Source organism: Humulus lupulus, chromosome 4 (genome assembly GCF_963169125.1).
Source record: "Humulus lupulus chromosome 4, drHumLupu1.1, whole genome shotgun sequence".
NCBI lineage: Eukaryota > Viridiplantae > Streptophyta > Magnoliopsida > Rosales > Cannabaceae > Humulus > Humulus lupulus.
The window spans coordinates 143,355,567-143,427,655 of NC_084796.1; the positions used below are offsets into that span (position 1 = coordinate 143,355,567).

A 72,089-nucleotide genomic window follows, 5' to 3' on the forward strand; every position below is an offset into this window, starting at 1 on the left:
TTTGAATTAATTTATTTTTGGGATTTTTGGTATTTAAATAATAATAAAAATTGGGAAAAATCACATGCCATCACAGGCATGTGGTACACGTGTGGCACAGTGCATAGGCACTGTGCTACACTCATAAGAGATGTACTCAGTCTCTTGATTCCACAATTTTAGTTATTTAAATATTAAATAAATAATGAGATATTTTAATATGATTAAAATATTATTATTTAAACAAAAATCTGATAACTGATAATTTATTTTGAATTTGTTTAAAATAACAAATATTTTAATATGTTGGATATTATTAAATATTGGATATCAGTTTTTCACAGAACGTAACTTTTCAGGGATAGAAAAATATCTAGGAATCTCTCTCAGAGAAAGAGAATAGTGACAAAAACTAAAGTCATTGTTCTTCACAAAACCTAGGTCCAAACTTTATCAGATCTCATCTGTTTAGAACATCTGATAAATAGTTTATTGCCTATTATTTGTATAGCGAGCCCACACTCGTTCTTTGTGTGCCTGAGAACATTTTGGAAGATCTTGGTGTGAGATCTCAAGGAATTTAGCCATACGAAAAGATAGCAGCAAGGAAGGACCTGAGATAATTTTTCTGTTCATGTCCTTGATTCAATATATATATATGCATGTGAAGAAGTAGATCTAGAAATCTTATGGGATTAATCTAACAATTTGATTGTTGTTCTGTTGTGCATAATCTCTGATTTGATCAATAAAAACCAACAGTTATGATCTAGGTGACTTCTAGCTCTTCAAATCTTTGCTTAGCCTTTCTCTACATTTATATACTCCCCACAATACCACAAATCAGTTTACACCAACATGAAAACTTAACTTCAAACCCCACCCAAGTGACCTAAAGTTATGTGTATAGAAGAAAGAGATGAGATATGAGTGTTTATGTGGGAATTTTTTTGAAAGAAAATCAGAGAGAGCATGTGAGGTACTCGGCCAATGCTAGAGAGAAGAGAGAGGATTTGAGAGAAATGAAACATTTGAGGGAGAAACTATGTGAGAAAATGATGACTTTGTTGACTTTTTACAATTTATACCAACTCTAAAAATATGTAAAATGACCATAAAGCCCTCCCCTAGCTGCGTCCCTTTTAACCCCAATTACCTTTTGATTAATTCCCTAAATAATCCAACTTAAGGTAATTAATCTTAGTCTAATGATAATTTTCTCAAAAAGTTACTATTGCGGTAATTTTTTTCTTACATTTTCTAATTGAAATTTTAACCTAGGGTAATTAAAGTAAATAGACATTTCTATTTAATTTAATTGGTCATGCGCCAATATTTGTAATTCAAAATAATTTAATTAACAAAAATCCCATTTTTGGCGAAAATGTGCATTTCTCACAAAAATGCATTTCTAGAGATTTTTTTTATTAAAAAAGTCAAACTTTTGACATTAATATCAATTTTTAATACATTTTATGCCCATATTATTTTTTCCGCAATTATTCAACATAATTGTAACCGAGATTTTACCCTGTTGGGGTTTTCGTGTCGGTTTGAGACCGAAATTTTTTATTTGGCTACAATCGCACATCATACTTAATGGCTATTATAAACAATATAATTTTGGATTCTCAAGCATATATTATTAATCATTGTCACACTCCTTTTAACCCCATTTACCCTTTGATTAATTCCCTAAATAATATAACTTAACCTTATTAATCATAGTCTAATGGTAATTTTCCCAAAAAGTTATTGTTGTGGTAATTTTTTTCTTACATTTCGTAATCAAAATTTGATCCTAGGGTAATTATATAAAATAGACCTTTATATTTAATATAAGTAGTCACACTCCAATATTTGTAATTCAAAATTATTTAATCAACCAATATCCTACTTTTGGCTAAAATGTGCATTTTTCACCAAAGTGCATTTCTAGCAATTTTTTTCTCTCACAAAAGTCAAACTTTTGATTTTAATATAAATTTCAAATAAAATATTTTCCCATATTATTTTTTCCATAATTATTCAACATTATTTTATCTGAGATTTTACCAAGTTGGGGTTTTCGTGTTGGTCCGAGACCGAAATTTCTGATTTTGGCTACAATCGTACATCACACTTAATGGCTATCATAAACAACATGATTTTGGCTTCTCAAGCCTATATTATTAATCAAAATAATATTCATATAAGTTTTCACCAGTTCGAACTGGTTACTAGTATGTGGCCGAAACGCTGGTCGTTACATGCTTCCCCCCATATTAGTAAGGAGGAGGCCGCTAAGTGTGCCCACTTTTGGAAGTGGACTAATGATCCAATCGAGCCAAACATTTATTTGGATGAGAGTATGAACTGCAAGTAGTTTGCGATGACGATTGACCTGATGTTGGTGGAGTGTCGCATAGGTCTTCCAATTGATTTTGAAGATTGTTATGAAAAAGGTTCACGTTATGATACCGAGAGGAAGAATGGGTAATATAGAATGGTTTCAATGATTTTGGACCAACTGTTTCACCATTGGACACCTACAATGATGACATGAGACCTTACAATGATTTCCAACACTCTGAGGGTATACTATCGTCTTCAGGGAAGGAGAAGATAGATGTTGAGATGGAGAATGCTTTGGAAGATGATCCTTCTAAAATGTGTTATCTTAAGAGTGACAAGAAAGAGGTGGAAATGACGAATGGTGAGGTTGTGACGGAAGATGTCATTGGTTTTGAAGGTAGTGTATATGGTAGCATGGACACTCATGTTATTCGTGAAATAGAGGACAATGACAACGTGAAGATCGATCCTGCTATTCTAAGGAGAGACAAAGAGCTATGAAAAATGGACAAATAATTTTAGGATTTGATTCCTAAGAACAACAAAAGCAAAGGCCGCGATGTTGTCGCATTCAAATTGAAAGCAGCCCTAGCTCAATCCAAGTTAAAACTTAGACTTTTCCTTTTCTTACTTTAGTTTGTCCTTGCAGTAGGTGATAAATTTTCTTCTTAATAATTTTTTTTGTCTTTTTTGCAACATTATTTGTTTTTCATTTTATCAATGATGTTAGGACACTTTGGTTCATTAACGAAGTCTTTCCTTTTTAGAGAGGTGTTGATAGATAATGGAATGGGACAGTTGGAGCGGTGGTACTTTAAAAGCCCTAGACCTGAAGCTGAGGTGGACATGAAGGTAAATGCTATTCAATTTAAAGTTCAGTATTGTTCAAATAATGATCATGTACAACAAAGAAGTGTTTTTTCCTAAATATGAAGAAGTTGGAAAAGATATTTCACACTTCATTCTGCTTTTCAGATTATTTATGCTTTTGGGTGTGTATTAAGATATAGAGACACACATATGATGGTGTCATAGCTGATGATGCTCAAACTTTGATTTTTCAATCTATTGGCCCTGTAACGCCCTAGTAATCTAGGGTTGTTACACTTTTGATTTAAAATAATGCTTAACTCACTAAGCGAGTCATTTGGACTCAAAATTTAAATAAAGGTTGAGGTGATAAAATTTTGGCCGAAAGATATATACTTTTCCGTTTAAACTTTAAACATTTATAGGGGATCCTAGAAAGTGTTTTAAACAAAGCACAATTACAACTTAAGTTACAAATCAGTCAACCTAAGCGACAAAATAAGACTTAAACCCTAAGTCCCTCGAAAGTAACTCGACCATGGTGGCCAAGCAGGCCGAAAATGTATGCTCCGCTCCAAAGCCCTCCAACTCATGGCTAGTCTACTTCTCGCTTACCCTTACCTACACCATAGAGCACTCGTGATCCAAGGCCCAACAAGAAAACACCACAGGGCACAATAATAATCGCATTAAATATAAACAACAATTAGCATGCTTCGCATTTTATAAACATATTTATTCCAAACTATAAACCATTAATACATTTCAAAGCTTATAAACATGTTCAATTCAAACCCGTAAATCAATTACACAACCTTGCTGAGAGAGGCGCATCTCCAGGCACCAAGCTTACAGCCTATGTTGGGCGAGTGTGTGCAACACTCCCATGGTGGCCCAACCATCATGAGCTACATTCCACATGATTATAAACGAATACGGCCCATGCCAAGTAACCACGAAAAATATATAATGCAAACAGATGCAACCAACATAGATATCAACGTAACCAGGTCGATACCCTACTCTATGTGCATACTCCATTTTTTGTTCCTAAGATTTAATGCGAGAATCAAGATGACCCCGAGTGCGATCCTCTCATGAGCCTCTTGGAATGCCTAGACACAATAATAAAGTGTAGGTTTAGTTTCCCTTGAACTATAACCCATGAAAACATCTATATAAAATATACTAGGCTCCAAATACACTCTAAACATACTCAAAATTGTCGTATGATCCTTAGCTTTTGATCCCCTAAGGTTATCCCTCAAAAACCACTGGAAAAAACCCTGAAACATGGCTATTAGCATGGGTCGATCTACCGTGTAACGTCCCAAAAATGCTAATAGGGTTTAGTGCCTTGATTAGCATGCTGGGAGGGCATAACTAGATATATGTATGACTAACTGATTAATTTATGACTATGTGGCATGCATGATATATATGATGATGTGAGTATGATTATATGCATGTTTATTAGTATTAAATATGCGTGTGGGCCCATTCTTGATAGCTGGGGCATATTTGTAATATTGGCCCATTGCGGGCATAAATGTTATTATATGTGATTAAATGATTGAGACCACATTATTATGTGGATATATTTGCAGTATATGGCTCGAGGCGATCCTAGTAAGCGGATTGGCAGAATAGTCACAACGGGGATTAATACCCGGCTTGGGGCGAGCCTAGGGGTATTTTGCAAAGTTAATGTACATTTGAGGTTTATTGAGTAACGAGTAGGTATTTGGTAATTATTTGAACATGTTGGGGGTTAAATGGGAATTGGTAGGATAACTTGAGGAATTAGCAGGAATCAAGAAAATAACCATTATACCCCTTAGAAGTAATTAGAGGGCTGGGTAAGTTCAAGGGGCAATTTAGTCATTTTGGAGTTAAGGGATAAACTTAGTGGAAATTCTTAGGCAAACTCAGAACCCTATTAAACACTCAGAACCCTCTCTCTCTCTCTCTCTCTCTCTCTCTCTCTCTCTCTCTCTCCCTCTCTCTTATCATACACATTCTCTCTATAACCTAAGGGAAAACTCTGAACTTTGAAAGGGGAACTTAAGAAAACAAGTTGGGATTTAAGCTGAAGGGAACTAGGGAATTAAAGCTAGGGCAATCAAGAATTTGCTGAAGATTGAGGCTTTCAAAATTGAGGTAATGATTCTATTCTGTTATGCTGGAATTTAGACTTCTTAGGCTTAATCTATTTAAGTTTCTAGTAAAGAATTATTGTTGATTAAGATGATAGGATCAGTAGAATTTTTGGGTACTTAATGCTTAAAATGTGTGATTAAGGATCCTAGACTCATATCTAAACTTGGTTTTGGTTAGGGTGCATGTTAAGGTTGGATTTTTGGGGCTGAAAGTTAAGGAAAAACGCTGGAAAACCCGAGGAATTCTGGGTTCACAGCGTGCCCCAGATGGCCCTAGGAGAGCTGATTATTGTAGGGTGCACTGGGAACCTAAGGAGCAAGTCGCAGCCGACCTCTAACTTGAGGCGTGCCGCAACCCTTAGAGCCAGGTCACGGCCGACCTAGGCAGTTTTGGTCTAAGGTTGTCTTTAAGCTTGGGGAGGCTTGGGGAGTCAAACTTAAGCACTCGGGACAATTTCTACTACCCAGTTTAGTAGAAATCGAGGTCTCGGAGGGTAGTATTTGAATCCAAAGTTTTTAAATGGTTTAGAATCTTATTGTTATCCATTATCGCACTACATGAAAAAATGCTTTTAATAACACCGAAAATGTGTTATCCAAACATACCATAACACTTTTTGATGTGTTAAGACCGACTATGTTATCGTAGGTCAGGGTACTTTACATAACACTTTATCATTGTTATACAGATGTGTTATTGTACTTTCAACGATAACACACTTTCTGTGTTATTTTAATATATAGATAAGTGTTTAATTATGTTATTTATAGTCGATTATATAACACATTTCAATACTTATAAATTTGTGTTATACTACACTTTAGTATAACACTTTTTTTTGTGTTATACTACACTTTAGTATAACACATTTTTTGTGTTATATAATGAAGTTTGCATAACACAATTCTTTGCATAAAAAGTGTTATGGTAATAGATATTATAACACAATTTTCGTATTATTTTAATATTTAGAAAAGTTTAAATTCTCATTATATATTTTATTTATATAACACTAATTTATTCTATTATATTTTAATTTTTTTTATATAATTAAAATTAGCTTTCTAATATATACTAGCATCATCAAATGAACTTGATTTTCAAATAACAAAAAGTAAAAACATTCAACATTATATTAACAATCCACAAATTAGTTTAAAACATTCAACACTGTCATCAACAACAAAATGTTCTTTAAGTATTCAAGGAGTCTTAAATATTCAACATATTGAAAAGTTACTACTTTCAGCACAAAATATTCTACAGCTGCCCAACACAAAGCCTTCAAAATTGAGTTACAAAAGCATTTAGAATGATACTATTATTTCTAGGGTAGATCCATCGAATCTCATATCTCATAAGAGGCGAATAAGTTCCACATTCCTCAAGGGAATTCACCTTCTAGGCTACAAAGAAGACACCGAATAGGACCATCAACAAAACTTTCTCTGTCCCAAAATTGACTGCAAAGTGATTCCTGAAAAATTTAAAACAATAAATCCAATAAAAAAACTACGAAGAAAAAGAAAAATGTCAACTTTAATAGAACCACCAATGAAAAATCAACAATCAATAAATGACACTGAAAGACAATCATTATGCAGCCAATACATCCTATGCTCCAAATATCTATTGCAGGAGTGCAGTGAAGACAAAAAGTAGAGGTCTTAGACTCTTAGTATTAGAAAAAAGTACTAAGCAACCATATACTTGATATTTTTTTTTTAAATCTGAACACTGAAAAATGATCTTCATTATGAACAATCATTATTCAAGACAATAATCATAAAACAAACCAGCAAAATAAAAAAATAGCAAGCAAACAAATTCTGTAGTCTGAGAGCATAACATTAACTAAAATAACTGTACAACCTGAAAACCAAACATGTACTAGATCAGAAAACAGGACAACCCTCCATAACAACCTGGAAATGTTGAAGGGATGGCCAGTTGAGTCAAAAGTATGGGAAAAAATGATTGGGAACTTCTTGGCTTCATACCAATTAGACCAATAAGCAATGGGATTAACTTTGCCAAAACGAAACAAAAACAGATGCAGTGTCATCTGTTCTTGGCTGCTTTAACAAAATACTTAATGGTATGACATGCAATTCAAGAAACAGAACCATCATTTTTTTAGACACAAATTCATTATTTGTCACCTAAAAAAAGGCACCAATCCAACAAGGGTTTTAAAAGAAAACAGGAGCAAAATATTTTCAATGAGTAGTAACAACCTGTGATGCTAAACAGAATTTCCTGGTATGTTGTGCGAACAATACGTATAGAGTCTATAGACCTTGTTCATACTACTTACACTTTTTCATAAACATTTTTTGGTGGTGATATGGTTCTCTCTCTATTAACATCTTATAAAATACATTGAGGCAAAGTCACAAGTGATATTTATTTTTGGTTTTAGGAGCCATAAATGTGCATTGGCTAGTAATGATTAGAATCAATATCAACAAGTTCCCGAATAATAAAGCCACTACTTAAATTGCTTTCTCTGAAATAAGATAGAGGTCGTGAACAATTATAACTGCAAATCTAAGTAAATCATGCCTAACAAATGAACAAACTCATGAACGCTTGTACATGCCTATATGATTTGAATGATCAATGTATGAATAATCAATACAATTTAAACAAGAAAATACAAACAACAATAACTACCAGATAATCACTAGTGTTTTTATTAATTATACCATGAGTTTGATTAAGACTATTCAAGTGTGGATTTCTTCTAAGAACTTGCTTGTTATTATAATGATTAACCATTATGTGAAAAAAGATAGATATTACATGGGCATTGATAATGATAATTCATAGTCATACATTATTGAGTCCTTGATATGTGCCTCTACATTAATTTAACCTCATTTTGTAACTTTATCCACATACCCTTTTCATATAAAGCTAAATTATAAATCAAACTAGCTTTTTTTTTTATCAATAGCTTCATATATATGCTTTATCAAAGAAAGAAAGTTTTTTTTATGATAATTATGAGAAGTCCTTGTCTTATAATTGACCTTTAGGATATGAAGAGGATAAGTCAATTTCCAGTAAAGTTTTAATAATAGTATGTACAGTATCTATCTATGTCAATAAATCTTGATTCAGTCTAGGAAGCAAACACTTGAAAAAGGGATTACTTTGAGCCAAGATTAGTAGAGGTACAGTACTAATTTTACCACATTTCTGGAATCTATACTATGCTAGGGAAAATCTATCTATACTATCACTAAATTACATTTAGAACATAAACACAAAATTTTGTTTATTCTCTTAGCCAACTATTGGTGTTTTCCATCTAAAGTGAAAAGCTAATTGATATCAACAGAGGAATATGAAATAAAAACATGAAGAGAAATAAATAATAAAATCTACACATATTAGATCCTTCAAATATTGTATAATATTTTTTCAAAAAAAATGCTAGAAGTGTCAAACAAGGTTGATGAATGGCAGAGATGAGTCAAATAAGGTGAGATTTACAATAGAGCCTTTGAATACAATCATAGCCAGCTAAAAAAGGTTCGCATCAGAAAGCACAGAGAGTTTTACCTCCATTGCGACACCTCTCTTGGTAGGTAGCATCTGTGTAACACGGCTTCAGTTTTCCTTTTGTCTGAAAATGACATAACTCATCAGTTAAGATCACAATTGGAAGAAAGGCATTCATGAAAGAACATTGCATTCTCACCTTCTGCTGTCAAAGGAAGAAAACATTTGCCAATCATTGGAACACTAGGCCAAAATCAAACAACACATGCTTAGTTGATAGAAATGCATCTAGTAATCCAAGCAACATGAATGGCCAAAGGTACCTGATTCTTTCTCCACAACAAGAATGTATTGGGAAACACTAACTACATCTACAAGATAGAGTAAAGGAAAATTCTATCTATTTGAGTAAATTTATCATAAGATACATCCAAGAATTAAGAGTTTACACTGGCAAAGAAAACATTGTCAAATAGAGCTTCTAAGCATTAAGCTAAGTTATTATATAAATTATGTTTCTCAAGGGTCTGGATACCTTTAACTTCTTCAACATGAACAGGAATTGGGTGAGCCTATAAGTAAACCAAAGGCAGAGATAGAACTCAAATACAGAGGAAGGAAGAAGATACATTCCAGAGCAAACATATATATGTATATATTATAAATAAAATATATTTTTATCCTCCATTCTTACAGTGCTTGGCCTATTTATGCAATCAAGTATCTTTTGAGATTCTGAGAATCTAAGCCATCCCATCACCAACCTATAACAAGAATGAGAGCTAGTTAAAGATTGATGGGTAAGTACACCTAATGGATGCCTATAGTGATAACAAATTAACTGTGGAAAACATTAGATATATGGTAACAATCCGGGGGTGGGGTGGGGGTTAATGTAATGAGTAAAATTATTATTCATGCGATCTTGAGTTTGACAATTATATTCTATCACTGATGAGACATGACTTTTTCAACTTGATCTTATTTCACTGAGCAGGTAAATAAGTTTGACAATTATATTCACCCACAGGTTAACAATTATATTAGTTGTGGCAACCATGAGCAATTTTTGGAGTTGATATAACATATATTTTCAAAGCTATTTTTGAAAGAAATGTGAATCTGGGTCACTAATGCAAAACAATAATACAACTAACAACCAAATAAAATGAACAAGAAAGAAACATGACTCAATTCAAACAAACCATGATATCATATATGGCATGGGGAAGAATATACATAACCCTATAAAAGACACTACAACCAATTCAACAAACCCAAATTTGAGACTAAGTGGCATGGCAAAGAAGATGCAGAAAGGTCATGTAAAATCCTGCTATAGAACCAGTGAAGTTCTCTTATTTTCTGAAATTAGAGCTCAATATAAGGCAAGCATCTATAATCAAATATTAAAACTAAACCCAATAAATGAGGAAAAATATGGTCTAATATATGACAAGCACTTTCAACTTGCAAGCATCTTAAATCTAGTTAAAGAAAAGTAAAAAATTAATTGTCCTTAAAGAAAACTATGGCCTACAATACTCACTGTTCTACCAAGAATAAATGCAGTTGTAGCACCAATTGTTGCACCAATAGAATCAGCAACGAACCCCAAAGGCAACCCAAATAGATAACCTCCACCAAGATGTAAGAGAAAATAAATCATTGATAAAAAAAAATAATAATAATACTAACAGATACACTTTCGCACTTAAACCAAATAAGTTGACTAGACAGACTTTATTCATTCAGAGTTCTATTTTTTTTGGAGGGGGGAGGATCACTGAACAGACAATTACATACTTTATTAAACAGACTATAAAGGTCCAAAATAATGTCATTGTTTTAGCTCTGCAATAAGAATTAGTGACTTTAACTTACTGTAAATATTGACTTGTTCTACTTCACAATACCAAAATCCATGGAGTCACATCACTAATACCACTTCTCCCAGTTAACTAGAATGAACTATAGAGATATTAAAACTGAGCACAAGTCTATATTATTAAACCACAAGTAAAGAACAAACAAATAAATAAAAAAGGCAAAAAAAATTATAATAATAAGTAAAAGAAACATACATGATTCTAGCACATTTTACTTGTAAACATTCAAAAAGAAGAAGACATTGTCAGGAAAATATCATAATTCAATAAAATGGCATGAAACCACCATTGCGATAGAAATAATGGCCACCCAAAGAACAGTCATGAAACAAACATAAAACACATTGATTGGAAATTCCAAATCAATCATAAGTCAGCAAGAAATCTTACAAAACCAATGAAGAAACTATGAAACAGTCATTAATCAACAAAACTAGAAAAAAAAAATAGTTGTAATAAATGACAAATCACCAAGCTCTGCAACAAGAATTAGTGACTTTAACTTACTGTAAAGTGGCCAAAATGCATAATGTGTACCAGTAGGCTTGCAAGTTTTGAAAGTGTGTATGCATATGTATAGATAATTTTTATAAGATATGAAAGTTCCTGAAGTAAATTGACAGGGAAATTTACACATAATCACACCAAGCCAACACACTTTTATCTTAACTATTTTAACGAACTTCAAATGTAACATTAAAAAAAAACAGCAAGTGCATCAAATGAGGTCTGGACTTAATAGAGCAGCAATGTGTACTACTAGGAAGGATGAAGCAATGTGTTAAAGAAAATACAAGTTGTTGACCCACGATTTACCAACTGACACGGAGTCACAATATGAATGATATAGATGAATATGTATAGATAATAACGTAATGACAAAAGTAAAGAAAACACAGTAATTTATAGTGGTTCGGCCCCAGGATCTGGTAATGACCTACGTCCACTTAGAATGATATTGATATGGGACCAAAAGTGTGATCAAAGAACTTGGGTTCAATGAGTTTCAACACTCCTCATCAACAATACAAGTTTTACTCAGATAATTTCTATAATCTCTATGATTTCTGGGCTCAAAAGTCTCTCTTCCCATGAGCCATCTCTTGCTTTTTATAGGCTCATGGAGGGTTGCCCAATACTGTTACAGATATTATCCCCTGAATCATGGGATATTCAGAAGATTGCATGAAATAAATTCGGGATACATAAGATCTTTCCATAAATGTTGATTGCCAGCGGAACCACCGACCAGTTTGGTCGTGGTAAAAATAGGTCTGTCCTGCTTCTGGTGTGTCTCCTGGTCGATACTCTAGCAGACGCTCCAGGTGTCAGCCACGTGTCAAGAGATTATTCGCCACGTCACAAATGCTAATTCATTGGATAACATTTGCCCCCCAAAGTTTATTTACCACGAACAGTAAATAAACTTTGAACGAACGACCCTTCGGTAACCCCTCCTGACGTGTCAGAGCCCTTCGTGCGTTCTTGAAAAAAGCAAACCACTCCTGTCTAATCAAGGCTTTTCAGTTTCCCAGAAACAATTATGACGGCCATTACGCTTCCCCATTCTTTGAAAATGGAAAACTAATGATCACGCCTTTTGAACACCCAAGACAAACTTATATAAGGTTACTTGAGGCACTTCTTTCTTTTTTACACACGTCATCTCTTTGTCGAAAAACCCTAAAAACCAGAGCTTTACTCTCTCCGGCGAACCTTCCTTTGCGCTGTAGGATCAGACGGTGGGCTCATTGACTCCCGAAACTCTCACTTCCATCTTCACGACCACTTTCCTTGGTAAGTTACTCTGAAACTCCATGCTTCTAACCTTTCGTGGTGCATGCTTTTAAACGGTGTACTGTTTGAATCTCTTGGTTTCTGATTTTTTTGAACGCCTGTATATAAGATGTTTTTTGTAGGCAAAGTAGGCTTTTGAGTAGGTTTAAAACCCAGGATTAGTGCTTTTTAGGACGTAGGATCGAAGTAGCATTTCGATTTTTTAAACCAGTTGGAAATAATTTCTTCCCGTTGTGAGGGGAGTCGAAAAAGCTTTTCAGAAAAACTTTTCACTTTCACCCTTTTGGTCCGTTTTTTAAACTGTTTGCGCAGAGAGACTTAGTTAGAATGCTGTTATATAAAGGCTTAGCTTTTATACTCGACCAGCGTTACTTTAAGAATCTCCTAGATTCCTCTGACCTCGCCTCCCCATTCTTCTGTTTGCAGATTTTGATGCCAGATTTGTGGGGAGGTGAGAGACCCATTGACGACGATCTCCTCGCCCAACTGCTCGAAGGAGAAGAACAACCAGCCGATCGCATCGATCAGATACCTTTCTCACGAGCCTCTTCTAGACCGCACCCTTCTCCTTCAATGGCCCGTTCAAAATCCTCTGGCAAGAAAAGGCCCGAATCTGAAAGTAACCCTTCTTCTGCCCAGCCTGATTCGCAGGCGGGGGCTCCCTCGACCAGTGGTTGAGAGAATCTTGTACCTGACCCCAATATCCAAACTAGGGCTCGTCCTCGTCATCGCAATACGCCTGATGTCGAGTGGTACACTCCTCCAGCCAGTTCGATGACCCTTCGGATGGTCGCGAACTGCTTCAGAAAATACCCCCTAACGGGGGTAACCATTACACGTCCTACTGCGGAGCAGAGGGCTAACCGTCCAGGAGGAGCAAACAGCGCCTGGTCTCGGTATCACATTGAAGCGGGGGCTTATCTCCCTCTTCATCCTTTCTTTGTGGGGGTGGCCAATTATTTCGGCGTCGCTCCCTTTCAAATAACCCCTAACGGATATAGGATGTTGGCTGCACTCTACGTCCTGGACAAACTTAACAAATGGCAAGAACCTTCACCTCATGAGGTTAACTACCTTTTTGACCTCAAGTCCAATCCCCAACACAACGGGACGGGCTTTTTTCACTTCTGCCATCAGGAAACTGGCCGGACGTTTTTGAGTGGCACCACCCACATATTAAACAAATAATCATGAAAATAAAACATGTGAGCAAAGCGATTGATGAAGTCCAAATTGATTTCTATTCTTTTATTGATAATAAAATGAGATTACAAAGAAATTCAGTTTAATTAGGGCATAAAACCCTAACAATCTAAACCACGTAAGGCCCTTAAATTCCAAAAATTCAATAAAAATCCCCACTCCTCAAGAACATACAAAGAAAACCAAAGAAGAACGACAAGAGCTTACCCCGGAATTGAAATTCAAATTCCCTAGATTGAGGATGACCCCTTTGCAGCTGCCAATCTCTCTTCTAGAATCCTCAATCCAAGCGTACACTTAATTTTTAAAAGAAATTTGTGTTTAGATAACTGTGAAGAAAAAACTAGAAGAGTTTTTTTTTTTTAGAAGCTTACAATTTTTATCTAATTATTGGTCAAATGACCAATATACCCCTCCCTATTAACTCCTTTCTTAACACACCTCAAGGGAAAAATGATCATTTGCCTATAATTCCCACTAAAGCTCAAATTATACCACTAATCTCCAAATTAATTAACTAACCCATCAAACATAGTTATACCACCAATTTATTTCATCACTAACAAATCTCAAGATATTAAAATTTCCAAAATACCCCCTTGCTCGACTCGAGCCAAGAATTTATCCCCGTTGGGTCTTTTCTGCTAAAACTGCTTGAAAGGATCCACTCATATCGAATACCATAAATATTCATATAATAATGTGGTCACAAGCACATAACACATAGTAATTAAAAATATACCCTCAACAGGTCAAAATTACAAAACTACATATTTTTAACAAAAACAAGTCTTTAAACACATGTAATACATACATTAATGCATAAATAGTCATATAATAATATAACTCATATAATTACCCCACATGTATTCCCGACACACTAATTAAAGTACTAAACCTCATTAGGAGTTTTGGGGCGCAACAGACCCGATCTGGTAAGTTCTAATACAATATATAGTTTCCTGGGTTCAATATTCCATTTTTTGTTTTGATTTTAAAATTTTCTATTAATATGATAACTTGAAACAGTGTTGTCATAATGGTGCACATTTTTGGGAGACCGGCAATACTGGGCATCTTGCTGACCATGTAAATCTAGATATGTTGCTAAGGAAAGTGAAGAAGGTATATTTACCATATTTATTTTGACATTTACTGCCTTGTCAAAGTGAGTTAGCCAACTAAGTGTTCTTGTCTTTGTGTTAGATCTTAGTGCGAATGAAGGATGTTGATAACAATCATTGGATACTAGATGTTTTATATTGCCTGAGATGTTGTGCAAGCGTGTGGAACTTAGTGTCTGGTCGATATAGGACACGGGCTAGGACAAATTTACTAAGCGAACTAGTACGTGTCTTATGAATATACTAATGTTGTTGTGACATGTTGTTTTACATTATTTAATATATACTTCTTTGATATAGTTAAAGAAGCGTAACATGTTGCTTCATAAGACCATGGATAACGCCCATGATGGTTGACTCATTTTTCCATTTTTAGTGTAGTGCCCCCTAGTCAAGTACCTCATCAAGAGAATGGTCATGAATGTGGTGTTTTTGTCATGAAGTTTACGGAGTGGATTGTAGACGGAGAATTACCCCCGAAATCCTATGTAAGTTTATTCCCACTTAATTAATATTAAATAAGCACCCTGTGAATTAAGATTGAAATAACATCTTCACCTTTTAGTTTTTCAACACCTTGGTTCGATTTTGCAGAGAGTGAAGGATACTGATAACTCGACATTACAATTAATATCTTGACGTGCGATTCCAATAGCCTTTGAGTGGGAGTGAAAGGTAATGCAACCACTTATTTTAAAGCTTGTTTAAGCAACGTTGAACAATCCATAAACTTAAAAGAACCGTCTTGTTATCCTCCAAAACCTTCACCGATAATTCCCATACTGTCAACCAAAAAGGCTAGAGACAAACACTGGTCCAAGCTTGGTAAGAGAAAAAGGAAGAACTGATTCAACTTAACCACAATCGGGTTGCCTTTAGCGATAGGGCTACTACTTTCATTTACCAATAGTCGAGGACATCATTTTGTTACTTTTTTCTGTGTAAGTTTACCAACACATATTGGCGTTAATCTTTTATTATATATATATGTAATACTAAGTAGGTTATAATTATTACTAGTATTATTATCAAGTCTTTTGAACTATGCAATTTTGTCTTTGGATAGTACGGTTTAATATGTATAGTTTGATGCCTAATCATCTCTCTTTGTATATATTTTTTTTCTGTATTGTTTACAAATTAATTTTGTATAGTAATAGTGTTGCATTTTGTGGGACTTTTTTAAAACCAACTTTGGTTCATTAAAAAAGGGAGAAACTTTTCTTTATAGAAGCTTAAATGAGAGTTGTTTAAGAACTTGATGAATTGAAAGAAAAATAAATTTAGTTCACATATAAGATCATCTCTAATCTTACCTAAAAAATTAGTGTAGATAACTAAAAATTCTCACACTAATTTATTAAGAACATATGCATATAAAAATAGACAACATGAAACTAAAATTCTTACCAAATCTGCTAAGGAAAATTACAGTCCAAATTTTGAACAAGAGTTCTCTTTATATATTGCTTTGGGGACACATGTGTAACATAAAATAGTAATGAAAAATATAGCGGTGAAACCGTTTAAGAGTAAATGAGAAAAACATTATTTTTAATGCTAAAAATAGAAATGGAATTGCAGTGTAGCTACAGTTAAACAGTTTCATTTCGACAACAATTATTTGGTCAATTCACCACATCTCACCTACGACTAGAGAGGAAGTTCCCATGCTACTAATGTGTCGCAGTCACAATGAACACAAGCTGGCAGGGGGTCCCAAGCCAAAGACCTGCTGATATCAGCTCCTACTGTATCACGCCACTTGCTCTTCGAGTGGAAAGGACAAATAATTGGGACCCACACTCTTTGTTAATTCATGTACAATGGATGATTAATTTCACTTGGAGAGAAAAAGGTAGTGGCCGTGACTCTACTCAGTGGGCTTGGATTGGGCCTTCAACTGGGCTAACTTCTTCTCGACTTTGGGTCCTCTGTTCTTTAGACAATTCTTTATTTTCTTTGCAAAATTGCCACATTTGTCGACCATTTGAAAAAAAAAGTAAAACTTAAAATTTTCACATTAAATTAAATTTATTAATTTTGTGAATATATCAAATTAACACTTAATAACGTTACCATTTCCTTACAGAAAATGTACATTTTCATGCACATGTGAGGTTCACAAGTCCAGAGAGCATTATGAAGGATGTCACAATTAAACACCCAGCCCATCGAAAGCCTATTAGGAAAAGAGAAGATTACATAAATATGGGAAAAATAGATGAGTTTCTATATTTATGTGAAAAGAAGAAATGCTACAAACTATGGTGAATTTTTCAAATAAAAAAAAGTTTAAAATATGGGAATCCCATAAAATATAAAAAATAAATTACCATATTTTTATACAAAACTCTCTCACACTTTCTCATCCTCTCATTTCTCTCTCACGTTTATCTTTCTTCCTTTTCTCCTTTCTCAATCTCTCCTTCCCTACTCGGTTCTTTCTTCTCAACCCTCTGCCATAGACACCACCTCCGCCCTTCATCAGAGACACAACCCCTACCCCCCGGCGATGATGCAGCTCCACCGCCATTTGGTTCTTCTTCTTCTTCTTCTTCTTCCTCTTCTTCTTCTTCTTCTTCTTTTGTTGCTGTTGTTGGTTTTAATGTTATTCTTTTAGTTATTCTTGTTGCTCTTCTTCCTTTTCACATTTTATTTTGTATTTTAAATATGATTTTGCACTTTAGATATGATTTTTTTTCTTCTAGACCTAACTGTAAATGGATACCATCATGAGTAGTTTAGGTTTTTTTTGTTCAAATCTGTTTTTTTTTCAGACCTTTATAAGTAACCAAGTACTATGACGACTAATTCTTTTTATTCATATTTGATTTTTTTTCTCGACTTATCTGTAACTAGTTACAATAATGATCAATTTATATTTTTTTTTGTTTAGATCTGATTTTCTTTACAAGTCTAGATAAGTAACCAGTTACGTTGGTTACCATAGAAACTATTTTTTTTCTTCCAGATCTTTTTTTTTTTTCAAACTTAGCTGTAACCAGCACGATTATGATCATTTTAGATTTTTTGTTTTGATCCTATTTGTTTTCAGGTCTGGCTAGGTAATTGGTTACCATCGCAACTAGTTTTTCTTCATATATATATTTTTTTCAAACCTAATTGTAATCAGTTACCTTCACGATCAATTTAGTTTATTTTTTTCATATCAGTTCTTTTTCTACAAATCTCACTAAGTAACCAGTTATAATTCAACTGATATTTTTATAATAGTACATTACTAAAAAATCAAAATTATTTTTATAGTTGTAACCAGTTACTATAACACCATATAAAATATAAAATTGATTTTTATAGATATAACCAGTTACCACACAACACTAAAAAAAATTGACAGTGGCAAATGATCACTACCACAAAAAAAAAATCAAAATTGTTCTGATAGTGGTAACCAATTACAGATGAGAAAATTTTGATTGAAGAAGATAAAAAATAAAAAATAAAAAAAGAAAAGAAAACGCTTTCAATGTCTGAACAAAAAATAAATTAAAAATAATACCTAGAATTACTAAAATACCCTCAAAAAAATTCAAAATTAGCTAAAATAATCTTATATAATTAAATATAGTAAAACTAATAAATTATTACACAAATATGGGAAAACAAATCCTATAAAAAAGTAAGAAAACATAAAATAAAATATAAAATGCACACAAAAAATGCTATATTTATCAAAGTTTAGAAAATTTTCTTATATAAATTCCTCTTAGGAAAAAGTAACAAACTTGACCCCAAGGTTGGACTTCTACAATGCATTTACTCAACTTAGGGGCCTAGTTTTGGCTTTCAATCTAGGTAAAATACAACTTTAGGGAAATTCTAATGGCAAGGCATACATCTCTTGACAAGAAATAATGGTAACCTTTGCTTTTTTTTTTAATACATTTAATTTTTGGGGCCTTAATTTTTATATTTACTTTGACTTATACGAAGAATAATAAAATTGAATGAAAAATATTTTTTATTGGTATACTCCATGATGTTTGTAGTGGGTGGGGTTTTTTTTACCATTTAGTATAAGCTCTTAATGTAATAAAATTCAGGCGTATCGATTTAATTTAAAAGTTGCGAGTTATTTCAATTTTCTGATTTTTTTACATGGAAAACATGTATTAGGAAGGATGTCTCCTTCAATTATGCTTCACTTTGGTTGGGCCCAGAGAAGAAAGTACAAATCTAACATATGCATTAAAATTCATTGCTTTGGCAATGTATCCCACGAAATGAGTTACACCATGATGACTAAATATATTATTATGAATATATTCCTCACATTGAGTAAAACCCCTTGGAATATTGTATTAGGTTCACCCAACATTATAGTAGCTTCCTAATCTATTCTTATATGGTACGAATTGGAACAGTGCAGAGTAACGCCTCACTATAATTCAACTACTCTAATTTTAATAATAATAAAATAAAAATGTCCCATCATTATAATTAAGTAAAAGTCTAATTTACCTTCTTAATTAAAAATATAGGTCTCACTTGACTCCTACCACATAAAGACCTCCGACGAGTAGTCTTAACACACCAAGTTATAGACTAATTTATAATTTAGAGACCACATCTAGTGTAAAACAAGGATTCGACAAACAAAAATATGATTACCAAGTATTTCTAATTAAATCAATATGAAATTAACAACCTATTTTCAGATGATGAGTACAAGTGCTTATCCCCATCCACTATCCATGGACACCTCATGGCTAACAATGTTATTTACTCTTGGTCTAGGTATTCCTTATTAATAGCCTCCTTGAGGTGGTCAACCATTTCGGAAAGGCGTTCATAATCTGTCTTCCACTCCTTGTATAAGTACGAAGCATCATGAATCAATTTTTCTAACTTAATCATCTTCTAACCAAGCTTTGCCTCCAATTATAATATCTTATCTTTCATTGACTTGTTTTGTTCCTCCAATATGTGCTTGTCCTAATTAATAGAGAAATTCTTGTACTCCTCGTGTAATGTCACATTTAGGTTATTAATGTATTTGATAGGTTCGGAGGGTTGTGATTCTATACTGAGTGAACTGTTCCAAGTTCGGGGGACCTGCTTCTCATCGTAGTAAGTCGGCAAAAACCTTCACATTGTACGAATTGAGAGAAGAGTAAGAATCCATAACCAAATCCTACAACAACAACAAAAATCAATACATTGATATTTGGTTCACAAATTAAATTCTTTTATCAAGTGAGAAAGGGTCAACATGGTATCTATTCTAACTACCTCCTTTATATCTTCCAATAATGAACTTGTTTATCAAAGAAGTTCTTTCAATAATATCCAGGGACCATTACGTGGGCCCATGTGTAGTACTAAAGGAGTCAAATGAGCCACTCAACCCCAACCCCCATCAACTCATCATCATCACACCACCTTGCCGCTCTCTCTCTCTCTCTCTCTCTCTCAATTCTTTCAATCAAGCTCTGAAAAATTCAGAGTACTCTCCCCTTTCTCCCTCTCAAATTATCCCTTTCTCTCTCTCTCTCTCTCTCTCTCTTGTTTCCTCAAGGAAACCTCCATGGGAGCTTGAATCAAAGCTTTGAAAAGACACTATTAAAGGTGAGTTTTTTGCACTTCCTCTTGTTTTTCTCCTTGATGAGGGATCTCTTCTATCCCTTGTTATATCTGGGTTCTTACCATTTCCATCCTTGGTTTAAGGTTTCAAAAGCTCAAGGCAGCCACAAGACGCACAACCTCATTGAGGATCTTGTATGTTACTTTGATCATCAAGGAGGTAACCTCTAGTCTTTTTTATATGTCATTTTCTCCCTTGTTTCATTAATTCATTTGGATCATTATCTGAATTGGTGATGTTTTCGGAGAGGTTTGAAGATATTGGAGAATAGTGGAGAGGCCTGAAACCTAGGTAGGACAGACACAACCAAAACCTAGAGCAACTAAGGTAAAACTCTAGTGAACTTTGGTTTATATTTTGTACAAGCTTAGGAAATATGTGTTGTATGAGTGAGTCTTGTGTTATATTCTTCATTTGGTCTGTAATATTGTGTTTATGATGTTTGGGTTATGCATGCATGGTGGTAGGGTTTTTTGTTAGCTTGGAATCCAAAGTTCCATTAAGTTGTATAACCTTATACTTGCTGCCAAAGTTTTTGACTTGACTTCCAAAGGGTTAAGCACTGCCTAAACAACTTGGTTCATAAAAATAAACTCCATAAATCAATTTTATATGAATAGTACTTGAATTTAGGCTTTAGAAACGCTCAAAAATATGTATGCTAGGAGTTATGCATGTTTTGTGAAACTTATACGAATCTGGAAAAATGTTGGCATATTAGAATCACGAAATTTGGGCAATGTGTTGAGTACGTAAATCAAAGTATTTTAGAATGAAATTTTGTAGAAAATATTTATGATATATTAAAGTTTATGTCTGGAAAGTTTAATAGAAATGTGATTTATATATTGGGAGTTATAAAATGCTAAAGTTGACAAGAAATCTGGAAAAAAAAAATCATTTTTGGTCAGTTTGGCCCTTGCACTTTGAAAAAATGTTTGAGTAGGAAAAATTAAATATTTTGGGCAGATTTTTAAACTAAAATCTCTTTGTACATTGGTAATTAAACTGGAAAATTTTCATAGAAAGATAATAAAAAGGCTAGGAATTATATCTTTCTAAAGTTAGAAGAAAATATAAGATTTTGAAATAAAATGTTTTGTGCAGCTAACTTGGTGAACATTTTTTACCGAGCAAAAATTATATTTTTGGCATAAATTTTCTCAAGGATATTGTTAACATAACCTAATTTTGGACCTAAAAATATCATATCAAAATACCAAGACGATTGGAATTTTTATCTCTCCTAATTTTAAGAAAATCCGCATTAAAAAAAATAGTTTCAAACCACACTTTTTAGTGATATCTTTCACCTAGTTAAAAGGTGTTTTTTCCCTAAAAATTTGTATTGAATTTCTTGGAATATCCAAGAATGGCTTTGTAAAAATTGGAAATATTTGGGTCTAAGGATTTCAAAAGGCAGCCCTCCAAAGTTTGGAAATTTCCACAAATGAAACAATTTTCAACACTTCGAATTTTTTTAAAACTTTTTACCAAAAAATGAGTTCGAAGGATATTCAAAAGTAGACTTAGATTTTCACCTTAACTAAGTAATAGGATTATTTTATGTACCAATAAATGGAATTAAACTTATAATCTTAAGAGTTCACTTTAAAATATATAATAATAAATAAAAGGGGGTCCAAAGCCTATTTTTCCAAAATAATTAAGGGAAAAACAATTATTTTCTAAATAAATCTTAATGAATTTTACGAATAAATTAATTCTTCTAGGACCTAATTAAATTCAAATAGTTAACTTATTGTTCCCTATTATCGAGGACTAAGTAAGAAATTCTTGCATCACCAATAGTTGTTAGGGGATTAGGCTTAGTACATTATTAGTAATTAGGACCGAGCCTATATAGTGAAGTAGGGCTGAGAATAGAACAAACCTCGGGAAGTAATTAGGACCGAGCCTATATAGTGAGACCTACAGTTAGGTTTCCTTGGGGATTAGGGAAAAATATTTGGAAACCCTATAAGGAATTGTATATCTTCTTTAAGTATGCTATATTGATCTTGATTGTAACTCCCTGGATAACCAAGACCGTTACACTGTGTGTTTATAAATGTGCAAGACTTGCTAATCAAGTCATTTAGTTGAAAATGTGACGCTAAACCATTATTGAACTAGGGTTAAAAGATTTTGGTCATAAAAGATAAATTTCCATTCTAAATAAGTGTTTGATACACGGGATCCCAAAAACAGGGTTAAATAACAGTTTACAAAATTTTCAGAGGTTATAAACAACCACAAGCCACTCTAATGGAAAAATAGGCATTTTAGGGTCTCCTGTCCCTGTATCATCCCTCGGCCGTGGCGGCCGAGCAGCCTGCTATATACATTCCTCCCCCAGATCTCACCAATTCAAGGTTGGTCATGCTTACCCCTGCCTTTACCTGCACCATGTAGCACCCATGAGCCAAGGCCCAGCAAGAAAACCATATCACAGAGCATAATCAATAATTAGTAATCAAATAATTCAAAAATCATCATTCAGATACTTAGCAGACCACATGTTCACATAATCAGTGATATTAATCATCAAACCAACGATCTATCATCCAGGTAATTATCATGCCATAATCAATAGATTAACAACAGTAAACATATTATACAATATCCAGGGTCGAGGCCCTTAGGCTGCACCCTCTGTTTGTCCCATTGACTCTGGTTCGCTTAGGCCGAGCTCAGTGATTATATAATTAACCTCAGCAACCAGTGGCCGAGCCATGTTGTGTGCGCCAATATTAATTGAGGCACAAATAAAATACCTAGGGAACAAAACTAGCCTCCGAGACCTCAATTTCTACTAAACAGGGTAGTAGAAATTGTCCTGAGCCCCTAGGTTCGAACCCCCGAGCCCTAACAATACCTAGAACACCTCTAAGCTCAAATCTCCCAGGCGAGTCGCGACTTGACTAAACAAGTCGCGACTTGCCCCAAGTTAGAGAGCAAACTCTCATGCCAAGAAGGGAGGCAGGTCGAGACTTGGCCAAGCAAGTCGCGGCGCACCCCAAGTCAGAGAGCTCCCATGGCCAGGAGAGCCACACGCGTCGCGACGCCCCAGGCTGGGTCACGGTACACCCTGCGAACCCAGAGGAAACCTAGTTTTCTCCTCCTTCTCCCAGCCAAGAATACCTAAGTTTTACCCATAATTTTTCCCTCAATTCATCACCAAACCAATTACGAATTTAGACCCATAATCACATATTTTTATCCTATAATTCCCAGCAATATGAACATAAACCAACACCTCAATTCGGCCACAAAAATCCTAGTAATAACCATTGAAATTTCCTACCCAAACCATCAGCCAAATTCATCATTCAATCTATACTTAAAAACTCAAAATAAATCTAACCTTCTTAGCAACAAAACATAAAAATTAATTCCTTCCAGTCCCAGCTGAATTTCCTTCAATTTCTTCAAAGATCACAGCCCCCAAAACTTAGCCTAAGCTTCTCTTGAGTCCTTAACTTCAAGCCCAAATGGAAGTAAGAGAGAGAGAGAGAGAGAGAGAGAGAGAGAGAAATCGTTAAAGGAGAGTGAGAGATAAACCTTCTGTTCTTACTTCAATATTTCCACTGCCTTCTAAAATATTCTAACTAAAAATCTGATTATATGCTTTACTAACAAAATGACCAACTTACCCCTCCAAACACTACTAACTTTTAACATAAACTCATTTGTTCCAAATTCCCAGTAATTCCTCAAGTGTTCCTAATATTTACCACTCAAATCCCATCATCCAATTAATCACCCATTATTTTCCCAAAGTCTAATAATCTCCAATATATCTCCTAAATTACCGAAAATACCCCCAAGCCGAGTATAAATCCTCGGCGTGACTATTTCGCCAAACCGCTCACTAGGACCGCCTCGAGCCATATGCTGCAAATATGTCCACATGATAATGTGGTCTCAACAATTTATCGCAAATAATCACATTTATGCCCTCAATGGGCCAAAATTACAAATATGCCCCTATAAGCTAAACAGGGCCTACATGCATACTAGTACTCATAATCATGCATTTCACATATCCAAGCATGCTTATCACATAATCATGCATTAAATAATTTAAATCACAGATAAACCAATTATGCCTTCCCAGCACACTAATCCAGGCCCTTAAGCCTTATTAGTAATTTTGGGTCGTTATAGCTATCCCCTCCTACTGAGAATTTCGTCCTCGAAATTTACCTGAATAACTCAAGATATTGATCCCACATCACTGACTCAAGCTCCCAGGTCACCTCCTCAACCCTACTATTCCTTCATAACACTTTAACCAGAGGAGTTGTCTTGTTCCGTAGAACTTTAACTTTTCAATCCAAGATCTGAACTGGTCGCTCCTTATAGGACAAATCTATCTGTAATTCCAAGTCTTCATACTTCAACACATGTGTCGTATCTGAGACATACTTCCAAAGCATAGAATACGTCATGAACTCTCGACAACGACGGTGGCAAAGCTAACCTAAACGCCACCTGTCCGATCCTCTCCAGGATCACCAAAGGTCCAATGAATCTAGGGTTCAGCTTGTCCTTCTTCCCAAACCTCCTCACCCCTCGTAGTGGTGAAACTTGCAGAAACACGTGGTCCCCAACCTGGAACTCCACGTCCCTACGCTTAGGATTAGCGTAGATTTTCTGTCTACTCTATGAATCAAGCATTCTAGCTCGGATCTTCTCAATAGCTTCATTCGTCTTCTGAACCATGTCCAGCTCTAAATACTTCATCTCACCCATCTCATCCCAATGAATGGGCGATCTACACTTCCTCCCATATAACATCTCATATGGAGCCACTCCAATCGTTGATTGATAACTGTTGTTGTATGAGAACTCAATCAATGGGAGATACTTACTCCAAGATCCTTCAAAGTCGATCACGCATGCCCTAAGCATATCTTCCAACATCAGAATCGTCCTCTCAAACTGTCGATCAGTCTAAGGATGAAAGGTTGTGCTGAACTTCAACTCAGTCCCCATAGCCTTCTGCAAACTACCCCAAAACTTGGAAGTAAAGATAGGATCCCGGTCTGACACTATATATTTGGAACCCCATGAAGACGTACGATCTCGCTCACATACAACTCTGCATACTGATCCACCGTATATGTCATCTTCACTGGAAGGAAATGAGTTGACTTGGTGTATATGTCCACTATCACACACACCAAGTCATGAAGCCCCACTGTCCTGGGTTAAGCTCCCACAAAGTCCATCGTAATATCCTCCTAATTCCACTCAGGAATATCCAAAGGCTGAAGCAACCCCACTGGTCGCTCATGCTCAGCTTTCAGTTATTGACAGGTTAAACACCTGGCCACATACTCCACCACATCCTTCTCCATCCTGGGCCACCAATACAACATCCGTAGATCCTGATACATCTTCGTGGTACCCAGATGAAGTGAGTACAACATAGTATGTGATCCAGTGTCTCTCATCTAATCCCCACCTCAGTGGGAACACAAATCCGACCTTGATACCATAGCAGATCAACCTCGGAAATAGAATAATCCTTAGCTACTCCCACTAAGACTATCTCCCTAACCTCTTGTAACTGATCATCTGCCAACTGACCCTCCTTAATCCGCTCTAGTAGTGTCGACTGCAAAGTAATGTTGGCCAGCCGGCCCACCACCAACTCTATCCTCGCTCTAGACATCTCATCAGTCAACTCTCTCGATATCTGAGTGGAACTAAATAACTGACCCGGGCTTCTCCGGCTCAATGCATCCGCCACTACATTGGCTTTCCCTGGGTGGTAGAGAATGTCACAATCACAGTCCTTTACCAACTCCAACCAATGCCTTTGCCTTATGTTCAGATCCTTCTGCATGAAGAAGTACTTCAAACTCTTGTGATCGATGTATATCTCGCACTTCTCCCCATACAGGTAATGGCTCCAAACCTTCAATGCGAATACCACCGCTGCTAACTCCAAATCATGGGTAGGATACCGCTGCTCATACTCCTTCAGCTGCTGATATCGCCCAATAAACTCCTAAGCGATCGCAGTAGTAATCGGGCTATGTCGTATCCACAGAGAGGTAAAATACAAGTAAAAAGAAAGATTAGTAAATTAGAAATAATAAACTTTGACATAATGTAACTTTGAAAAATAATATATATTTTTTTAACACTAAATAAACAAAATTGAGGAATTAGAATCAGAGAGAAAATATGGAAGGCATAAGTTTCATTCATGCAAACATATATATATTTTAATAAAATTTATTCATTATACTCAACTATAATTCTACACCATTAATTATAGATGGAAAATATATATAATAAAGCTCACCTTAAAATATGTTCTTAATTAAATTATACTAACTTCTAATTTTAAAAACCTATCATATTATATACCTTAGAGCGACAAAATACCAATGGCAGAATGTAGTAAAAAGGATATAATATAACAAATATCCTAAATTAAATCAAGAGCCTAATTTACATAAGAAAAGCATGACTAGATTTATGTAAAAGAATAAATTTAGAATAAAAAATAGAAGAAAATAAATTTAATAGTAACAAAGATATAGAAATGAAGAACAAAATAAAGAATCAATATATTAAAATATAATGTGAAACATGAACGCCACTCTAGCCTTTCGACAAGAGAATTCAGCCTAAAATAGGCATTGTTTTTACTCAAAAAAATGAAAGGAAAATAGGAAAAAGAATGTTTTTCTCTCTAATTATACTCTCCACCTTAATTCCACAATCTCATGATTTTTGTCTACATTTGGCTCTCTATTTATAGTAGAAATATGACCCAAAATGTGTTAAAATAGTGTACTAAAGAGTGGGAAAAATGGCTGCAAAATTGGTGCAATGTGGGACAAGTGGGAGAGAAGTGCAACAATAACGGAGACACGCTGGCCACGTGTTATGCACCGATTGGCTTGGCAGTGGAGTGTGTCAAGCGCGTGGGAGACAACAGTCAGGCAAGTGGGACAGGTGGCGTCTCCTGGTTGGCTCGGCAGGCGGCGTGGCAAGCATGGTAGGTGCATGTCAGGCGGCTCCAACTCGGCTGGGTTGCTGGTTGCTGAAGACTTTGGGCCTGGGCCGTTTTGGGCCTAATTTTGTCAAGCATGCCATTTTCTTCATGATTTCTTCAATTTTAATTCTTTATTTCTTTCTTTCTTTTTCTTTGTGTCAAAATACGTTTTATTTCCTGAAAATTAACCACAAATTAAATTAAAATTAATATTTTCAAATATAAAATATATGATAATAAATCCATGAAAATATTAACTAAAACTTAATTAATTTTAAACTTTAAGACTAATAAAATGATACTTTTGAACACTAATCAGCTGCCGTGATACATAAGCTACAACTTTCCCATTCTGCATCAACACACAGCCCAAGCCCAAACTCGATGCATCACAATATACCACAAACTTTCCTCCCTCCGAAGTGAGACTCAACACAGGTGCAGTAATAAGACGTCGCTTCAATTCTTGAAAACTGTTCTCACACTTCTCTGACCAGACAAACTTCAAATTCTTCGATGTCAATTCTATCATCGGTGCAGCAATCTTCGAGAACCCTTCCACAAACCGTCTGTAGTAACCCGCTAACCCGAGGAAACTCTGAACCTCCGAGGCGTTTCCTAGCCTCAGCCAATCTCTCGCTGCCTCCACCTTAGATGGATCCACCTTAATCCCATCTTCGCCAACTATGTGTCCAAGGAATGTCACTTCTGGTAACCAAAACTCACACTTCTTAAACTTAGCATACAACCGTTGTTCTCTTAATCTCTGCAAGACCTGTCGAAGATGTTGCTCGTGCACTGCCTCTGAACTGGAGTATACTAAGATGTCATCGATGAAGACAATCATGAACTAATCCAAGAAGTCCTTGAATACACTGTTCATTAATTCCATGAAGGCTGCTGGGGCATTGGTCAAACCAAACGACATGACCAAAAACTCATAGTACCCATACCTCGTTCGGAAGGCCGTCTTTGGTATATCCTCATCCTTGATCCTCAACTGGTGATAACCAGATTGAAGATCAATCTTTGAGAATACCATCTTTCCCTACAGCTGATCGAACAAGTCGTCAATCCTTGGTAGAGGATACTTATTCTTAATGGTCAACTTGTTCAATTCTTTGTAGTCTATACACATCCTCAGAGTCCCGTCCTTCTTCTTCACAAATAAAACCGGAGCACCCCATGGCGAGTAGCTAGGTCAGATAAACCCTAAATCTAGAAGTTCTTGTAGTTGTATCTTCAATTCTTTTAGTTCTGCTGGTGCCATTCTATATGGTTCCCTCGACACTGGCTCTGTCCCCGGTGCCAACTCAATGACGAACTGAATCTCCTTGTGCGGTGGCAACCCTAGTAAATCCTCAGGGAATACATCAAGAATTCACAAACCAATCTAGTCTCTCCCGGCCCTATTGGAAAAACTCTAGTAGTATCCATCACACTAGCCAGAAAACCTATACATCCTCCCTGTAATAGGTCTCTGGCTCTCAGCGCTAATATTATGGGTATGCGGGGTCCATATACTGTACCCAAAAAAACAAAGGGATCCTTTCCCTCCGGCTCAAAGGTCACCATCTTCTTCCAACAATCAATAGTAGCTCCGTATCTAACCAGCCAATCCTTCCCCAAAATCATGTTGAAATCCTCCATACCTAGCTCAATCAAATCTACTGACAGCTCCCTACCATCAACCACCACTGGTAGTCTCTAATCCACCTCCTAGAAACTACCAGTTCCCCTGTAGGCAATATAGTCCAAAACCCCGTAGTACAGTACTCACAGGTCTACATAATCTATCAATTACCTTACTAGAAACAAATGAATGTGTAGCACCATAGTCAATCAATACAGAGAGAGCCAACGCTAGAAAGCTGGCATGTCACCATCGAGGGACTAGCCTCGGCCTCTGCCTACGTCAAGGTGAACACTCGAGCTGGAGTCAAGCTGTCCACCTTCCCTACGTCCCTTTTCTTCACCGTTGGGCAATCCTTCTTGAGGTGTCCCACCACCCCACACACATAACAGGCCTTGGCCTGACATTCGCCCGGATGACGTCTTCTGCACCTCGTGCACACTGGGTAACTCCTCCATGTGTCAGTGCCTCCCTGATGGCCACTCTGAACACCCCGACCCCTCCTATCAGGACCAGCATTGGTCGAGGTATTATGGGTCTTCCTCTTCAGATCACCGGTGCCTTCGCCCCTACTGAAACCAGAATATGGAGGCACCGCCCTGTGGACCTCCCGCCCGCAGCATTCTCCCTCCAGATCTTGTTCTTCGCTTCCTTAATAGTAAGAGCCTTCTCAACAGCCTGGGCATAAGTCGTCCCCCAGTTACTGTTGTAATTCACACATCTCGAGCTATCATAACATTAAGCCCTCTAATAAATCTGTCCTACCTAGCTGTGTCAGTAGGCACAAGATCTGGTGTGAACTTCGCAAGTCTATCAAACTTCAGGGCATATTCTGTAACTATCATATTGCCCTATATCAATCCCACAAATTCATTCACCTTTGTTGCCCTGACGGCAACATTGTAATACTTCTGACTGAACAAATCCTTGAATCCATCCCAACCCAAAGTAGTAACATCTCTGGTCTGTGATGCCACTTCCCACCAAATGCGGGCATCCTCTCTCAGCATATATGTGGCATAGGCCACCCTGTCATGACCCTCCACCCTCATGAAGTCCAGGATAACGATAATCATACTCATCTACTGTTCGGCCTTTAGTGGATCTGGTCCCCCATCAAAAGTTGGAGGATGTTGTCTCTTGAACCACTGATACAAAGGCTCCCACCTATTCCCAACCTCCAATGGCTATACAACTGGCGCTACTACAGGTGGCACAATGGATGCAGCACTCCCTGACGGAGCCTGCTGCCTCAGAAGTCATATATGCTAATCTTAGCTCTAAAGCCGGGCTTGCATATCTCCTATAATCTGCTGTCAGTTCTCAGGGACTGGCGGCGGGTTCTGGCCCTGGTCATCATCTCTAGCCTCAGACCCAGTGTCGGCTAGTCATATAGATCATCTTGGATGCATAGTTATCCAAGTTAATTTGCAATCAATGACTCGGCGGTCAGACTATGATGACCGGGTAACAACCTTTCCACGAATCACCATTGGAATACAACCAATCACAAGCAATCAAGACATAACAGTTCATCCAAATATTCATTCACAAGCAACAACAATGCTAATAAGCATGCCTCAATATCATCACACAACAGTCAAGGGCCAGGTCCTATCAGTATCTCATGCTCCCTATTAATCAAATAGATATCAACATTCATATTTCTTTCCAATCACTTAAGCATATAAACATGTATACACAATTACCAAACCCTGAGTCGAGCTTGTCTTTATCAGCGAGTGTACATGTCCAGCTAGTCTTCAGGAACCCTTAAACCTAGACTGCTTTGATACCAAATTGTAACGCCCTGGATAACCAAGACTGTTACACTGTGTGTTTATAAAGGTGCAAGACTTGCTAATCAAGTCATTTAGTTGAAAATGTGACGCTAAACCATTATTGAGCTAGGGTTAAAAGATTTTGGTCATAAAAGATAAATTTCCATTTTAAATAAGTGTTTGATACACAGGATCCCAAAAACATGGTTAAATAACATTTTATAAAATTTTCAGAGGTTATAAACAGCCACAAGCCATTCTAATGGAAAAATAGGCATTTTAGGGTCTCCTGTCCCTGTATCATCCCTTGGTCGTGGCGGCCGAGCAGCCGGCTATGTACATTCCGCCCTCAGAGCTCATCAATTCAGGGTTGGTCCAGCTTACCCCTGCCTTTACCTGCACCACATAGCACCCGTGAGCCAAGGCCCAACAATAAAACCACATCACAAGGCATAATCAATAATCACTAATCAAATAACTCACAAATCATCAATCAGATACTTAGCAGACCACATTGTTCACATAATCAGTGATATTAATCATCAAACCAACGATCTATCATTCAGGTAATTATCATGCCATAATCATTAGATTAACAACAGTAAACATACTATACAATATTCAGGGCCGACGCCATTAGGCTGCACCCTCTATTTGTCCCACTGACTCCGACTCACTTAGGCCAAGCTTAGTGATTATATAATTAACCTCACCTACTAGTGGCCGAACTGCGTCCTGTGCGCCAATATTAATTCCGGAACTCTTAGGCCATTTATTTCATGTTCACATGGCATAATACCATGATACAACATTTCATACAAATGTAGGGAACTCTTAGTCCCAACATAGCCACACAACCGGGTGCAGTTTTCTTACCTTTAATTATGAGCGGAGAAGATGAACTGGTTTCGAGCATGATCCCTAGGCTTGAGCCTCGGCGACAAACCTAGTCACAAGAGTCATTAATATCTATCAACTTCCAATCAGAAATAAAATACCTTGGGAACAAAACTAGCCTTTGGGACCTCAATTTATACTAAACCAGGTAATAGAAATTGTCTCGAGCCCCTAGGTTCGAACCCCCGAGCCCTAAGAATACCTAGAATACCTCTAAGCTCAAAACTCCCAGGTGGGTCGCGACTTGGCTCTACAAGTCGTGACTTACCCCAAGTCAGAGAGCAGCTCTCATACCAAGAGGGGAGGTGGGTTGGCGAAGTCGCGGCGCATCCCCAAGTCAGAGAGCTCCCATGGCTAGGACAGCCACATGCACTGCGGTGCTGCCAGGCTGGGTCGTGGCACGCCTTGCAAACCCAGAGGAATCCTGGGTTTCTCCTCCTTCTCCCAGCCAAGAATACTTAAGTTTCACCAAGATTTTTCCCCTCAATTCATCACCAAACCAACCACGAATTTAACCCATAATCACATATTTTCATCCTATAATTCCCAGCAATATGAACAGAAACCAACACCTCATTTCAGCCACAAAAATCCTAGTAATAACCATTGAAATTTCGTACCCAAATCATCAGCCAAATTCATCATTCAATCTATACTTAAAAACTCAAAATCAATCTAACCTTCTTAGCAACAAAACACAGAAATTAAAACCAAGTTCATACCTCAATTTCCCAGCTCAATTCCTTCCAGTCCCAGCTGAATTTCCTTCAATTTCTTCAAAGATCATAGCCCCCAAAACTTAGCCTAAGCTTCTCTTGAGTCCTTAAATTCAAGCCCAAATGGAAGCAAGAGAGAGAGAGAAATCGTAAAGGAGAGAAAGAGAAAATTTTTGTTCTTACTTCAATATTTCCACTACCTTATGAAATATTCAAACTAAAAATCTGATTATATCCTTTACTAACAAAAGGACCAATTTACCCCTCCAAACACTACTGACTTTTAACTTAAACTAAGGGCATAATAGTCATTTGTTCCAAGTTCCCACTAATTCCTCAAGTGTTCCTAATATTTACTACTCAAATCCCATCATCCAATTAATCACCAATTACTTCCCCAAAGTCTAATAATCTCCAATATATCTCCTAAATTCCCTAAAATACCCTCAAGCTCCCCCAAGCCGGGTATAAATCCCCGCCGTGACTATTTCGCTAAACCACTCACTAGGACCGCCTTGAGCCATATGCTGTAAATATGTCCACATGATAATGTGGTCTCAACAATTTATCGCAAATAAACACATTTATGCCCTCAATGGGCCAAAATTACAAATATGCTCCTATAAGCTAAACAGGGCCTACATGCATACTAATACTCATAATCATGCATTTCACATATCCATATAATCATATAAGCATGCTTATCACATAATCATGCATTAAATCATTTAAATCACACATAAACCAATTATGCCCTCCTGGCACACTAATCAAGGCCTTTAAGCCTTATTAGTATTTTTGGGTCGTTACATTGATGCCCAAAGAAAAATTTATAATCATTAATCGCCATAATTAATCAGAGTGTACTGTATGGATAACTAAAGTACTGGCTAATCAAGGATGGGACTTCTAGTAGAGGAAAATCCCACACCTTTCTAAGGACTACTGCTAACTCAACTTTTGACTTATGTGGCTACAAATGAAATAACTTGTGTTATGTATGACCGTATAGGAACACATGCATATGCATACACATGTCATAGAAGTTTTACATAGAGATCATGACCTAGTGGGTGCTCGTCGTGATGCGGTCTGATGTGCTCACAATTATTATCAGTTTGGTTCAAGTTTGTGACAATTATTATCGGTCTAGTTCAAGTCCATGAAAATTATTTCGGGTCAAGTCTGTGACAATCATTATAGGTCCAGTTCAAATCTGTGACAATTATTATCGGTTTGGGTCAAGTTCGTGACAATCATTATAGGTCTGGTTCAAGTCCGTGACAATTATTATCAATCCGGTTCAAGTCCGTGAGAATCATTATAGGTCTGGTTCAAGTCCATGACAATTATTATCAGTTTGGTTCAAGTTCGTAACATTTGGAAATTATTCAGTGTGGTGAGTCTGTGACAATTACTATTAGGTCCAGTTCAAGCTAGTTACAATTATATTCGGTCAGGCTCAAGTCCGTGACAATTATTATTGGTCCGGTTCAAGTCTGAGACAATTACTATTAGGTCTAGTTCAAGTCTGCAGCAATTTTCCAAAGACAAGTAACCCAATATTAACTAGGAGTCTTTGTAAACCCATGTAATTATATTTACACCTGCGATAACAATTGTGCTCTTGGAACCGATGCTTACCCTTTGTGGGATTGTATGCTAAAATGGATAAGGTTGATGCTCGGTTCACCATTATAATGGTATGCACATTTAGGGGTACTTATTAGTCTCAATTCAATTTAACTCCCAAATTGGCTTATATGATGAAGTGTGGTATATCTGTCTGTTCGATTGAGAATATGTGAGACATTGTTATGTTGATATCCTAGGTATATTACTTTTGGTTCTACAGGAAGCTTATGCATTCTTGAATTATTTTACTTAGGATTAGATTATGTCACTAACCTTAATCCTGGTAAGTGGTTAGTATGGGGTGAATGTCTCAATTCTTAACACTTGGCTCATCCGTCTATTTTACCATGTTTGTAAAGTTGTACTTACTAAGCATTATCGCTTACCTAGTTGTTTTATGTTGTAGGAAAAGTTAAGGGCAAAGTGGAGCAGTGAGCGCTGGGGTCTGTTTGCCGAATGTACATGTGGCCCAACCTTTGGGGTTTATGGCTTTTGAAAAGGATGTTTTGTATAACGTTCATTACTATTGGTTTACTTAAAATGTTGGAACAATGTTGTTATTTTATTTTAAGTATGCGCATAATTTATTTTTAAAAGTTTTTTTATATGGATTTTTGGAGACTTTGAAAATGAAATCTTTGTTATTTCCACAACATTTCGGTCTTGTATTTTTCGAGTCGTTACATAATATATTTATTAAAAAATTATAAAATATCTAAAAACTAATAACCAACCTTATTAGATAAATATTTTAAATATCTGAATAAATTTTAAACCAATTCAAATCAAATTGGAATTATCATATTTATTTTTCACATTTTTTTAAATAATTCAAAACTAATATCTTTATTATTTATTAATTTCGAAAATAATAATTACTATTTAAAAATAATTTCAAAAATTATAATTAATTAATTTTGAAAAATTAATAATTAATTAATCTCAATTACATATTTGATCTGAAGAAAAAAATTCTTCCAAATATGTCATTTAACTGATTTATCACAGTTTCAACTCTTACCTTGAATAATGTTGATAAAGCCACCTCAGGGACCTATGGTTCTATAATTTCAAGTTTCGATACATCTTAATTATTAATTAAATATCTTTGATATCATAACCTTAATTTATTAATCTCAATATTATTCCACTAAAAATATGAAACTACATTCTTGCAATTATAGACATTTATTTACATAGTACCATTTAAAGATAAAAAGCATCCATCGATTTAATCATTACATACAATTCAATCTTCTATTAATGATTCATAATTAAAGTAGAGATAAGATCATTGTTTTACCTCTTTAATTATTTATTGTTTCCTCAATTACCATTAACATTGCTACTGAAGGTTAATTCATAAACTGATTTATGAATTTGAGCCCAATAACCTTTTAGTTCCAAAAGCTAACCCTTAAGAGAACCATTATTCAATTACTCTTAGAAAGGTATAGATTCTATATCTGTATACTATGTCCCAAGCCACTTACATCAATGAGTCCCAAAAAAAGGACTTAATCTTGATCATTTTAACAAATCATAACGAGCGACTCAAATGACATAAATAGGAGTTCATATTAATTTCAGGATTGAGATCAATTTGTATATGGTCATCTTATTCATATGTTTAATTAATGCTTATAAAATAAAAACAGTATTAATAACATATCGAGTTCAGTTATGTATAACCACATTATACAAAGTACCTCCACTAAGATGTCCTACTACATCATATATATATACAAATATGCCCTCAATGGACCAAAATTACTAAAATGTCCTTCTAATAAGAAACGAGCCCATATGCATGAAAACACAGTCATATAATAATATAACTAACATACTCATGCATATTTATACATAATAATACCATAAACCAGTTATTGCCCTCCTCGCCCCCTAATCAAGGCACTAAGCCATATTAGGGAATTTGGGACTTTACAACCAGTGTCAAGGCCACCATACAGAATAGCTCTGATAGAGTTAAATGAGTTGAAGGTACAATTATAGGAGTTGTTAGACTTAGGATTTATCAGACCTAGCTTCTCACCATGGGGTGCTTTGGTTTTATTTGTAAAGAAGAAGGATGGGACCCTCGGGATGTGTATAGATTACATGGAGTTGAACAAGTTAACTATCAAGAACAAGTACTCAATACCGAAGATAGACGACTTGTTTGATCAGTTGTAGGGCAATACAATATTCTCGAAGATTGATCTTTGATTTGGTTATCACCAGCTGAGGATCAAGGATTAGGATATCTCGAAGACAGCCTTTCACATGAGGTACGGGAATTACGAGTTCTTGGTCATGTACTTTGGTTTGACTAATGTCCTAGCAACATTTATGGATTTGATGAACATGGTGTTCAAGGATTATTTAGATCAGTTCATGACTGTCTTCATCGAATCTCATACCACACCATTTTCATTACATCCAGGTACCACGAAGATGTATTAGGATCTAAGTTCATTGTATTGGTGGCCTTGGATGAAGAACGACGTGGTTGATTATATGGCAAAGTGTTTAACCTGTCAGCAGGTGAAGGTTGGACACTAGCAGGCAGCGGGATTGTTACAACCTTTAGGAATTCCAGAGTAGAAGTTGGAAGACATTACTATGGACTTTGTAGGATGCTTGCCCAGGACGGTGGGGCAACATGACTCGGTATGGGTGATAGTAGACATGTCAGCTTACTTCCTGCCGGTGAGGACAAACTATACTGTTGACCAATATGCAGAACTGTACATGAGGGAGATTGTATGTCTCCATGGGGTTCCAAAATCTATAGTGTCGGACCAGGATCCCATTTTTACCTCTAAGTTTTGGGGAAGCTTGTAGAAGGCTATGGGGACTTAGCTAAAATTTAGTACAACTTATCATCCTCACATAGAGGGGCAATCTGAGAGGACGATTAAGATATTGGAGGACATGCTTAGAGCATGCATACTGTATTTCGAGGGGTCTTGGAGTAAGTATCTCCTGTTGATTGAATTCTCATACAATAACACTTATCAATCAATGATTGGAGTAGCTCCATACATGATGATGTATTGGAGGAAATGTAGATCACCCATTCATTGGGATGAGATGGGAGAAAGGAAATATTTGGGTCCAGAGATGGTCCAGAGAACTAATGGGGCTATTAAGAAGATCAGAGCTTGAATGATCGCCTCATAGGGTAGACAGAAAAGCTAAGCTGACCCTAAGCGTAGGGACATGGTGTTCTAGGTAGGGGACCACGTATTTCTGCGAGTTTTGCCACTGTGGGGAGTGAAGAGATTTGGAAAGAAAAGCAAGCTGAGTCCTAGGTTCGTAGGACCTTTTGAGATCCTGGAGAAGATTGGGCAGGTAGCCTATAGATTGGCTTTGCCCCCATCATTATCAAGAGTGCATGATGTGTTTCAAGTCTCAATGCTCCAGAAGTATGTGTCAAATATGACCCATGCATTGGGATATGAGGATCTGGAGCTGGAGACGGATTTGTCCTATGAGGAGCGACCCGTTCAAATCCTGGATAGAAAGGACAAGGTTCTGAGGAACAGAACGATTCCTCTAGATAATGTTTTGTGGAGAAATAGCAAGGCTGAGGAAGCGATCTAGGAGTTAGAGTCGGTTATGCAGGATCAACATCTAGAGTTATTCAGGTAAATTTCCAGGACAAAATTTTCATTAGGAGGGGATAGCTGTAACGTCCCAATTTGCTAATAAGGCTTAATGCCTTGATTAGTGTATCGGAGGGGGGGGGGGGGGCATAATTGGATTTATATATGTGGAATTGATTGAATAAATGTGTGACTACGTGGCGTACATGATTTATATGGTAATATGAATATATGTGGGCTCATTCTTGTTTATAAGGGCATATTTGTAATTTTGACTTTTTTAGGGTATAAGTGTGATTATATGTGTTGAATGATTGAAACCACATTATTATGTGGATGTATTTGCGATATTCAACTTGAGGCGATCCTAGTGAGCGGAATAGTCACAACGGGGCTAAATACCCGACTCGGGGTGAGCCTAGGGGTATTTTGGGAAATTTAGCGTGTATTCAGGATTTACTGGGTAACAGGTAGTTATTTGGTGATTATTTGGGCACATCGGGATTAATTGGGGATTTATAGGACTACTTGAAGATTAGTAGGGAATGTGGCAAATAACATTTTTTCCCTCGGGGGCATTAAATAATAAGGTTAAGATTAAGGGGTATTTTAGTCTTTTGCTAAAGGTATACACTTAACCCTTGGACTGTCTTAGCTGCCTAAAGGCCTTAGGAAGCCTAGAAACTACTAGAAAATAGAAAGAAACAAACACTCTCAACCTCTCTTTCTCTCTCACGGTTTCCTCTTCTCCCTTGAGGTGGTTTGGCTTCCTTGAGTTCTTGATGTGATAGTTTGGGAATAAAAGCTCAGAATTGGAGCTAGGATTGGGGTCAAGGCAGGTTGAGGATTGGAGCTATCAACTATGGTAAGGACCCTTCCATGCTGTGATGAATGATTTTAATTAGTTTAAACTTTTGCTGAGGTTTAGACTCTAGTTTTCGTTTTTTAGTTATGGTAAGATTGTTGGCTGGTTTTTGGGTTATAAGTGTTGCCTAGGCTGTGTTGCTAAAAGTTCTAGACTCAATTGCGGCTTGGGTCTGTGTTTAGGATGAGTTTAGTTGGGAGAAAATGCCGGGAAAAGCCCCAGAATTTCTGAGTTTCGGGCTTGAGCCGAGGCAGTGTTCTTCAAGTGCTGCGTCCCATGTACATGATATGGACTTGGCAGTACTATAAAATTTCCTAAGTATCACGACACTAGTTTGGGCATGTCACGACCTGTGTCTTCCAAAAGAGATCCCCTAGCTCTCTGACTTGTAGTGCGCCGCGACCCTTGGGTCTATGTCACGACTCTAATTGATTAAAATAGCCAAAACAGTACTTTTATCTTGGGAACTCAAACCTGAGGGCTCGATAAGGATTCTTGTAACTCCCTGGATAGCCAAGACCGCTACACTGTATACTTATAAAGGTGCAAGACTTGCTAATCAAGTCAATAGTTTATAAACGTGTCACTAAACATGTATGAGCTAGGGTTAAAAAGGTTTTGGTCTCAAAAGTTTCATTTTATATAATTAAACTATTATTTACATGGGATCCCAAAAGAAACAAAGTTAAAAGTTGGTTTACAGACTTCCAAAGGTACATAAAAAATTATTAGCCATACTAAGGCAAAATAGACAATCTTTGGGTCTCGCGTCCCTGCCTAAACCTCAACCGTGGCGGCTGAGCAGCTGTCCATGTACATTCTGCTCGTAGAGCTCTCCAATCAAGGTTGATCAAGCTTGCCCCTGCCTTTACCTGCACCACGTAGCACCCGTGAGCCAAGGCCCAGCAAGAAAACATGTGCAACACAAACAGTAATAACAGATAGCAAACTCACTAAGCATGAACTCTCATCAAGTAATCCACATTAATCATTCAGCATATATTCAGAATCATGGATGCAATCAAACACTTATAACATTCATATCACATAATAATCAAGGCCGACAACTTAGGCCGCACCCTCTGTTTATCCCACTGACTCCGGCCCGCTTAAACTGAGCTCAGTGCATATTAAGCTGTCCTCGGCTACCAGTGGCCAAGCCGCGCCCTGTGCGCTAGTGTAACCCTTGGCACCCTTAGGCCGTTGGTTCACTAATTAGCTTGCATGGCATAATACCATCTTTTCAAGCATACACAATAGGGAGCCCTTAATCCTGTTACAGATATTCAACCAGGTGCAGTTTTCTTACCTTTAATCTTTACGGTTTCGGATTACGAGCGACGCCCCTCAGGCACGATCCGTTCTCAAGCCTAAGCCTTTATCACCTAGTCACAACCAAGGTAAGGGATACCATCAACAAACTTAAATGAACTTCTAGACAAAGTTTTAATCTCCGGAACATTGAATTTCACCAAACATGGTAAAAGATTCAATCCCGAGCACCCTAGGTTAAATTCCCAAGCCTAGAATCTCAAAATCCCAAAATCCCTTAAGGGCCACGACATTAGCCATCCATGCCATGGCATGGTCCCAATCAGAGACCACCCAATGCCTAAAAACAGGTAAGGGTCGCGGCCTTACTTAGACCATGCCGCGGCCTGCCCTCCTTCCTCAGTGTAACGTGTCGGCCTTGATGGCACGTTACAAGCTAGGATGGCGCTCAGTCAGATGCGCACGCGAGGGTGCAGGCTGGTGAGCATGCTGATGCCTAGTTTGTACGGCAGTGGCATTTTCGTAAATATCTTCAATATTGCCCGGAAATGGACGAGACTTGGTAGGTTCCATATTGAAGGGTCAATGAACGCAATGGTATGATCGGATTTGGGAGATTCGGAGAATTGGTGAGCTGGAAGCCAAATATGTCTCCCAAGCGAAAATCATATATGTTCCTGGTAGAAGGCTAAAAGCTCAGAAGGCTCTTTGTAGGGGGAGCACCTGGTGTCAGCTCTCCACCACCCCTTGGCGCAGGTGCGTCAAGTGAGCTACTACTAGTTGGGAGGACTAGTAGGGCGGGCATATGAGGACCACGAGGGGACTCATATGTCTCCATGAGTAGGAGTACTCATGGACATTACCGGGCCGCCCCGGTAGTGCGTCGAAGTATGCTGCCAGAGGTTTAAGGGTACGGTTCCCTTGGCTTGCCGGGATGCCGCTTGTATGGAACGTGGCCCAAACCTTCGAGAGATTTCATGGTGCGCCATGGTCACGAATCTCGACACGAGATGGCACGGGAAGCCATTCGTCGGACTTGTTAGCATGCAAGCATTGGAGGATGCACTATGCTTGAGTAGGACAGAGGTCCAGTGTATGCTACTAGTCTGGCAGCCAGTCTCGAGGGCCTGCCAACATGCATGATGGTATGGTGCCTTGAGGATTGGACCATGGACGTATGAGAGTCCTTGGTCTGTGACGTGAGCTAATCGGATAGTATCGAATGGGACATGATGGGAGGTGTTGGCACGTCAGCTTGGTGTTGGCTCTTAGCCCCACATGCTACCTTGACTTGCGAATGTCTGGGTGAGCATCGGTGTTGGGATTTGCCTTGCCATAGTGAGAACCTATGGATAGTGTGAGTGTCTTGGCTAGATAGCCTTGATGCATGATTGCACTCATAGATGCTTGAGAGCATGACTCAGCAAGAGTTGTTCAAGAGACGGAAGTGTGCAGAGGCACACGGTCGCGCGAAAAATGTGCCCATTGTTATTCGAATGGCTGGAAGGCTGACCTTGGCTCAGAGGAGTCAAGGTGCCGCACGGGCATTTCCGCTGTCAAAATGTCAGCCCGTGACACTCAACATCCATCAGCTTCGAAGGGCCGCGGCTCACCATGAACTATGCCGCGGCCCGACCTTTTCGAACCCAGAAAAACCACCATTTTTAACTCCCAAACCTCATGCAAAACCAACCCAAAGCTTTCCATTTCAACACCCAAATACCCCACACTTCCAGAGCAAGTTAAGCCACACAATTCAACAGAAAATTCAACCTAAAACTCATAGAAATCACACACTTAATTCCTGAAACTTAAGAACATAAACACTCAAAGCTAACCAGTCAAAAACTCAAGTTCAAACCTCTAATTCGTGAATTAAAGCTTACCTCTTCAATTGGATCCTTTCTCTAATCAAAACCTAGCTAGTTCCCAAAGCTTTCCAACTCAAATTCCACCCTAAACATCAATGGTACAAACACCTCAATATCCAGCTGAAAACTCATAATTTTTAAACCAAAAAGAGAGAAATCCCTGCTTACCTTAGTGTTGATTCAAAATCCAGCCTCATTCCCAGAAATTCCCTGTTTTTCCCTTCCTTGGGAGAGAGGAAAGAAGAGCTGAGAAGAAAGTCTAAGTCGATTTATTTCTTCTGTCTACAACTTTCTATTTTTTGTAAGTTATCCTTATCACTTAGGTTAACCTAAGGCTCGGGGTGCCGGAAACGTCCCCGAGGGCAAAACGGTAAAATTCCCCAATATTCCCGCCTAGACTTCCTAACCTCAAATATATCTCCATATATTTATTTTCATAACCCGATAGTCTAAATAATTACCCGATACCTAAAATACCCCTGACTTATCCAAAGTCAACTATTAAGCCCCGTTGTGACTTTTCCCGCTATCTAGCTCCGTAGGATTGCCTCAAGTCGCACGCTGCAGATTTACCCACATAATAATGTGGTTCTCACATTTATAACATTTAATCACAATTCAACATTCATATAATCACACAGGAATTCTTAACATATAATCATGTTTTAAATCAATAAATTCACACATAAACCAATTATGCCCTCCCGGCACACTAATCAAGGCCCTTAAGCCATATTAGTGATTTTGGGTCGTTACAATTCTACTACCCAGTTTTGTGGAATTCGAGCTTACAGAGGCTAGTATATTATCTTGAAGCTTTTCATTGGCTTAGGTTTTGATGGTTATTTAATATTGCGTTGTGACTAAGTTATACCGGTAAGGCTCGGGATTAAGGATCGTGCTTGGGATCACCTTACATCTTATGCTCGAGACTCGAGGTAAGAAAACTTCACCCGGGTTGTGATTGAGGCTTGGACCCCTGTTAAAGAATATGGTTATGACTATGATTATACGTGAAAGTGTGATTATATCTGTGTTTGAGAATATTTGGTTAGGCATGCTTGTTTATGCTGCAACTAATTGCGTGTTCTGCAATCTATTCGTTTGTTTATGCTTGATTTGAATGTCTGACCTAAGGGAGCCGGGCTTGATGATAAGTGTGCGGAACATAACTCAACCTAAGTGTGCCAGGGTTAGGTATATGACCAAAGGACTCGGCCTAAGGGTGCCGGGCCTGAATGTCACTAAAATAAATAGAAGTGTCGTTTGCACTTAACTAACTATATTGCATGCTGAGATTGAACTATGTGTTGGATTGAGCATATTATTACTACCTAGATCATTGCTAATGTCCTGTTATTATTTGAGTTGACCGATTTGACTTTACTGTCTATATATTGTTGTTCATTTGTGTTTTTTATTTAAGTGTTCTTGCTGAGCTTTGGCTCATGGGTGCTATGTGGTGTAGGTAAGGGAAAGATAAAGTTGGACCAGCCGTAAGTTGGAGAGTTTTAGGGGCGGCGTGTACATTTGCAGTTGCTTGACCGCCACGGCTGAGGGATCAACAAGGACTATAGCCAACTTAATTTTTCTGCTTAGGCAGGCTTACCTTGTAATTATTTTAAAGTTGTATATGGCTTGTAAACACTTATTTTTGGGATTCGATGTACAAACTTAAACTTTTTAATGAAAACAACTATTTTTACAATCAAAATATTTTAACCCTCATCTGCTAATTAACCTTAGTAACACGTTTGTATCCAAATGACTTGATTAGCAAGTCTAACACTATTTAAAATACACAATGTACTAGTCTTGGCTATTAAAGGTATTACATGCCAGGTGTAGGAGGCGTAATCTGGGCGAATTTCAGACGAAGGCATGTTATTTGTGCGGGATGGTTGGATGTCTCAAGAAGGACTGCCAGAGTTTAAAAAAAGAGGAACCCAAGAGGGCGGGCAGCTTGACTCCAGCTCAATTGTTTGCCCTGACTTAGGCGGAGGCTGAGGCTAGTCCCTTAGTAGTGACAGGTCAACTTTCTAATACTAGCACTCCATATACTGTATTGGTTTATTCTAGTGCTACACACTCATTTGTTTCTAGTAGGGTTATTGATAGATTGTGTAGGCCCTGTGATTATTATATGGCGGGGTTTGGGACTTTACTGCCTCCTGGGGAGCTGGTAGTCTCTAGGAGAAGGGTTAGGTCATTACGAGTGGTTGTGGACAACAAAGACCTATTAGTAAAATTTATTGAGTTGGGTATGGATGATTTTGACATGATTGGTGGAATCGATTGGTTAGCCACGTATGGGACGACTATAAACTTCAAGAAGAAGGTGATGACTCTCGAGCCTGGGGGTGAGGACCCCTTTGTTTTTGTTGCACTATGCATGGACCCTGTATGCCTATGATATTTGCATTGAGGGCTAGTGACCTATTGCAAAGAGGTTTCATAGGATTCCTAGCTAGTGTGGTGGACATCACAAAGAACATGCCAGTAGGATCAGAGGAGACCAGATTTGTGTGTGAGTTCTTAGATGTGCTCCCTGAGGACTTACCGGGACTGCCACCACACTGGGAGATTGAGTTCATCATCGAGTTGGCACTAGGTACAAAACCAGTGTCAAGGGCACGATACAAAATGGCTCCAGCAGAACTGAAGGAGTTGAAGCTACAGTTACAAGAATTACTGGACCTGGGATTTATTAGACCTAGCTTCTCACCTTGGGGTGCTCCAGTTTTGTTTGTGAAGAAAAAGGATGAACCCCTGAGCATGTGCCTCGATTATAGGGAATTAAACAATCTGACTATCAAGAACATGTACCCACAATCGAGGATAGACGACCTATTTGACCAGTTGCATAGTAAGATAGTGTTTTCAAAGATTGATCTTCAATCTGGTTATCACCAGGTGAAGATCAAGGATGAGAATATTCCGAAGATGGCCTTTCGCATGAGGTATGGGTATTACGAGTTTCTAGTCATGTCATTTGGGTTGACTAATGCCCCGAGCGGTGTTTATGGATTTGATGAATAGGGGGTTTGGGGATTGTTTGGATCAGTTCGTGATTGTCTTCATCGACGATATCCTAGTTTACTCTCATTCAGAGGTAGAACACGAGCATCACCTACAGTTATTATTGTAGAGATTGAGGGAGCACTGGTTGTATGCCAAGTTTTAGAAGTGCATGTTTTGGTTACTGCAGGTGATATTCCTTGGTCTCATTGTATGTGGAGATAGGATTAAGGTGGATCTGGCCAAGGTGGAAGCAGTCAGGGATTGGCCGAGGTCAAGGAATGCATCAGAGGTCAGGAGTTTCCTTGGGTTGGCAGGGTATTATCGGTGTTTTGTGGAAGGATTCTCAAAGATTGTTACACCATTGACAGAATTGACATAGAACTTAAAGTTTGTGTGGTCAGACAAATGTGAGAATAGCATTCAGGAGTTGAAGTTACTGTTGATTACTGCTCTGGTGCTGAGCCTTCCTTCAGATGAGGGTAGGTTTGTGGTGTACTACAATGCATCGAGATTGGGGTTAGGATGTGTGCTGATGCAGACTGGGAAGGTGATTGCCTATGTATCGCAACAACTGAAGGAATATGAATAGGGATACCCTACTCACGACTTGGAGTTAGCAGGAGTGGTATTTATAGTGAATGTGTGGTGACACTATTTGTATGGGGAAAAGTACGAGATATACACCGATCATAAAAGTTTAAAGTATTTCTTCACCAGAAGGACTTAAACATTAAATAGAGACGTTGGCTAGAGTTGGTAAAGGATTATGATTGTGAGATACTTTATCATCCAAGGAAAGCCAACGTAGTGGCAGACGCTTTGAGTCATTGAGGTCTAGCATAGTTGTCTAGTTCAAAGCAGATATCGAAGAAATTTGCAGAAGACATGACTAGAGCAATGGTAGAGTTTGTGGTGGGCTGGTTGGCCAATATTACCTTGCAATCCACTCTTTCAGAGAGAATAGAGGAGGGCCAGATGAGTGATTCCAAGTTGATAAAACATAGAGAGGATGTCTTAGCTGGAGTATTAAGGATTATTCCATTACAGAGATGGGTTTGCTGAAATACATGGATCAAATTTGTGTTTCGATGGACATGGGTATCATACTAGAGATCCTTGATGAATCTCATACCACACTGTATTCATTACATCCAGACACCACGAAGATGTATCAAGATCTAAGGTCATTATATAGGTGGCCTAGGATTAAGAAAGATGTGGTTGACTATGTGGCGAAGTGTCTAATCTATCAGTAGGTGAATGCTGATCACAAGTGGCCAGTGGGGTTGTTATAGCCTCTAGGTATTCCCGAGTGGAACTGGGAAGACATTACTATGGATTTTGTAGGAGGCTTGCCCAGGACAATGGAGCAACATGACTCGGTATGGGTGATAGTAGACAGATATACAAAGTCAGCTCCTTTTCTGCCGGTGAGAACAAAATTTACTATTGACCAGTATGCATAACTGTACGTGAGGGAGATTGTACATCTCCATGGGGTTCCAAAATCTATAGTGTCAGACCGGGATCTCATTTTTACCTTTAAGTTTTGGGGAATCCTGTAGAATGCTATGGGGACTCAGCTGAAATTTAGTACAACTTATCATCCTCAGATAGACGGGCAATCTAAGAGGATGATTCAGATATTGGAGGACATGCTTAGAGCATGCGTTATGTATTTCAAGGGTTCCTTGAGTATGTATCTTCTGTAGATTGATTTTTCATACAATAACAGCTATCAATCAACGATTGGGGTAGCCCCATATGAGATGATGTATGGCAGGAAGTGTAGGTCATCCATTCATTGGAATGAAATGGGAGAGGAAGTATTTGGGTTTTGAGATGGTTCTGAGGACTAATGAGGCTATTGAGAATATCAGAGCTCGAATGCTCGCCTCGTAGAGTAGACATAAAAGCTACGTTGACCCTAAGCGTAGGAACATGGAGTTCCAAGTGGGGGACCACGTATTTCTGCGAGTTTCACCACTGTGGGGAGTAAAAAGGTTTAGGAGGAAGGGCAAGTTGAGCCCTAGGTTTGTAGGAACTCTTGAGATCCTAGAAAGGATCAGGCAGGTAGCCTATATATTGGCTTTGCCCCCGTTATTATCAGGAGCCCATGATGTGTTTCACGTCTCTATGCTTCAGAAGTATGTGTCAGACACGATCCATGTGCTGGGTTATGAGGATTTGGTGATATAGACAGAGTTGTCTTATGAGGAGCGACCTGTTCAGATCCTAGATAGAAAAGACAAGGTTGTGAGGAATAAGACGATTCCTCTAGTTAATGTTCTGTGGAGGAACAGCAGGGTCGAAGAAGCGACTTGGGAGCTAGAGTCAGATATGCAAAATCAGTATCCCAAATTGATTAGGTGAATTTCGAGGACAAATTTTTTAGTAGGAGGGGACAGTTGTAATGTCTCAAATTTGCTAATAAGACTTAGTGCCTCGATTAGTGTGTCAGGACGGCATAATTGGATTTATATGCGAATTATGTGAAATTAACTTAATATATCTGTGATTATGTGGCATATATGAATTATATTGTGATATGAATACTTATGCATGCTTATGTGTATTAAATATGTATGTGGGCCCGTTTTCGTTAATAAGGGCATTTTTGTAATTTTGACTCATTGAGCCTATAATTGTAATTTTATGTGTTATGTGATTGGGACAACATTATTATGTGGATATATTTATGATATTCAACACAAGGCGATCCTAGTGAGCGAGTTAGCGGTAAAGTTGCAATGGGATCAAATATCCGGGTCGGAGTGAGCCTAGGGGTATTTTAGTAATTTAGTTCGTAGTCAGGATTTATCGGGTGATGGGTAGATATTTGGTGATTAATTTGGTATCATAAGTTTAATTTGAGGATTAGTGGGAAATGTGGCAAGGGATAATATTGTCCTTGGGAATATTAAGGAGCAAGGATTTAGGTTAGGGGCATTAGGGTCTTTTCTCTAGCCTTGGTTGGACTTAGTTAGGACCAGAAGTTTTCATAAAGACCAAAGGAAGCCTTAGTACACAGAAGCTACCGTTCTCTCACTCACTCTCTCTCTCTCATTCATCTCTTTCTCTCTTGGGCACTAGGGGATTTAATAATTTTTGAGGAGGAAGGCTTGGAGAGTTAATGCTTGGTGCTAGGTATTGATTTAAGGTGCAACTAGGAGGATGAATCTCAATTTAGGTAACATTTTTTGTCCTGTAAACTCTAAGTTTTCATTTTCTATTTTTGGTGTTTTTGAGCTTCAAATCTCAAGGTTGGATTTATGGGTTTATATGGGCATTTTGGGTATATTTTTGTGTTATATTGTTGTTTCTGGATGAATTGCTTTGAGTTTATAACTCAATTATGGGTTAAGTTGTTATTTTGGATGAATTTTGAGGAATTGGGCTTGGGAAAAATGTTGGAAAATCTGGGTTTGTGGGGTCGCGCCTCGACGCTGTTCTTGGGGCATCGCGGTCCGCATGGACTCAAGGGCTAGGGGTGGTTCTTTGAACTACCTAAGCGACGCGGCGCTAAGTGGGTTGTGACGCGACACTTGTCTACAAAATTAAGCGAATTTTCTCTTTGACCTGTAAAGGGTCGCGACGCTTGTGGGGGTGCTACGGCTCAAATTGAGGATTTTGGCCAAATGGGGATTTTAAGCTCGGGAACTCAAACCTAAAGGCTGGGGAAGGGTTCTACTACCCTGTTTTGTAGAATTTGAGATCTCGGAGGCTAGGAATTAACCTTGAAGATTTTAAATAGTCTAGTGCTTGATGGTTGTCCATTATTGTGTTGTGACTAAGTTATACCGTGAGGGCTCAGGAGTAAGGATCGCACTCGGGATCACCATACGCTATTTGCTCAGGACTTGAGGTAAGAAAACTGCACTCTAGTTGTAACTAGGGCTCGGGCCCTTCTTAATGAATAAGACTATTAGTATGCATGTGATTACTTGATTAGGAATGCTTGTGTACATTGTATTTGATTGCGTGTTAGGGAAATTGTATGTTGATTATACCTGGTCTGAAAGATTGGCCTAAGAGAGTCAGGGTCTGTAATACGCATGCAGAATGCATGCCATTTTGGCTAGGGCAACCTAGGAGTGCAATATGCACTTGTCTTGCCCGAACGCCGCCTAAATAATTAGAAGTGTGGTCTTCACTTATCTAACTTATTGGCAGTTTAAATTGGACTATATGTTTGATTGAGTAGGGTTACTAGTGCTAAGCTTGTTATTTATATTATGTTGCTTATTTGAATTCATTGATTTAAGTTTTCTTGCTAAGTGTTGGCTCACGAGTGCTATGTGGTGCAGGTAATGGAAAGGAGAAGCTGGACCAACCATGAGTTGGAGAGCTTTAGGGATAGCGTGTACATTTGCAGCTACTCGACCGCCACGACCGAGAATTCAAGTGGGACAAGTGTCAAATCCTAGTTTTGCCGCTTAGGCCAGATTATGTTTTAATTACCTTTGAAGTTGTGAATGCCTTGTAAATATTTATTTTGGGATCCCATGTACACACTCAAACTTTTAAATGAAAATAATTGTTCCTATGATCAAACTTTTAAACCCTAATCCGTTAATTACTCTTAGTTACACGTTTATATCGGAATGACTTAATTAGCAAGTCTAAGACTATTTAAAGTACACATGTAATGGTCTTGGCTATCCAAGTCGTTACACATAGGGTATCCATCTCATATCCTATTCCTCTTGGGCTGTTTTAGGACATTGGTTCTTGGAGAAGTGAGCACCATGACAGGATGGGAGGTTTCCCTTCTTTGAATTCTGCATTGCATACTTCACAAGTATTTTATCTATATAAGATGCTTGAGATAGTGCCAGTTGTTTCTTTTTGCGGTCAAGAATTAATCATATCCCAAGAATGTAGCTTGCCTCTCCCAAATTTTTCATTTGGAATTGGTTGGCTAGCCAGACTTTTATGTCAGATAATTTATTCACATCATTTCCAATAAACAATATATCATCTGTGTATAATACTAGAAAGACCACTTTGTCATTTTCAACTTTATTGTATACACAAGACTTATTGACATTTTGATCAAAACTATAAGATTTAACTGCTTGGTCAAATCTTTTGTTCCATGATATAGACGCTTGCTTAAGTCCATAAATGGACTTTTGTAGTTTGCAAACATTTTGTTATTTATCTTATTCTATGAAACCCTCTCGCTATCATGGTCGACAAAATAATAATTAAATAATAATGTAATCCTTAAAAATAACTCTAAAATTCTTACATCTATATTTCTAAATACATAATTGTATTTAGAAATATAGATTTAAGAATTTTAGAGTTATTTTAACCTATTTCTTATGATTATCTTTTAATAAATTAAATAACTATCTACAACCACTCTAAAATTTCTAAATACACGTATACTAAAATATCTTCAATATTTAATTAAACTTATCCTGATAAACTAACTAATAACCAAAAATTCAAACAATACTATTTATAATTTTTATCTCTAATCATAGCCCTTATCCACAACTATATTTCTAAATTATCTCGAAAATATCTCAAATTAAATAATAAATAAAAGAAACTAAATAAACTAAACCAATCAAAATTTCTATCTATTTCAAAACCTTAGTAATTTTCGAAAATTAGGCTTAATATCCTTAATAATTTGAAATTTTCATTATTAAAATAATGGGTCATTTATCTTATCATCCCATTTTGAAGAAACTTATTTTAATAACTATAGTATTTTCTATACGTAGAAAAGTACAATATATTCTTGCCATGCATTCATCTCACTTTTCTATGCTAGCTAAAATGATACAACAACTACTTTTTTTTTAAATCTAGCAAAAATATATACATAAAAAAAAAAAAAAAAACTAGCACTTTCTGGATATTACAATCTTCCTCCTTCAAAATTTTATTTACCAAACTACTTTGGGCATCGTTCTGTGATGTCCTCCTCTAATTCAATCGTAGCTTCTCTATTTGAACAATTATTCCAGATGACCTTAACTAAAATAATACTTTTGGATCTCAACTCTTTAATTTTTTTTTAAGATTCGCACTGGTTGTTTCTTATAACTTAGGCCCTGCTGCAATTCCAACAAATCATAGTTTAGCAAGCGAGAATGATCTCACATATATTTGCTTAACATAGGAGTATGGAACACATTATGCATTTGGACTAATGCTCGTGGTAATACTAAGCGATAGGCTACTTGCCCAACCCTGTCCAAAATCTCAAATAGATCTATGTATCGTGGACTTAGCATACCCCTTTTCCCAAAACAAATAACCAATTCATAGGCAAAACCCTTAGGAACACTTGATCTCTTACTACAAACTCAATGTCTCGACGCTTAGGGTCCGCATAACTTATTTGTCCACTTTGAGCAGTTAACATTCTCTTCCTGTTCTTTTCTACAGCATCACTAGCCTGTCTTATTGCTTACGAACCCAATATCTTCGTTTCCCTTACCTCATCTCAATGTAAGGGTGATCTACATTTCCGTATATAAAGCATCTCATATGGACTCATTCCTATAATTGAATAATAATTGTTATTGTAAGAGAGTTCTAAGAGCAGTAGATAATGACTCTAGGATCCTGAAAAGTCCAAAACACAAGCTCTTAACATATCTTCTAAAATATTCATTGTTCGTTCTGATGGACGGTCTGTTTGGGGATGAAATGTCGTACTAAACTTCAAATTTGTACCCATTTCTCATTGTAAACATTCCCAAAATTTATAAGTGAAAATAGAACATCTATCTGATACGATCTGTAGTGTAAGTGGTTCGTACAAGTAGAAAATGGGTTTTCTTTGTGAGCCTGTCAACTACCACCCAAATAACATCGTGCTGCTTTGTTTTTCTCTGTAGCCCCACCACAAAATCCATAGCTATGTCCATTCAATTCCACTTAGAAATCTCCAAAGGTTGCAGCAGCCTAGCGAGTCTTTGATATTCAGCCTTTACTTGCTGACAACTAAAACACTTTGCAACATACTCCGCTATATCTTTCTTCATTCCTGGCCACCAGTACAAAGTTTTCAAGTCATTGTACATCTTGGTGAACCTTGGATGAAAATAATATTGCTTAGTGTGCTTCCTGCATTGCACTCGACTTTAACTCCTAATCACTAGGCACACACACTCGCGCTTTATACCGTAGCAACCTTCCTTCAGACATTGTAACCTACCAATTCTCCTTATCTTGCATCACAGCTTCTTGCTTGACTGGTGCATCATCTTCTCTTTGTTTTTCACTTATTTTCTCCAATAACATTGACTGTAGCATGAGATTTGCTAATTTTTTGGTCACCAACTCTATTCTAGCTCTTACGATCTCTTGCTGGAGTGGCCCTTGAATTGCCTTTAGTATTGAAACGATTCCATAACTTTGTCTACTCAAAGCATTCGCCACTATGTTCGCTATTCTCAAGTGATATAGAATCTCACAGTCGTAGTCTTTCACCATTTCCAACCATCTTCTCTGCCTCACATTCCACTACTTCTAAGTGAAGAAGTTGTAATGACCCAACTATTTCTAAGACCTTGGACCATTAAAACTACTAGACATAGCTACTAATTTAAATAAAACATACATAGAAAATAATCATACCTTTATTGAAAACCCAAAAGAGTATTTAAATACATAGATGAGCGGTATGGGATCCCATTGTTTTAAAATAAAACATAACTTTAAACTAAAGGAAATTTTTTTACAAAGCTAAATGCAGAAAATACATAAAAACATAATTTAAAGAGACTAAAAATAATAACATCGTCCTCGAATCGTCACGCAGTCCATCAAATCCCTTCATCCTTAATACACAAACCAAGCTACAAAGAATCCTTCCGCCACCATATCTATTTTCCTGCATACATTAAAAATAAAGGAGTGAGCCTAATGCCCAGCAAGGAAAATCTACTAACACATATAAGCATATACATAAAACTATATCATAAACGTATACTACACTAAAATGGCCATCATACCTCTTGGGGCTTGTTAACTAAGCAAGTCATATGCCCATAGATTTGTGGGGCTTGCTAGCCAAGCAAGTCATAAGCCCATAAATTTTTGGGGCTTGCTAGCTAGACAAGTCATATGCCCAAGGACTATATACTATACATAATGTAAACATAACATAACATAAACATAACATATCATATAAACATATAAAATTCTATCCTATTTTCCTTACCAACACTGGGATGTTTGAGAACAAGGACGGGATTTGGAACACTCCTAAAACCAACAATAAAAATGGTGAGTATTTCTAAAGATAAGAGATGATAAAGAAGAGAACTAAACCACCAAGACGAAGCTTACCGAAAAGAAACCTTAAGTTCAAAGAACATAAATACCTAACCAAGAATTAAAAACAGCGAGTTAGGATCTGAATGGAAACTAAAGAATACTAAGGAATTAAACAGAAATGAACTTAAGAATAAGAATACCTTTTGATGTACTAGAACCAATCTACACCTCGATATTGAAAACACACTCAATATCTCACTTCCCAAGTGTTTATAAAGCTTAAGATGATAAAGCTTTTATCCCAACCCAAGTGTTTATCACTCTATAGTAACCCTAGCAGCTTGAAGGCTCTGAATACAGCTTGAAAAATGAGAAAAATGGCTGGGTACTAGGTCCTATTTATAGAGTTCAAGGAGTGAAACTACCTCCTTTTAGCTTGAATAAAATAATAAGTATTAATTGAAAAATATTTGAATATTCGTTCAACAGGTGCTGAAGACTCGGTCAAAACATTTAGAGGCTAGTCAAGAGGTTAAGGAATGAATCAAGCTTGGTTTCTACAACATTTGAAAAAGTGGTCCTAGGGCCGATATATCGCCTGGCCCTTTGTCCTGAGTGCTCGTGGTTTCGATCGTGCGAAGTTGACGTGTTTTTCGTATCTCCCGTGTGGCGATATATAGCCCCTATAGCTGCGATATATCGTCATACATTGAAATATTAGACACGTAATTGCACTTTATTAGCTTAATTTGAATTGATTAATTAGGTTTGACTGAGTAATATGAGATTCTAGCAAGTTCTGGAAGGGTCTAGAGCTTCTAGAAACTTCTATTTTTGAATTATCCACTTAAAATGTTTAAAATCTCAAATAAACAAGATTGTGACAAGTGTCATGCTCTTAATGATCTTGGAAGATTCTAGAGTTTCTAGAATTTCTTTTATTTAAACTATAATTAAATTCTTAAATAAACGTGCACACGACAAGTGTCATGATCTTATTAATTCTATCTAAACCTTATAGTATAATAAATGACATCTTTATAATCAACTATATTAATCAAACCTTATGTTATAATTAATATTCTTAAACTATAGGTTAAAATTATAAATTCTATAAGTGTTTCTACGAATGTTCAACTAAGTCCTGACTTGAACCAAAAATCACGGTAATTATCATACTATAACTACTACTAGCTATTGCTACTACTACTACTACTACTACTACTATTATCTAACTAGCTAATTAAAGTTCTAGGACTCTATAGAAGTACGTCAAATTCTTGTGATCTGTGTATATTTCGCACATCTCTCCATACAGATAGTCTCTCTATATCTTTAAAGCGATACCACAGTTACCAACTTAAGATCATGAGTAGGGTACCTTTGCTTATACTCCTTTAACTGTCTTGAGGCATAAGTTACTACCCTATCATTCAAGACTAGCGTACCCCATGGTGAATAACTCGGTCTTATGAATTCCTTATCCAACAAAACTTATAGTTGTGTCTAACCCTTTCAGCTCCGTCAGTGCAATCCTCTAAATCTGTAATGCCCCAATTTCCATGAGGCGTTAATGACCCATTTAATAAATAAAATAGGAATAATGGGTATTTCATTATAAAGAAATCAAACATAAATGACAACCCAAATGTTTGAAAATAAAAGAAACTCTGAAGTTTCATAAGCACCGTTTAAACAAATAAAACCATTATTTGACTCCATAACAAAACTCAAATCATTATTGAAATCACAATAAAACATGTCTTAAAACTGAACAGAAAACATTAAAGACTTCCAAATAAGTCCAAACCCTAACGGTCATGATATCCATGATATGTACGCCCACCACTGCAGCACACCAACTTATTGCCCTATAACCACTTCCTTGCCCTTACCTGCAACATAGAGTATCCATGAGCCAAGACCCAACTAGAAGAGTTGTGTAGGACACAACCTTCTTAAGACTTACCAAAAGCATAATTCAATTAAATACAACAATATATATTTAAATATTAGCATTAAACAACAAGTCAAATCCAAAATAAAATAAACATAGTGCATTAAAGCACGAAATAACATAAGCATGCATTTTCCAACATATTATAGGCATGCAAGTTTGTAACGTAGACATGCATTTAAGAACATAAGCGTGTCAACCAAAATATCCAACATACAGGTATTCACACAAGCAACTTTTAATACAAACTACTTAAAACATATAATATTCAGTAGTGTAATCATACATCAAACATAATTAAATAAACCATAAAATTCTACCATACTGAGTACGTCAAGTGTACACACTACTTGCAGGTGTCCACTCTTTTTACCTTGGCAGCAACTATAATCAACACACTAACACATTTCTTCAAGTATCCTTAGCGAGCCCCTAATTATACAACATCATAATTCCATAATCAATAACATAACATTCACAAAATAGGTACCCCAATGTCCTAGGACCTAAATGACCTTAAGAACAAGTTTCTATAAAATCCCAAGACCTTACATTACAATCCCCAAGACATTTGGATCAAAATTCCACGTTTTTAACATCATAGGCACCTTTCTATACCAGGTTAGTCGACCATTTTCTTAAAAATAAATACCTAAAAAATGTAGGTCGGTCGATCGGATCATAGCAGTCGGTCGACCGATTCGCCAAAAAATTAAACCTGCGAGAAATTGTAGGCCGGTCTACTGGTTCTTACGAGCTAGTCGACTGGTTCCTACTAGCCAGTCGACCAGTTGAACCCTGAAATGACCAAATTGCCAATTTTCGACCTTGAATCCCTACCAATTCAATTCTAACAATTTTCTAACATTAATAACTCATCATAAATTGAATCTAAACATGAAACTAACCTAAAATCCCCATATAACACCATTAATCAACCATTAAGATCACCATTCCCTATATTTGACATGTGACTTAAACAATAAAGATTTATAACTTACTGATGAATATCCTCGACCACAATTCCCATTCTTTGTGTATTAATGATAATTCCTAACCCGCCAAGACTCAGATCAATGTTCTCCTCCAAATCCTAAGACTTCAAAGATTCAGATCAAGAACGAGAGAATTGTTCTTGGTCTGTTACTCCTTCGTATATCTCAATAGAGAACTTTGATAATTCGTACCACATCTAAACCTAATTTCCTTTCTTTAATATTCTGATAATAATATTATCAAGCCTATTTATAATAATATTCTCGAACCTTTAATTTTCCAATGTGCCTTCTGATGTCCTTAATTGTCTTTTACTTAAGCTAATAGTTTTACTTTTCCTTATTTACACTTTCTACTACAAAAGCTTATATTTCTACTTTGACCCCCATATCCCAACTATTATTACTTATTGGCCGCCTAACACTTGAAGAAACATATGTGTGGACTAATTGACTGAATTTATAAAATAAAACACACATCATAATTCATGCATATCATAATTCATAAAAATTAAACACATAAAAGCATATGAATTACCATAATACCTTGACCCAAGCCAAATTACCAAAATGCCCTTACTAAGGGAAGTATATATTACAATTATCCCATCCTGAAAAGAAATTTCGTCCTCGAAATTTACCTGAATTACTATGGATATTGCTCCAACATATATGATTCCAACTCCCACGTAGCCTCTTCAATGGAGTCGTTCTTCCAATGAACCTTGACTAACGCGATCATCTTGTTTCATAACACTTTTTCCTTCTTATCCGGAATCTTTATTGGTTTTTCTTCGTAAGAGAATACTTGTTGCATATCCAACATCTCATAACTAAGAATATGAAACAGGTCCGAGACATACTTGCGTAACATGGACACATGAAAAACATTGTGCTCTCCTGCCAGCACTAGAGGCATGGCTAACCTATAAGCCACTTGTCCAATTTTCTCCAAAATCTCAAAATGTCCAACAAATCGTGGACTGAACTTTCCTTTCCTGCCAAACCTTTTAATTCCCTTCATAGGTGAAACACAAACGAATACAAAACCTCACATATGGAACTTGACATGCCTACGCTTATGATCAACATAGCTCTTTTGTCAATCTTGCGAAGCAATCATGCAAGTTCTTATCTTGGCAATAGCTTCGCTTGCTTCTCATACAACTTCTGGACCTAAATATTAACTATAGCCCTTTTCATCCCAATAAATTGGCGATCTACATTTTCTTCAATAAAGCATCTCGTACAGAGCTACCTCAATAGTCAAATGATAACTATTGTTATATGAGAACTCTATCAATGGAAGGTATTTGCTCCACGACCCACTAAAGTCCAATACACATGCTCTAAGCTTGTCTTCCCGAATCTTTATCGTCCTTCCTGTCTGTTCATCTTTCTGAGGATGAAATATTGTACTGAACTTCAATCTGGTACCCATTACTTTTTGTAAACCTTCCCAAAACTTACATGTAAATTTCATATCCCTATCTGAAACTATCAATTTCGGTACACCATGAAGTCTAAATATTCCTTGTACATAAAGCTCTGCATATTGCTCTGATGTGTACTGTAACGACCCAAATTCACTACTAAGGCTTAAGGGCCTTGATTAGTGTGCCTGGAGGACATAATGGAGATTATGTGTGATATTAATGATTAAGATTCATGATTATCATTTTAAGCATGTTATATGACTATGTGTATTATGTTATGTGATAATTAAGCTATGTGATTTGTACCACGTGGGTGTGGTGGTATCAATGTGATGCACGTGCCGAGACGGTCCTAGAAAGCTAGATAATGGTAACTGGTGATTTGGTAACTTATGTAACTGTTAGTAACTATAGAGGGTAACGAGTTTTGTTGGAAAAGTGGCAGAATTGTAAAGCTGGTAAAAGGACAAGTGTGCCTTTGAGGTTTAGTTAGAAAGGGATATTTATGGAGGGATAGAGTGGTCTTTTGGCAATGAATAGGTGAGTTTCAGCTGAAGGGAAATACAATTACGTATAACACTTTGGGAAATTAGTTTATGCTGAATTTTGGAGACCTAGAAATAGAGTAAAAGAAAGATAGAAGAGGGAAGCTGAATTTGGCTCTTGGAAGGAGAATCAAGGGGGTTTGAAGTTAGCAATCAAGCCTAGGCCAAGAATACTCAGAGGTAAGGATTTATCTATGATTTGTCTAAGTTTCAAGTCTGGTTTTTAGAGGATAAGCATGAATTGAAACAAGTTGGTGGCTGGTTTTGTATGAATTCAGAGTTGGAATAATCAAAAGAGAAGGTGGTTTGAAGCTAGAGGTTGGACTCTCCATTCAAGGTAAGGATTCTGTGTAATTGTAAAGCTTAATTCTGTTATGGATTAGGGAATTTGAAGTGTGGTTTGGGTTTGGGTTTAAGTTTTTAACTTTCTGGTTTGAGTTACTAAGGCATGGAACTCAAGAGTGAATTTTGGGAATGATTGTGTAATTGAACTAGGGTATGATGTTTCTAGGTTGTTGTGAGGTCTATTAGGGGTTTTGAGTTGGTTTTGGGGCTTAGGTATGAGTTTGGAATGATTTGGAGTGATTTGGGTTCGGGAAAACGCAGGGGAAAAACCCAGAATTCTGGGCTCGCGAAGGAGCGCCGTGGCGCAAGGCTGTTTCTGGGCGGTGTGTGCTCTCTGACTTGCTGGGCACCGCGGCGCTAGGCCAATTTCAGGACATGGGATTTTGCAATTTTGAGCCTTTGCTCTGGGGGTTCGGGGGATGTCTTTGGTGCATTGTTTTAGGGATTTGGGGAATTCTGAGAGTGTGGGATTGGTTCCGGGAAGTGGTTTTGGATTGGTTAGTGACAAAGGGTGTTTCATTTGTGTTGTGATTAGGTCTTTGGAGAGGCTTGGGGTAGAGGACCGTGCTCGCGGCTTCGTGGCATCAGAAACTAGTGTATTGAAAGGTAAGAAAACTGCACCCGGTTGTAAGGTTGTGATGGGACTAAGTGCTCCCGAAGGTTATATCGTGTCAACGTTGGTATTACGCCATGGGACATGTCAAAGCGGTCTAAGAGTACCGTACATGATTTTAGCGCACAGGGCGCAGATTGGCCACTGGGAGCCAAGAATAACGGGATAACAGAGGGAGCAGCCTGAGGGTGCTAGCCCTGGTTATCGTTTGTGAATTGTGTAAACTGTAAACTGAAATGCCTAGTATGTGGAATACTTGATTGTACTGACTGATGATATATCTGAGTTTATGTGATGCTGTGCGAGATGTTGATTTGTTTGTTAGTTGTTCATGCTCTACTGTTGATATGTTTTCTTGCTGGGCCTTGGCTCACGGGTGCTACGTGGTGCAGGTAAGGGCAAGGGCAAGCTGGACCAAGCCTGAGGTGGAGAGCTCCGAGGTGGAATGTACATAGCCAGCGGTTCAACTGCCACGGTCGAGGAGTGGACCAGGACAGGGATCACCTAACTACTAGTTTTGCCTTAGCATGGCCGGTTGTTGTATATAAACTATGAGTCTTTTGTAAACGATCTTTGAACATAATATTTTTGGGATCCCATGTAACAGATAATACTTTTTAATGAAAATGTGGCTTTTGAGACCAAAACGCTTTTAACCCTAGTTCCTTTACAGTTTCAATGACACGATTTTACTTAAATGACTTGATTAGCAAGTCTGGCACTTTATAAACACACAGTGTAACGGTCTTGGTTATCCAGGGCGTTACATGTACACTGTCTTGACAGATATGAAATGTGCAAACTTTGTGAATATGTCAATGATCACCCATACTTAATTATGTTGCTTTGTTGTCTTAGGCAACCCCACTACAAATTCCATAATAATTTCTTCCCATTTCCATTATGGGATATTTAATGGTTGTAGCAAACCAGTCGGTCTTCGGTGCTCTTCTATAATTTTCTCTCACGTAAGGCACTTAGCTACATACTCCACTACGTCCTTCTTCATTCCAGGCCACCAGTATAGCATCTTTAGATCTTGGTACATTTTTGTAGTACCTGGATGTAAAGAATAGAAAGTAGTATGCGCCTTATTAATAATCTCCCCTTTAACCTCTATATTCGCATGCACACATATTCGTTCCTTATATTTCACTATTCCACTATCACTAAGGGTAAAATCTTTATTATTTCTATCTTGGATTCCTTGTTTATACTCTTGTACTTGCGGGTCTTTACTCTGTCCTTCTTTAATTCTTTCCAACAAAGTCAACTGTAGGGTCAGGTTTGCTAATCCCCCCACGATCAGCTCTATACATGCTCAATCTATCTCTTCCATCAAATTAGCAGAGACATTTCTTATCGCCAGTACTTGCCCTTGGCTTCTTCGACTTAGGACGTCAACTATCACTTTCACCTTTCTTGGATGATACAAGATTTCACAATCATAATCTTTGACCAGTTCCAACAACCTTCGTTGCCTTATATTTAACTCCTCTTGGTTAAAGAATTATTTCAGGCTCTTGTAGTCTGTATAAATCTCACATTTTTCCCCACAGAGATTCTATCGCTATATCTTAGTGTGAACACTATTGCTGCCAATTATAAGTCATGCGTCAGATAGCACTGTGCATACTCCTTCAGCTGCCTAGATGCATATGTGATCACCTTCTTTGCTTGCATCAATATACAACCCAGTCCTTGCTTTGACTAGTCACAGTATACCACACACTTCTCATTATCTGTAGGCAGACTTAGTACAAATGCCACATGAACCTATATTTATACTCTTGAAAGCTTTGTTCACAATCCTTAGTCCAAACAAACTTTATACCATTCCTGGTCAATTCCATCAATGGCATGGAAATCCTCGAAAATGGAAATCCTTGAAAACCCTTTCTACGAATTTCCTGTAATACCTTGCCAACCCAAGAAAACTTCTCACCTCTGAAGCATTCTTTGGCTGTGGCCAGTCTTTTACAGATTTGATCTTTATTGGGTCAGCCTTTATACAATCCTTACTAACAATGTGTCCTAAGAACGCAACTTGCGTTAGCCAAACCTCACATTTTTTTTAATTTCGCGTACAATTGGTTCTCCCTCAACCTTTCTAGTGTCAATCTTAGGTGTTATTCATGTTCCTCCTCAATTTGTGAACATATTAAAATGTCATCTGTGAATACTATCATGACCTTATCCAAATAGTCCTTGAAGACTCTATTCATGAGATCCATAAATTTCGCAGGGGCATTGGTAAGTCCAAAAGACAATACTGGATATTCATAATGGTCGTACCTAGTACAAAATGTAGTCTTTGGAATATCCTTCTCCTTCACCCTAAACTATGGTACCCCGATATCAAGTCTATCTTTGAGAACACTGCCTTTCCTTGGAGTTGTTCAAAGAGATCGTCTATCCTTGGCAAAAGGTATTTGTTCTTGATTATGACCTGGTTGAGCTCCCTATAATCAATGCACATCCACATTGACTTGTCCTTCTTCTTTACAAATAACACTGGTGCTCCCCACTGTGAGTAACTTGGCCTAATGAACCCTAGGTCAAGTAGTTCCTATAGCTGAACTTTCAACTCCTTCAATTCCATTGGTGCCATTCTATAAGGTTAACTTAATCTCTCGATGTGGTGGCAATCCTGGGAAATCTTCCAGAAATACATCCAAGTAATCACGTACTATCCTGGTGTCTTGCGATCTCTGTGTTCCCCTTTCTAATATGTTGATAATGCTAGCCAAAAATCCCCTGCATCCGTGTTGTAACATCTTTCCAACCTCTAACGCTGATTGTTATTCATAGTCTTGTTGCTATCCCCCTAAACGCGACATCTTCGTCTAGCTTGAACACCACCATTTTCTACTTACAATTGATGGTAGCGTTATACTTCGTCAACCAATCCATCATGAGAATGACATTGAAATCATGTTTGGATTAGTGCCCTTTAAAGCATATTTATTGAACAATGTTTTATGAAATAAATTTTTAGCATATATTGATTGTTTATTATTATTGATAGAATAATATTATATGGATATCAGAAAATTCTTAAATTTTTTATTCTGACTACAATCTTGTATTGGTACAAGAGGATTAAGGTTGTTGGGAATGAGTTTAAATAGCTCGCATTAAAAAAAGTTATATGGAATCTTTGGATTAAATACTGTAACTACGGTATAGTAGTATTATGAATACATGTAATCTAGATCCAAATTACTGATGTAGTAGGACATCTTAGTGGAGGTACTTTGTATAAAGTTGTTCTACATGAATGAGACCTGATATGTTATTACAACTTATAATACTTTTTACTTTATAAGTATTAATTTAACATATTAATAAGATGATCATATTCAAATTGATCTTAATCATGAAGTGATTATAAACTCTCGTGTATGTCATATATGATCTTTGATTCACTCGTTATGGTTTGTCAAAATGATTTGGTTGAAAACTTTTATTTTCAGAATTCATTGATGCAAATGCCTGGGGATATAATATATAGATATGGATTCTATACATTTATGAGAGGAATTGAATAATGGTTCTCTTAAAGGTTTGCCTTTGGAACGGAAAGGTTATTGAGCTCAATTTCATAAATCAGTTTATGAATTAACCTGCACTAGTAAAGTTAATGGTACTTAAGGAATAAGATATAATTAAAGAGGTTAAATGGTAATTAATTCCTACTTTAATTATGAACTATTAATAGAGGATTAAATTGTATGTAGTGATTAAATCGATTAATACTTTTTATACTTAAAATTACTCCATAAATAAATGTCTATAATTACAAGAATGCAGTCTCATACTTTTAGTGGAATAATATTGAGATTAATAAATTAAGGATATCATATTAAAGAGTTTTAATTTATGATCTAAATTTATTGGAGCTTGAAATTATAGGTCCATAGGTCCCCGAGATGGCTCTATCAATACTATTCAAGGTAAGAGTTTAAATTGGAAAAAATCAGGAAATGACATATTCGGAAGAAATTTGTTCTTAAGGGTCAAATATGTAATTGAGACAAATCAATTAATTAATATATTAATTTATGAGATTAATAAACTAATTAATATAATTTAAAATTAATTTTTAATAAAATGGAAATTTTTGAAAATAACATTTAAATAATTAAGATAATTAATTTTTAAGTAATTAGTTTTATTTATTTAAATAATGTGAAAAGATAATTGAGATGATTCAAAATTTGTTTGGATTAATTTGAAATTTATTCATTATCTAATCTGATAAAATTAGTTGTCAAGTTTAGATGTTTTAGAATAAATAATAATTAAATAAAAATAATTAAGACACATATCCTTGAAATTGGGACTACACGCCAATCACAGTGGAAGCAATGTGATTGGCATGTGACTAGGTCCAAGACTTGGCCTTGAATATTTCTTTCATTTATTTAAGTTTTTATTCAACAATTTGTTTATTATTTTAATTTTGAATTTAATTAATTCTTTTATAAATCTATCTGATAAAAATTAGTTTCTACATGATTCTAGAGAATTCTAAGTCTTTCACACACATAGAAAAATATATCGTATTATTTTTCTCTATCCCTGAAAATTATCTTAGACCTAATATTCCAAGATCTTATGAGTTGAGTACATCTTGTGAATCATAAAATTTCCCACCATTACTCTATGTGCCCACACACGTCTTGAGGTGTAGAGATATATCTTGGTAGATCTTGGTCTGAGTATTCAAAAGGCTGCTTTGGATTAGATGTTAGTTGGTGGTACTAAAAGATAGCAAGGAATCTTGAGTGTTCTACAACTGGTAAATCCTTATCATCTTTTTCTTTCTCTATGATTAATGTTTGGATCCAATTATTTAAACATTTATTAAATAATTTTTTTGAAATCTCTAGACCCACGTGCTTTTCACTGCGCACATGGGAAACCTATTACCAAAAAATTAGTCATACTAAGCTCAATAAAATCTACAAATAGCTCCCTACCATCTATCCTCAAAGGCAAGGCTCTAATCCACTTCCTCGATATTACCACCTCCCTGATCAGTAACATGGTCCTAAACCCATTAGCATGCATTTCATACGGTCTATTAAATCTATCCACTATTCTCTTAGAAACTTAGAATGAGTGGCACCAGAATCAATTACAACATGAGAATCAGTTCCAGCAATAGAGATCTAACCTGTGACCACAGAAGTCCTTGCTTCTGCTTGAGGCTTGGTGAGAGCGATCACACGTGCTAGAACCAACTTGTCATCCTTCTTAGGTTTCTCCTTAACCCATTCCTGACTCCTCTATTGGTAGTTCCTCTTGATTTTCTCTTTCTTACCACAGTCGTAACATGCATTTGCCCACATTCTCCTTAGTGATGCTTCTTACACTTCTCACACTCTGGGTTCCAAATGATTGCCGACTTCAAGAATAGCTGCAATCGATGATAAAGGTTTCTCTATGTCTCTAATTACCAGCACTAGATATTTCAAGTTCTAACTTGATGACGAACTTGATCTTTCTATCTAGAGGCAATCCTGGTAGTTCATCTGGAAATACTTCTACAAATTCGCACACTATATGAACATTCTCTGGCCTTAGTTGTGTTTCCCTTGTTAGGTTTCCAGTACTGGCCATATATGCTTGGCTTTGCGAACCATTTTTCGCACCTTTATTGTCGAAATTAGTGGTATTCAAAGTCCCAACATTTCCCCCACAGCAATGAATTGTCCTCCATCTTTCGGTTTGAAGATTACCACTTTTCTTCAACAATCTATTGTAGCTCCATGCTTTGCCAACCAATTCATTCCAAGAATAACGTCATGGTCCTTCATTTCCAATTTGATCAAGTCTCTTGGAAATTCCGTATATTTGATCTTGATTGGGAAAATTGCACCCATCTAGATGATAACATTACCTTTCACTGAAAGTAACGCGTTACAAATCTATTTCTAAAGTTTTCACAAGGCATGTCTAATCTATCTATCAATTCTATGGAAATTAAAGAGTGTGTAGCTCAAGAATCGAATAAGATTGTACATAATTTATCAACAATAGGGATCTGATCTGTCACCACTATGGCACTCGCCTCTGCTTCTCCTTGTGTCGAAGTGAATACCTGAGCCGACACTAGATTGCCAATATACTTTTATCCTTCCTTCTTTGATTCTTCTTTCCATTGTGGACAATCTCTCTTTATATCACCCTCCAAACCACACTTGTGAAATGGTCGTGCATTAGCTTTTTCACAATCTCCTTGATGCCTGTGGTTGCACTTAGAGGACCTAGGTATCTCCACATAGGGACTCTGGGTATTGTTATTATTGTTGGATCTTGGAATTAAATATAGATCCATGCTCCCCATTATTTTACCAAAAACATAACAGAAACCTAAAATCGCATAGCATATATTTAAATATTAGATTCATAAATTAACATAAACACAAAGATATAGAAAACATATGAATACACAAGGAATTAACTAACTCCTTCCTTTGAATTCCTTAACCTTTTGTCCTTGTAGAATGCTATGTATTGCAAGGAATTTAAACTGCTAGAACCAGTACCACACTCTTCCAAACCTTTCTCTAATTTAGATCTAAGAAAGGGTGGCCTATGTCTTAACACATGAGAAGACAGAAATACATAGAAAGAGAGAAAGAGAAAGGCAGCCTAGTGAGTAATTTGACAAAGTTTTTCTTTACATGAATGACTCTTTGAAAATCACTTCACTTAAGGGTATTTTTAGAGGAAAATGCTAGGGCAATCAAACTAGAGTAGTTACCCTTTTTATTTAATTATTTAATTAAATAAATAAGTGTATAATTGAAGCTATTACTTGCTCACCAATCTACACATATAGCTGGCCACATAGGGGCATATTTGCCATTTTGATTTTTCAATTTTGTTTCCAAAATTACCCAAAATCATATCCTTATTTATTTATTAAAAATAAAAATTAATTAAAGACTTGTTCAAAATAACTATTTATATTTTGAACCTTTATTTAATTTATTTTACTATTATTAATATCAATAAAATTGCCTAATTGTCATTAAAACTCTCTTTTGATAATTTCCTATTAAATCCTAAAACTTTCTTAAATTTCTAATTCTCATCTAATTTTACTAGAGACAGCATGGGGACCATGGAACCATGAACCCAAACAACAATAAGTTCCTGTGAGTTTATTTATAGTAATAAATTTTCTCACAACTTATTAATTCCTCGTGACTCCACTATAAACTCGAAATTGAACTCTTGAATTTACAGAACGTATTTTCCAAACAAAAAATATGTTATCAATTGTTATAACTATTGCAGTCAGTCAATCCTCTATCGACAACTTACTAATGAGTCAGGTGCAAATTACCACTTTACCCCTCATTAGTATTTTATCCTTAACTCCCACTTAGTTCCTTATAAATGATGTGAACTTAATCACAGAAATGAAATCTCAATCTTTTATCCTTTTGAACAAAGAAATTTAGGAAATCATTTTTTCACTTCTCATATAGAAGTTATAGATTTCATATCTATGAATAATACTCCTACTCAATTACACTACTGAATCTCCAAGAAGTAAGTATGGGTTAGGTCGTAGGGTAAGCTGGTAATGCACAAGTCAAAAGATTTAAATAATATTATTAACCGAATATTGTCACTCAAAATTAAGATCGACTTGACCTACGGTCAACGTTGGGTCATTGATTAGATTCGATAAAAGCGATACTTATTTATCTATCAATATAGGTCCTAATTTGATGTACCCAAATACATCCGATCTTATCTACTTGGTCAATACATTGGACAAGACATCATACCCTGATTAGGTAAGTAGATCATATCACTAAATCAGTGAAAATCCAATGCACTGATTTAATCTTAGGACTCGTTCTTTTGAATATAAATTATAACTATAATCCATTGTGACCTAGTCACTATAATTGTAACTATCCATATGTTTGAGATTTTATGAATTTTTATATTAATTAAATAAACATGTAATAAAACAAGCGAACAATGCAATTGAATAAACAAAATGATTTTACATCTTTTATTGATAATAAAAACATGTTACATGAGAAATATAGTTTTATAAATGGCATAAAACCCAACAAACTCCCACTTTCCATTTTAAAAAAAATGGGATAAGTTTCTCAAACCTATTCCCTCTACTTGCCTCATGAAAATGTTCTCTCCCAAAGTCTTGGTAAAAGGATTCGCCAGATTGTCTTCCGATACTATCTTCATCTCCTTGACGTCACCCCTGACCACATATTCCCTAATGATGTGTTATTTCTTCTCTATATGCTTTCCTCTTTTATGATTTTCAGGTTTTTTCGAATTCGTTGTAGCCACATTATTGTCACAGTACAATATGAGTGGTGTAACGACCCAAATTCGCTAATAAGGCTTAAGGGCCTTGATTAGTGTTCCTGGAGGGCATAATGGGAATTATGTGTGACTTTAATGATTAAGATACATGATTATGATTTAAAGCATGTTATATGACTATTTGAATATTTTAGATGCATGACTATGTGTATTAGTATGCATGTAGGCCCTGACTAGGTTAGAAGGGAATAACCGTAATTTTGGCCATTATGGGCATATCTGCTTTGATATATGTGATAATTGTCGAGACCACATTATTATGTGGATATATCTGTGATCTGTGACCCGAGACGATCCTAGTGAGAAAAGTAGCGAGAAAGTCATGGCGGGGATTTATACCCGGCTCGGGGTGAGCCTAGGGGTATAAATGAGAATTTAGTGAGTATACTGGAGTTTATTTTGACATTGAGGAGTATTATTGGTGATTAATTAGGTATCAGGAGTTAAGCGGGAAATATTAGAGACACTCGAGGAGTTAGTGGGAATTGGGTAAAATGACTAGAATGCCCTTAAGTGGATTAAAGGGTTAGAAATAAAGGGGAGGGAATTAAGGTCATTTGGCTTGTAAGGGATAGATATGCTAAGGCTTTATGTTAGTGGAAGTGGTAGAATGTAATAGAAGTCTGAAAGAGGGAAAAGAAGGAAAAGAAAGAAAAGAGAAAAGGAAGGGAAAAACAGAGCTGCTTTCCTTGGAGTCGATTGGTGATCTTTCAGCATTTCTGGGTGTTTTCTTGGAGTAACTTTCAAAGGGGAGTTAGGTCAACTAAGCCATAAGGTTTCTGAGCTAAGCTTGAAGAATTGGCAGAGGTTTAGCAAGAACACACTAACACTTGAGGTAAGACTTTAGAGTTCTTCAGTTTCTGATTCTTGTTTTTGAACTATGGTGTTTAAGTTGAATTTGATGGGAACTTTAGGGAATTCAGGCCAAAGGCTGAGGAAGAGCAAGCTAAGGAGGTGTAGAGGTTATCTTGAAATCGAATTCCATTAAAAGGTATGAAGTTCTGAGCTCTAGACTTTGGTGTTTTGACTAGTTTATGTTGAGTTCTGAGTATAAAGTCAGCTATGGTGAATTTTGGGATTAGGATTGCATGTGCTTGAGTTTTGGGTATTTGGGATGCTTGGGATGAGTAGAGTATGTTCATAAGGTTGTTTTTGGGTTTGGTGAAGGTTTAAAGAAGTTTTGGTTGAGTTTGGTTCGAGGAAATCGCAGGAAGGAAAACTGGGGTGGTGTCTGTCTGTGACTAGAGCTACAGCGCTAGCCTTTGGGCACTGTATCGTTAGGCCATGCATGCTGAGGGGATTTTGCTTCTATTTGTAGCGCTGTAGCGCCCTCCCATGAGCGCTGTAGCGCTACCCTGTCTTCTGAAGGGGATTTTAGGGTTGTTTGCAAGGGTTTTTGACCAAGGGTTTGGGGTTTGATTCGACCACCTTGTTGGGTGGAACTAGGACTTCCCAGGGGCTCGGGATTGGCCCCGAGGCTAGGTTTTGAACTTGAGGATCGATGATGACTTTGGCCTATGATTGTGTTAGGTGAGCGCTAGGGCTCAAGAGGGATCGTGCTTAAGGAGTCGAGTGATCAAAGCTAGCGTATCGAAAGGTAAGAAAATTGCACCCGGTTATATGATTGTGATGGGACTAAGTGCTCCTGATATTTGTATCATGTCAATGATGGTATTATGCCATGGGACATGTAAAAGCGGCCTAAGGGTGCCGTACATTATATTTGCGCACAGGGCGCGACTCGGCCACTTGTAGCTGAGGATAGCTTAATATTCATTGAGCTCGGTTTAAGCAGGCCAGAGTCAGTGGGATAACAGAGGGAGCGGCCTGAGGGCGCTAGCCCTAGTTATCGCTTGTGAACTAATATATGATATGAGATGACATGTTAATGTGCTGAATACTTGATTATACTGAGTGATTATATGGTTGAGAATTTGTGATGCGATATGAGATATTGATTTGTCTGTTGATTGCTTATGCTCTGTTGTTGTGTTTTCTTGCTGGGCCTTGGCTCACGGGTGATACGTGTCGTATGTAAAGGCAAAGGCAAGCTGGACCAACCCTGAGATGGAGAGCCGCGGGGTGGAATGTACATAGCTAGTTGTTCAATCGTCATGGTCGAGGAGTGGATCAGGACAGGGATTGCCTAACTGTTTGTTTTGCCTTAATATGGCTTGATATTGTATTTAAACCTTATGTCTTTTGTAAACGGTCTTTAAACTTAATATTTTTGGGATCCCGTGTAAACCGAAAATGCTTCTTAGTGAGAATGTGACTTTTGAGACCAAAACATTTTAACCCTAGTTCCTTTGTAATCTCAATAGCACATTTTTAATTAAATGACTTGATTAGCAAGTCCAGCACTTTATAAACACACCGTGTAACGGTCTTGGCTATCCAGGGCGTTACAAGTGGCTTCTCCATTCCTTGAATAACACCGTGATCCATGTAGAACTTCTTCAACTAGACTATTTCCCTAGTTGCCTCAGATGCAACTATGTACTCAGCCTCCATGGTGGAATCTGAAATGGTGGAGTGCTTAATGCTTCTCCAAATCACAGCTCCACCCTAAGAGTAAAAACCATTCTAAAAGTAGACTTATTGTCTTATTGTCATCAACATTCGTCTGAAAATAAAAAACAGTGTAGTTTATTGGGTCCAGTGACCACTCGAATAGACCAGCATATAATCCTTTATCCTTCATAGATACTTTAGTATGTGCTTGACCGCTATCCAATGTTCACTAACAAGATTTGACAGGTACATGCTTACAACTCCCACTACATAGCAGATGTCTGGTCTAGTGCATGACATAACATACATAAGACTCCCAACTGCAGATGCATAGGGAATCTATTTCCGCTCTTCTTCCTCTTGAGAAGTCTGTGGAGACTACTTCTTAGAAAGATGAACTCTATTTCGGGATGGCAACAGTCCCTTGTTTGAGTTCGTCATGGAGAAACATTTAAGTACCTTTCTATGTATGTTGTTTGAGATAGCGCCAACATCTTGTTCTTCTTGTCTCGAATGGAGGGCAAAACATAATAAATTCGTTAACAACTCTTGGGGTCGAACCACTATAAAATTATTTTTGTTGTTTACGTGAATTCAGCTATTTTTATCTTTAATCATCATTTAACTTGACTTAGTGTCAATTTATCAAAATGGTGGTCAACAAAGATCATGGAGAAAACTACTAACCTTTGTGAGCTAGAGAAAGAGAGAGAGAGAGAGAGAGAGAGAGAGAGAGAGAGAGGTGAGTGATAAATTCGCTGAAATCTCAAATAAACCCCTTAAATAGTTTAGGAACTATCATTAGTGTTAACCAATAATATTAGCACATTTTAAAATAAGTTTTAGAGCCAAAATAACATAAATGTAAGGTTGTAAGGACCGCCCATGTGATGCATCGCCTGCACGTAGTTAATGCATCTCCTTGCAAGCGATGCATCACCTTTTTGTGGTTTTGCCTCCCGAGTAATGCGTCACCTCCAACAGGAGACACAAAGTAGATGCCTCTGTTATTGTTAGGGTTGGCACCCTAAAATCATGTGGAAAGACATTTTTATTGATTAAATAAAAGTACAATTTTATTATATTTGAACAAAAAAATTCATATTCATTTATGAGAATATGATCTTGTATGCGTACAAAAAAATTAAGATCATATATAATGAATAAAATAGTCAGAAACATATTAAAGTATGAAATATTTAATCAAGGGTTGCTAGTACGGTATACTAAGCATATGGTATACGAGTAATCTTGATTCAAATTATTGATGTGCATAGAAATCTTGGTAAAGTTACTTTTTATAATTGTGATTATATATGACAGGACCAATGTGAATTAATTTCTTTATAAATTTATCGTTTGCAATAAAGAAATTATTCATATCTTATAAGATGATCATTTGTAAATCAGTCTAAATCTGTAGAGTCCAAGAACTTTACTTAGCTAGTTAGATAGTAGTAATAGTAATAGCTAGTAGTAGTTATAGTATGTTTATTACTGTGGATTTTGGTTCAAGCCAGGACTTAGTTGGACACTCGTAGCAATACTTGTAGATTTTATAAGTTTAACCTATAGTTTAAGAATATTAATTATAACCTAAGGTTTGATTAATATGACTGAATATGGAGATGATATTTATTATACTATAAGGTTTAGATAGACCCAAAAAGATAATAACACTTGTCATATGTATGTTTAATGAGAATTTTAGTATTTTTGAGGAATAGTTTATTAAGAATAATATTTGAAAATCCTAGAGTCTGCCAGAAGCTTTGAAATCGTTAAAGGACTTAGTCAAGGCTTTTTACTCAATTCAAATTAGGCTGAAAATGTATAATTACGTGTATAATATTTTAGCGTATGCCGATATATCGCAGCTCTAGGGGGCGATATATCGCCATACGGGGATACGGAAAACACGTAACTTCGCACGACCATTTCGACGAGCCTCGGGAATGTGAGCCCAAGCGATATATTGCCTATGGTTGGCTATATATCGGCTCTAGGGCTATATTTTCAAATGATTTTGAAACCGAGCTCATTTTATTCCATAAGCCTCTTGATAAGCCAGAATCTTTTTGACCGAGTCTTCAGCCTCTGCTGAACGATTATTCAAATGCTTTTCAATTAAAAAGCCATTATTTTATTCAAGCTAAATGAAGACCTTTTCATTCTTGAACTCTATAAATAGGACCTAGTACCCAGCCATTTCTTCATTCTTCAAGCTGAGTTCAGAGCCTACAAGCTGCTAGGATTACTGTAGAGTGTTAAACACTTGGTTGGGGTTATAAGCTTTATCATTATAAGCTTAT

General features: G+C 36.8%; 1 long non-coding RNA gene across 1 annotated transcript; it reads left to right on the top strand.

Moving 5' to 3' along the window:
* The first annotated feature begins 20,187 nt into the window (after nt 1-20,187).
* LOC133830857 (uncharacterized) lies at nt 20,188-34,750 on the top strand. The gene is made up of 4 exons (XR_009892254.1): nt 20,188-20,398; nt 20,498-20,573; nt 20,672-20,741; nt 34,504-34,750. It is a non-coding gene; the product is annotated as an uncharacterized LOC133830857 (long non-coding RNA).
* Nucleotides 34,751-72,089: the final 37,339 nt, after the last annotated feature.